This window comes from Apium graveolens, chromosome 3, assembly GCF_009905375.1.
Source record: "Apium graveolens cultivar Ventura chromosome 3, ASM990537v1, whole genome shotgun sequence".
NCBI classification, from domain to species: Eukaryota; Viridiplantae; Streptophyta; class Magnoliopsida; order Apiales; family Apiaceae; genus Apium; species Apium graveolens.
In genome coordinates this window covers 213,802,829-213,874,917 of record NC_133649.1, presented here as the reverse complement: position 1 = coordinate 213,874,917, position 72,089 = coordinate 213,802,829, and the positions used below count along the sequence as shown (strand labels likewise).

At 37.5% G+C, this 72,089-nt stretch overlaps 3 protein-coding genes and 1 non-coding gene across 4 annotated transcripts; 2 read left to right on the top strand and 2 right to left on the bottom strand.

Moving 5' to 3' along the window:
* Positions 1-23,070: 23,070 nt before the first annotated feature.
* On the top strand, positions 23,071-23,177 carry LOC141716060 (small nucleolar RNA R71). Its single transcript, XR_012572792.1, has one exon. It is a non-coding gene; the product is annotated as a small nucleolar RNA R71 (small nucleolar RNA).
* Positions 23,178-46,839: 23,662 nt separating this feature from the next.
* Positions 46,840-50,898, top strand: LOC141713082 (calcium and calcium/calmodulin-dependent serine/threonine-protein kinase-like). Its single transcript, XM_074516315.1, has 7 exons — positions 46,840-47,760; positions 47,853-47,907; positions 48,099-48,209; positions 48,316-48,548; positions 48,649-48,856; positions 48,979-49,038; positions 49,127-50,898. The coding sequence occupies exons 1-7, from the start codon at positions 47,066-47,068 to the stop codon at positions 49,301-49,303; spliced, it is 1,539 nt and encodes a 512-aa protein (XP_074372416.1). The 5' UTR covers positions 46,840-47,065; the 3' UTR covers positions 49,304-50,898.
* LOC141714800 (uncharacterized) lies at positions 50,692-51,503 on the bottom strand. The gene is made up of 3 exons (XM_074518298.1): positions 51,394-51,503; positions 51,239-51,290; positions 50,692-50,886 (listed from the first exon to the last, which is right to left on the bottom strand). The coding sequence occupies exons 1-3, from the start codon at positions 51,501-51,503 to the stop codon at positions 50,692-50,694; spliced, it is 357 nt and encodes a 118-aa protein (XP_074374399.1).
* An 820-nt stretch (positions 51,504-52,323) lies between these two features.
* Positions 52,324-55,093, bottom strand: LOC141713080 (CSC1-like protein At4g35870). The gene has a single exon (XM_074516314.1). The coding sequence runs from the start codon at positions 54,921-54,923 to the stop codon at positions 52,446-52,448; it is 2,478 nt and encodes an 825-aa protein (XP_074372415.1). The 5' UTR covers positions 54,924-55,093; the 3' UTR covers positions 52,324-52,445.
* Between the last annotated feature and the right edge of the window lie 16,996 nt (positions 55,094-72,089).

Genomic DNA, 72,089 nt, shown 5'->3' with positions numbered 1-72,089 from the left:
TGTAACTACTTTGTACGAACCTAATTATGTGTTGTGATGTAGTACTTTGCTAAAACCAATAACCCTAATTTTGTAAAAGGACAGAGATACTATTTTCTGGAAACGAACATCAAACTGATTTTTCGAGATTGTGAACCCTAATTGTTGCGTGTGTTATTATAATATACATAGTTATGAGTTGAGTTTGATTATCGTCGGGTAGAATTAGTATCGAGGATATGTCAAGCATACCTAGACGTCTAACGTAGGGTATTTCGGCTATGTAGGTTCTAGTTGAAGGACACCAGAAGTGAAGTCGAACTAAGAATACCCTAGTGATCAGTCGACAAGCGTAGCGAGGTTCCCAGTGAAGGACCTGAACGTTGAAGTCGGATCCATGATAGTCTGATAGTAAGGCGATAAATCCGAGTGTCCAAGTTAGTCCAAGATCGATCAGTAATAGCGGTAAAGCTCTGCAAGGCAAGTACCCCTGACCATTCTTTTATGGTTCAGTGTATATGAATAGCTAAATGTTTTATTCTCGTAATGGAACAGAAATGTTTTAAGTTACGTATCCCCTGTAGTTATAAAATCACTGTTTTCGAATTATTTTGGGGAAAAATAACTTCGAAAGGTACCTGTCTCAAATGGAATGATTTGCGAAACGGATTTTAAATGTGTGCTGGCTAAATAAATGATTTTGAAAATGAGATAGGTACAAGTGTTTTGAAAACTGGATAAAACGGTCAGATATGGGATACATTGGGGCCAGAGTAGGCCTATTGAGGTGGCGTAAGAGGCTAATTCGGTGGCGCGCATTATAAAACCGATTAGTCCAGCAGGTCAGAGACCTAGCTAGTCTCTGTGTTCCGGAACAGGTAAATGGGATGGCAGTTAGAGCCGTCTGGTGTTGATAGCCTGATCAGCTGTCTTCACATATCCGCTACGTATCTGATTTGGTTTTGTGTGATTCCCGTAAGGGCATGAGTAGTTAATATAGCGGATTTGGAAATGAAAATGGCATGCTAGAATTATTCTTTGGTATTTATACACAGCACACTACTACGTTTGTTTTGTTGAAAGCATGCTAGTTTTAATATCCAGTTTATATCTATTTTACACGTTTCTGGCAAGATATGAATTCTGTTCCTATAACTGCTTTACTTTAAACTATTTTACTTGTTATTCATATAGTGGTGCTGCTGAGCAAGCAATTGCTCACCCTTGCAGAGTATTTTATATGTATTGCAGATGCCTAGGAGATTCTTGCGCGGTAGTCAGGGCAGAGTTCCAGCTCCTTTCGTGTCAGGCTCCTCTGAGGTAGTTGTGTTCAGACCAGATGAGGTATGTTGAGTTGCTGCATTAAATTAGTGGTCAGGATTGTGTAAGGTAATTTGGGTTGTGTTAGTTGAGTAACCTAAGTCATACTTAAACCTGGAAAAGGTCTTGGTAAAGGGGTTGTTGTTATGTATTACTAATAAGTCGGTCTGGATTATGATTGTTTTTATTGTTGTTGGTGACGTCAACTCCTGACCTCGGGGTTAAGGCCGTCACAAGAAGTCTAAACAAAGAAGAAGACTTATGTAATAAGTAGTTGTATTTATTTCCATCACCATATTAGATTAACCTTGATCATTATCCTGAGCTTGATAAAGATCACATAGGATGGGGCCATAACCAAACACATTTACTTTATTGCACTTTACATTTACTTGTTTATTTAATTTTATATATGAGATATATGCCTATGTTTACCATGCGATGATAGATTTAGGTGAACTTAAATCAATATAAGGCGTGCTCTAGAAAATCTAGAATAGGAATCGTTTCTTGCCTTAGCAATAAATATTATGAATACGATCATGAGATTCTTGTGTTTATGAAACACGTAATTGAATATGAATTTTCAATATTGAGAGAAAGGATGATTCTGTCAATAACAGATTTCTATCTGTAAGAAAGGGTTATTAAGTGACGCCTCTTGACAATGCTCCACCCGATCTGGGAATCATCTGATTATCGATTATTGATTTGAAATATTTAATTTAAAAGGAAAAATCTCTTTATAATATGATTATGATTGTAACATAATATAATCCCTCTAAAATTAAATAATATCAAGTAGTAATTGGCCAATGACACAACGGGCTTGTGTCGGTCATAGCCTTCCAATATGGTAGAAAGTGGTTCTTATTTTTAAATCATTGTCGTTTCGTGCTACAGCCGAGGGCTTTGATTTCGAAATAAGAAATACTTGTCTATTACATAGAGATGTGTACATTGAATTAGAATCTAAAGGTCGGTACGTGCTACAGCCGTGGGCCGTTGGAGACTGATTCAATTGTACGAAATGTTGGGTTAAACTTGACTTAGAATATTGAGTTTGTCGTGCCACAGCGGTGACTCAATTATTCAAGAGGCTAAACTTATATTAGGGAATAACATAAGATATAATTGACAAGAGGTGTCTGCCTATTGAACATCACATGACATTTCGTGCCACATTCGAGGTTGTGTGATAGAATGTAGGATCCCTATTCCCACTAGTATTATGAATGCTTAATTTTCACTTAGGGGGTTGAAAAAAATTAGATAAACTAGTGGGAGACACTTATGAACAAAGACCCGATTCATATAGTGTTTTGAAATGAAATTGAATATTTGCTAAGTGTTGTTATGTGTTTATCATTTACAGATTTACTATATTCGTCATGTCTTCTGCACTATCACTCCGGAGCATACTAGATGCTCACAAGTTGACTGGTCCTAATTTAGCTGGTTGTTTTCACTGTAACAAGTTGGGGCGCTGGAAGAGGAACTGCAAGGTTTACCTTGCAGAATTGAAGAAGAAGGTAGTGAGACTACCGCTTCTGATTCAGGCATGTTCATGATCGAAGTTAATATGTCACTAGGTCAAATTTCTACTTGGGTATTAGATACCGCCTGTGGTTCTCATATTTGCAATTCAATGCAAGGACTAAAAGGAAGTAGGACTCTTGAAAAAGATGAGGTGATTCTACGTATGGGAAATGGAGCAAGGGTCGCGGCCATATCTGTAGGATCATTTAGTTTACATATGCCTACGGGCAAGACTATTATTTTGAATAATTGTTATTACGTTCCCTCTATTGTGAGGAATATTGTTTCTATTCCTATGTTGGATGTGGATGGTTTTTCATTTATTATTAAGAATAATGAATGTTCTATCCTGAGAGATAATGGTTTTTTTGGATGTGGCATTTTAAATAATGGTCTGTATGTATGTGACGTAGAGCATGATTTACTTCAAATTGAACAAACTAATAAAAGAAAACGAGATGATGAAAATCTGACCTATTTATGGCACTGTAGGCTAGGTCATATTAGTGAAAATAGACTGCAGACATTGCATAAGGAAGGGTTATTTGACCCCTTTGATTTTGAATCATATCCTACATGCGAGTCTTGTCTATTGGGTAAAATGACCAAATCTCCATTTAGTGGACATGGAGAGAGGGCTGCAGATTTGCTAGGATGGGTACACACAGATGTATGTGGACCAATGTCTACGCAAGCCATGGGTGGATTTTCATACTTCATTACTTTCATAGATGATAGATCTAGATTCGGATATGTGTATTTGATGAAACACAAGTCTGAAGCCTTTGAAAAGTTCAAAGAATATAAACATGAAGTGGAGAAACAAACCAAACACAGTATTATAACTCTTTGATCAGATCGAGGTGGTGAATACTTGAATGGAGAGTTTCTAGATTATCTCAAAGAAAATGGTATAGTCTCCCAGTGGACTCCTCCATATACTCCACAGTTAAATGGGGTATCTGAAAGGAGAAATCGAACTTTGTTAAACATGATTCGGTCCATGATGAGCTATGCAAATCTTCCAGTATTCCTATGGGGTTATGCATTGGAAACCTCAGTATATTTACTGAATAAGGTGCCTTCCAAATCTGTTCCTCAAACTCCATATGAGATATGGAAAGAAAGGAAACCGAGTCTTAAACACGTTAAGATTTGGGGATATCCAGCTTATGTCAAGAAAGTTGACCCAGATAAGCTGGAATCTCGATCTGTAAAATGTAATTTTGTGGGATATCCTAAAGAGACTTTAGGGTATTACTTTTACACCGATCATCGGGTGTTTGTCTCCAGACATGCTACCTTCTTAGAAAAGCAATTTATCCATGAAGGAAACAGTGGGAGCAAAATTGAACTTCATGAAGTTCAAGAAGCACAAACTACTATGGATCAAGTGGAAACACATGTTCAGACTGAACAACCTTCTGTGGAACAGCCCATTCGTAGTACAGGGAGAGTGTCTCGCCAACCTGAGAGGTATTATGGCCTTGTCATTGAGAATGACAATGAGTTGTCAATCATTGATGATGACGAACCTATGACCTATAATGAGGCTATGAGTAGTGTTGACTCAGAGAAATGACATAGTGCCATGAAATCCGAAATGGAATCTATGTATACCAACCAAGTATGGACTCTGGTTAAGGCGCCTGAAGGTGTTAAGCCTATTGGGTGCAAGTGGATATACAAAAGAAAGATTGGAGCAGATGTCCAGGTGGAGACCTATAAGGCCAGGCTCGTGGCAAAAGGATTCAAACAAAGGCAAGGGATTGACTTTGATGAAACTTTTTGGCTTGTAGCCCTGTTAAAATCAATTCGGATTTTGCTTGCGATTGCTGCTTACTACGACTATGAGATCTGGCAAATGGACGTGAAAATGGCCTTCCTCAATGGGGAACTTGAGGAGGAAGTGTATATGACACAGCCAGAGGGTTTTCTTTCCAAGGGAAATGAACACCTAGTGTGTAAACTGCTGCGAACCATATATGGTTTAAGGCAAGCTTCTCGTAGATGGAACATCCATTTTGATGAGACAATCAAAGAGTTTGGTTTTATCAAAAACATAGATGAACCATGTGTCTACAAGAAGGTTAGTGGGAGCGCGGTAACATTTCTTGTATTGTATGTGGATGACATACTTCTTATAGGAAATGATATACCGATGCTACAATCAGTCAAAGTATGGCTATCAAAGAACTTCACCATGAAGGACTTGGGAGAAGCATCCTACATTCTCGGTATGAAGATCTATAGAGATAGATCTAGAAGAATGATAGGTCTTACCCAGGGTACATACATCCAGAAAGTGCTTAAAAGATTTAGCATGTAAAACTACAAAAGAGGTCTCATACCGATGAGCCATGGAGTGTCCCTTTCCAAAAAAATGTCTCTGAAGACACCTGAGGAAAGAGAGCGTATGAGTAAGATTCCTTATGCTTCAGCAATAGGATCTATCATGTACGCGATGTTGTGTACAAGGCCTGATGTTGCTTATTCAATTAGTGTGACGAACAGATATCAGTCCAATCCAGGTGAAGACCATTGAAAAGCAGTGAAAAACATTCTTAAGTACTTGCGAAGGACTCAGGACATTTTTCTTATTTTTGGTGGTGAATCTGGGTTGAAAATAGAGGGTTATACTGACTCTAGTTTTTAATCCAAAAGTGATAGAAAATCCATGTCAGGGTACGTGTTTACTCTAAATGGTGGTGCGATAAGTTGGAAGAGTTCCAAACAGTCTACAACGGCTGGCTCCACAGCGGAAGCAGAATATATAGCTGCAAGTGAGGCTGAAAAAGAAGCCGTTTGGATGAGGAAATTTGTTTCTGAGTTGGGAGTTGTTCCTAGCGTTGAAGAGCCTATTGTGTTGTATTGTGATAACAATACAGCAATAGCACAAGCCAAGGAACCTAGGTCTCATAGAAATCTCAAACATGTCATGCGGTGCTTTCATCTGATTAGGGAGATTGTTGAAAGAGGAGATGTCAACGTCGAGAGAGTTGACACACATAACAACGTAGCAAACCCACTCACAAAGCCACTTTCTCAGAGTCACTTTGATCGTCATAAAGACAAGATGGGTATTAGATACCAGAGTGATTGGCTTTAGTACAAGTGGGAGATTGAAAGAGATATGTCCTAAGCCCAATCATGTATGAGGATTTAGGAATAACTTTTATGTAATCTGTTGTGATTTCATTGATATTAATAAAAGACTTTTTTTGTTTTTATTGTGGGCTCTATCTATTTAAATGTTTAAATAAGATATACCACATTTTAGAGTAAAGCTTTTTATGGATTGTGATGAGATCATAATAATGAGACCTAAAAGATGATAACTCTAAACTTAAATAGTTCCTGGTCGTAGGGTTACTAACTGGTAATTAATAATCCACAAAGATCGGTACATACTATGTTTGCTTCATTATGAAGGATGTCTGTTCTCAAAGACATTTGTGTGGTGACACTATAGCTAGTATGTAGGTACTTATTATAGAATAAGTTCACTGAACATGACTCACACAGCTGAACAACTGATGGAGTTCACTCACGTGTCAGCAGTTGTTCACATAGTGATAGTTGTACAAGTATCCTTAGACTTGAGGTCATTATAGTCATCTTGTGTACACTGAATTATGTTTTGGTTTAGTTCTTAATCTTAAGGGACAATTACTAGGGCTCTACTGCGTATAGGAATTTGTACACGAAGATAGTGTATGATCAATAAAGGATCTACCCCTTCCAGTGTAGGAAGAGAATGTTCAATGCTGATCCACTTATGTTAGTTCAGGAATCTCTGGCCAGAGTGAATGAAATTAGAAAGGAGTTTCTAATTTACATTAAATAGAACTAAGCATAGTGAATGGGAAAGCAAGTGATTAAATAAGATAGGCTTGACACAAGTTCCATGCCTTGTATTTAATCGTGACATTGCAGGGTAGAAGAAATTAATTATACGGTAACTACTCACTGAATAGGTTCTTAGTATTCTAAGCAGTGAATTCGTATTATCCGGATAGTCGCGATATGCTGAGAAGTATCCCTCACGATGTAGAATAAATATGATTAATTAATTAATCATATTTAATGAATTAGAGAATTTATATAAATAATGATAAAATAGTTTTATTATTATTTATTTCTACTACCGGCTTAATATTGAACCTACAGGGTCACACCATAAAAGAGGATGATTTAATGGTGGAGAAATTAATTAATAATGGCTGATAATTATTTATTTATGAAATAAATAATTAATTGGAAAATTTAATAATTGATTAAATGAGATTTAATTGATTATAAATTAATTAAGAAAAATTTCTTAATATTATTAATTAAGAATTTAATTTTTGAAATTAAATCAAGTGAGAGAATTATTTCTAAAGTGTTTAGAAAAAGGATTAATAATTAAAAGGTGTTTTAATTATTAGTGAGAATAATAAAGGGTTAATAATAATAATATTTTATGGGAAAATTTTCAGCTGAAAATTTTGCCTATAAATATACTATTATAAACCCTATTTTTGCCTAAACCAAAAAAATTTACAAAACCCTAATTCACTCCATCTCCTCCTCCTTCATTACATCGTTTTCTTGGTGGATACCGGTGGAGTGCTTAACACTTGAGGAGCAGCTGCTAAGGATCTCCGTTCATCATTCTTGGATCGCTATTAAAGACCTCCATATTTCTATTAACGTAAAGCTTCTTAAGGTAAACATACTGGACTACGAATTAAATATTATTTTTCGCATGGATCCTGCGGAGGGTTTTGGTTTTTTTTTAAGATTAAATTTACGTTTTCGCTGTGTTTATGTGCTAAAAACCCTTCAAACTGGAGTCTCAACAGAAACACTGTCTTCAGAACTTGAAGAAGATTCATTATGTTCTGATAGAACAACAGTGTGTGAGGCAACTGGAGATTCAGGAATAACCTCATCTACTGTAGGAATTTCAACATGCTTTGGAGAAACAGGTGGAGTTGGTATCTCAGCATTTAAGATTGGAGAGTGAACTGGAGATTGCTGAGCTTCTGTAGGAGCTACAAATAAAGAACAGTTGGAATGTGCAGCCTAGTGATATCAATTTCAGGACTTAATCCTGAATCTTCAACTGTAATATCTTCCTGAAAATGAGAGGCTGGAGGTGTAACCACTGTATCATGTATAGTGTCTTTGTCTATAGCTGGAGGTGGCAGAGATTCGATTATTATTGGCTCTTTTGAGATCAGAGATTCCTGATCCCCTTCCTCAACTTCTGCAGTATCTTCAGATGGAGATTTAGCATTATACCTCTTTGCCCTCATTTTCTTTAATCTCCTTGCCAATGAAGGAGTTGTTGTTGCAGCATCAGAGCTTATAGATTTCCTCTTCAAAGTATCAGAACTTTGAGCTGCAGTTTCTTTCTGAGAAGTAACATTCTCAGCTTCAATTATCACAGGTTTGGAAGCATGAACCTGTACTTCCTTTTCACTGTCAGATTCATCCCTGAGAATCATTTTCCTTCTCTTTGGAGGAGGTTGAGAAACAGACTTTGTCCTCTTTGGTCTGGAAGATGAAGATCTAGTGGTATGAGCTGATGATTCAGGTTGAGATGATTGAGTTGATGGTTTGAAAGATGTCATGATGGTAGATTTTGGTTGTGGTTGAGAAGTTTGAGGTGCTTGTGTAGTGGTGGTAGGTACTGAAGGGTGGGGTTCAGATGGTTGGACATCAGGGTATAGTACAGTGTATGTAACTGGATCATAGTTTATTAAGGCTTGTTTGAAAGATATGGGAATTTGGAGGGGTCTCAACACAGCCTTCTTATTATTAGTAGATAATAAGTCATTAAAAGCTCTTTTAGCAAGTCTAAATGGTGGAATTAATTCACTAGCTAATTGGGCTTATCAGTACAACAAGAACTATAAATAAGTTGACAGAATCTAGCAAAGTAAACTGTATTCCTATCTTCTGTCATCCTATCCCCAATAAAACCTAAAATGGCACTTGCATAATGAAAATTCATTTGATTAATTAGAGCATACCCGATTTGTTGACTGAGAATTGGGATTGCATCAAAATTAGAACATTTGTTTGCAAAAGCCTTTATGATGCAGTCAAAGAAGAAACTTCATTCCCTCCTTATGTAAGGCCTCTTCAATTGACCCAGTTTTGCCAATGTCTTTTCATACCCCAGACTGGCCATCATCTGTTGAAGAACTGGTTCCTCAACAGTCGAATAAATGCAATTCTCAGGCAATTGCAGTGCTTGGCGAACTGTAGCTAACGTCACGACATGCTCATCCTCCCCTGTTGTAAAGATGATACTTGGGGACCCATGAGCACCACCATCATCATATACGCCACTTCTCCAAAACTCCAGCACTTGAGTTCCATAGATTGCTTCAGGTTGGGTCAAAGCATACCCAATATCAGAATTAGCAAGAAAGTCCTGAATAAAGTGAAGTTCCGATGGAGCTTCATTCTTGCTAAGAATAGACGAGTAGTTGTTAGGAACAAACTTAGCTCCATTGAAAATCAAGTCTTTTGGTGCCATCTCTGTAAGAGATTAAATGAGAAAGAGAGTGTTTGCAAGGTGTTTGATAAAAGTCCTGAAAGAAAAAGCTTCAGAGAATATTAGAGAGAGAGAGAGAAAAATAAGAGAGATTAAGAATAGAAAAGTAAGTAAAAGATTAAAAATCTTGTAACTCCCATATATATACTCTCTCCACTCAACAATTATATTTTTGAAGCATGGCAGACAATTTACACCTGGCAACATGGGAACAGTCAGTAAAAAGTTAAAGCAGGAGTTAATGGGCATGAGAAATAAACAATAATTACCGTGCACATGCAGTTTTTCAGGTCCTTAATGATTATAAATATTTTTATCTCACCTAATTATATTCTGATTAACTATGACTGTTACAGTTTTTACCACAAATAAGTCAAGTAAAGAATAATGCCACGTAAGCATCAAAGATTCCATCAGGATTTAGTAGCAGAACTTTAACTTATATCAGATTGTAACAGTCATCAGAATATGGCTTACCAACTCAAAAAGTGAATATCTTTTTCTGGGATTATTCATACAAAAACTGACAGGTTTCTTCAGAGTTTAATCATCAGAACTTTCATAAGAACTTGTCCTCAGAATTTATGCAAATGACATGAAACTGTTTGTCAAAAACAACTTAATCACCACAGTAATTTTCATCATTCATATGGAGTGATAGTGTGTGCATTTAGCAGAATATCAGATAAAGATTAAAGTCTGATAAACTTCAGTATATCTTAGAAATAAGGCATAACTGAGAAAATTGCTTAAAATCTGTCATCAATCATGAAGTCTACTAAAGAACAAATTTATGCTAGAGTCCACCTCAACTTTTTGTGCTCATTTTATGCATCTTTTGAAATTCCTTTTTACAGTGGCTTCTCAGTGTAAGTGAGTCACAACTGCTTATCAAAATTTATGCTATTATCAGAGTATTTCTCTAGTAATCAGAGAATGAGTCACCAAGAAAATTTATTCGCTTTTCTAATACATATTACTTAATACCAACAATGCACTTGGGTCTTCCCTTCCACATTTTTTCTCAAGATCTCAAAGGAGTACCTGATTTTTATTATTCTTTTCTTTTCTTTTCTTCAAATAAGTGAGGCTTATCAGCATTTAGGTTCATCCTTAAGATTTACTGACATCAGAATCTGAGAAATCTAGTTTGTGACTTAGTAATAAGATACACAAAGTAAACTTGACTAAGCTCAAAATCAGAATTTGCTCGTGTTAATGAGTTTCCACATAAACAACTAATTCAAACATGGGATTTCTAGTGTGTTAAAGACTACTATGTCAGCATCTAGCACATATATCCTCATTGGATTGAATAGTCACAGAACATTCAAATCATTATCAAAGTATAAAGATCCACATCAGATAACAATCAGCATTTAATGTATTTCAATTAAAGCACATCTTATAATAAAATAATCTGTAAACACTGATCATAAAGTCTGATGCATGAGAACAAAAACTAAGCAGATTTAGAGAAAGAACCTGAAACCATTCCAAGTTCATTTACCAGTCTTGTAAAGGTAGCTTCACATAGTGGTTTTGTGAAGATATCTGCTAGTTGTTGATCTGTTGGAACAAAATGCAATTCCACTGTACCTTCCATCACATGTTCCCTTATGAAATGGTACCTAATGCTGATGTGCTTTGTCATTGAGTTGAACTGGATTACCTGTCATAGCAATTGCACTTTGATTATCACAGTAAATAGGTATTTTAGAAAATTCTAACCCATAATCCAGTAACTGATTCTTCATCCAAAGAATCTGTGCACAACAGCTTGCTGCATCAATATATTCTGCTTCTGCAGTTGATGTGGAAATTGATTTATATTTCTTGCTAAACCAAGAAACTAATCTGCCTCCAAGAAATTGGCAGCTTCCACTAGTGCTTTTCCTATCTATTTTGTATCCTGTAAAATTTGTATCTGAGTAACCTATTAGCTTAAAATCTGATTCTCTAGGATACCACAATCCTAGATCAGCTGTACCCTTAAGGTACTTGAAAATTCTTTTCACAGCTCTTAAGTGAGGTTCTCTTGGATCAGCCTGAAATCTTGCATAATGACAAGTAGCATACATGATATCAGGTCTACTTGCAGTTAAATAGAGTAAAGAACCAATCATACCTCTGTAGTTAGTAATATCTACTGATGAGCCAGTATCTTTATCTAACTTGGTTGCAGTGGCCATGGGAGTGGATGTTGTTGAACTGTCTTGCATTCCAAACTTCTTGAGTAAATTTCTGGTGTACTTGGATTGACAGATAAAAGTACCTTCTTCATTTTGCTTGACTTGAAGACCAAGAAAATAACTAAGTTCTCCCATCAAACTCATTTGATATCTTGACTGCATTAGCTTTGCAAACCTCTCACAGAGTTTGGCATTTGTAGAACCAAATATAATATCATCAACATATATTTGTACCAAAAGTAAGTCATTTCCATGGTTAAAGTAGAATAGTGTTTTATCAATTGTACCTCTATGAAATCCACTTTCCAGAAGGAATTGAGCTAAAGTCTCATACCATGCTCTTGGAGCTGCTTAAGGCCATAAAGTGCTTTGTCAAGCCTGTAGACATGATTTAGAATTTTGAATCTACAAATCGTGGAGGTTGTTCAACATACATCTCTTCTACCAATTCTCCATTGAGAAAAGCACTTTTTACACCCATTTGAAAGACTTTAAACTTTTTATGAGCAGCATAAGCCAAAAAGATTCTTATGGCTTCTAATCTAGCAACTGGTGTAAATGTTTCATCATAATCAATACCCTCCTGTTGAGAGTAACCCTTAGCAACCAGCCTTGCTTTATTTCTTGTAATTATGCCATCACTGTCAGTTTTGTTTCTGAACACCCACTATGTGCCAACAACTGATCTGTTCTTGGGTCTTGGTACTAGGGTCCAGACTTTATTTCTTTCAAATTCATTTAACTCTTCCGGCATTGCTTGCACCCAATCAGCATCTTGAAGAGCTTCTTCCACTTTCTTTGGTTTAGTATGAGATAGAAAAGAATGACAGAGACATTCATTTGATGTTGCAGTTCTAATTCTGACACCTGCTTCAGGATCTTCAATAATTAAGTCAGGTGTATGTGATTTGGTCCACTTCCTTGCAGATGAAAGTTGATTTCTAGAACTGGATCCTCCCCCATGATCCATGCTATCTTCATTAGCATTTTCTGATGATCCCCATGTAGTTATGCTCTCTGAGACTTCATAATTTGAGTTAGATCCTTCAGTATTTGAAGAATCAGAGTTTCCAGAATTATCAGAATTTGGCTCATCTGAACTTGAAGAGCCAGTTACAGGTTCTGATGCTTATTGAGAATCTTGAGTTGTGGTAGGATCGACAGCTTGCTACCCCTGGACAGGTACATTTTCCTTTGGAGTTGTTACCACGGTTTCAATGACATCAGAACTTACAGGATCAGAGTATAAGTCATAAGAATTTACAGAATCAGAATTTAAGTCTTCATTTTCAAATCTCAGCTGCTCGTGATCATTGAAATCTTCAAGTCTAGTAAGCTTCTTATCATCAAAAGATACATTGATAGATTCCATGACAACCCTTGTTCTTAAATTATAGACTCTGAAGGCTTTTGTGGAAAGTGGATATCCAACAAAAATTCCTTCATCATCTTTTAGATCAAATTTTGATAGCTGTTCAGGATGAGTCTTAAGAACAAAACACTTACATCCAAATACATGAAAGTATTTCAGATTTGGCTTCTTTTTTTCACCATCTCGTATGGTATTTTTCTATGCTTATTTATGAGTGTTGCATTATGTGTAAAATAAGCAGTCTGCACAGCTTCAGCTCAAAAGTAGGTTGGTAGCCTTGCTTCATCAAACATAGTTCGTGCAGCTTCAATGAGAGTCATGTTCTTTCTTTGTACAACTCCATTTTGTTGTGGAGTACCAGGTGCAGAAAATTCCTATTTGATTCCATGCTCTTTGCAGAACTCTTCCATTATTGAATTCTTGAACTCGGTGCCATTATCACTTCTTATAATTTTAACAGAATCTTTGACCAACTTATCCAGTTGTCTGACATGATCAGTTAGAGTAGATGCAGTTTCATTCTTCTTGTACAAGAAATACACCCAAGTGTATCTTGTGAACTCATCCACTATAACCATAGCATATTTCTTCTTTGCAATAGATATGACATTGACTGGACCAAATAGATCAACATGCAGTAGGTGATAAGGCTCAAGAATTGAGGTTTCAGTTTTGGTCTTGAATGAAGATTTTATTTGTTTTGCCTTTTGACATGAATCACAAAGGCCATCAAGAGCAAATACTAATTTTGGCAATCCTATCACAAGATCTTTCTTTATAAGCTCATTTATGTTGTTGAAATTTAAATGAGAGAGTCTTTTATGCCAATTCCATCTTTCTTCAATTGATGCTCTACTCAACAGACAGATTGCAGAACCATCAATACTTGTTAAAAGCCTGGCTTCATAAATGTTACCATGCCTGTAACCTTTTAGAACCACTTTTCCTGTAGAATTGCTTACAACTTCACAGTGTTCTTCAAAGAAATCCACATGATAACCTCTGTCACAGATTTGACTCACACTCAGCAGATTGTGTTTAAGTCCTGAGACAAGAACTACTGATTCAATGATGACATTCCCAAGATTGATATCGCCATATCCCAAAGTTTTTCCCATGTTGCCATCTCCATAAGAAACTCTTGGGCCAGCTTTCTCCACAAAGTCTGATAGCAGGGCTTTATTTCCAGTCATATGTCCTGAACATCCACTGTCCAGCACTAGGATATCTTTCATGTTGCCCTGCAATCACAAACACCACTAATCATTAGTTTTAAGGATCCAGACTTGCTTGGATCCTTTGGCCTTTTTAAGTTTGTTAGCATTTGCAGCGGATTTAATATCAGAGTTTATGCTAACATGCTGTTTATTAGAACTTATATCAGCCTTTGCATCAGACTTTACACTAGAAGGAATTAAAGTAACTTTCTTCAATGAAGGTTTTATTTGATAATGATCATAGTACAAACTATGATAATCCTTACAATTATAAATGGAATGCCATAAACTACCACAATGAAAACAAGGATTTTGTGGCTTAAACCTAACAGACTGACTCTTAATTCTTGACTTAGGAGGTAAAGAGTTTATATTCTTATTCTTCCTGCAAAAAGGAGCAAGATGGTTAGAGTTTCCACAATTATAATATTTCTTTCTAGGAGCATTAGGAACAGGCATATAATTATTGCTTTTATTCACACTTTCCTTACCATTCCTATTTTTCCTAGCTGCCTTTACCTTGTTGACATTACTGATTTCTTTCAGCTTATTCTTAAGCTGCTTCTTTGTCATTAAGCCTATGTTAACTTCAGCTGGTTTATCATGTTCTATTTTGTCAGAAGTTGACTTTTCCTTAACTTCTGCTACAGACTCTTTCATCTTATCAGAATCAAACTTTACAGTTTTAGCTATAAACTTAACAGGATTCACCTTTGGCTTAGTAGTCTGTTTAACAATACTTGGCTCAATTTGTTCAGTTCCTTTTTCACTTTTATCATCTCCATAACCTAAGCCCTATTTCCAGTTTCCACTACTTAACAAATTCTGAGTTGTTCTGCCAGAGTTAGTCCAAATCCTGATAATCTCTCTTTCTTTTTCTAACTCAGTTTTTAGAGATTCATTCAATTTTAGCACTTCATCTCTAACATAAAAAGCATCATCTCTTTCTTTTTGAGTTTGGTGGAACATAACTAACTCCTTTTCTAAATAGTCATTCATTTTCTTATAAGCAAGATTTTCAGAAGTTAATCTTTCACATGTTAAAGTTTGATCTCTGTAACTAATAAACATGGTTTCAAGATATAATCTCAACTCAATAATATCATCAGTATGAAAATCATAAGTTGTTTGAGGTACCTTCAATTCAGCAGGGCTGCCATCAGCATTTGCCATCAAGGCATAATTTACCTCATATTCAGAGTCTGAAGAATCTGTCCACATTTTCTTCTTTGTGACAAGTGCCTTGCCTTTATCACTCTTTCCTTTCTTGCAGTCAGGAGATATGTGGCCTCTTTTACCATAATTGTAGCATTTGACATTTGAGATGTCTCCTCTGTCAGACTTTGCACTTTTGCCTTCAGACTTTCTGAACCCTTTATTATCAGCACTTACACCTTTCCTGGAAAACTTCTTTCCCTTTCGGAATTTCTTGCAGGCTATCTTTGTGATACCCTTCACCATAAGAGCACACAATTTCATCATCTCTGCATCAACATCCATTTCTGGTAAGCTTTTATTTTCTGAATCATCATCATCATCAGAATGTGATGACTCTGAATCAGACTTTATGATGAGAGCCTTTCCTTTGCCCTTCTTTGAGATGGCAACTTTAGGAGATTCCTCCTCAGCCTTAAGAGCAACTATCCTTGACTTACTCCCATGTCTCTTGCTCCTTTGATCCATCTCAAGTTCATAGTCTTGAGCATACCATAAATTTCATCAAGAGTAGTTTCATCAAGAGCATAGTTGTCTCTTATGGTAGTAGACTTCAAATCCCAATTTTCAGGAAGAGCTAAAAGGAATTTCATATTTGAATCTTCAAGATCATATTCCTTATCCACCAATGACAGATCATTCAAGAGTTTGACAAACCTGTCATATAACTCAGTTAATGACTCATCAGCTTTTGAGTCAAAGTGCTCATACTCTTGAGTGAGTATAGTCCTCCTGTTGTTTTTGATTGCATCAGTCCCCTAACATCTTGTCTCCAAGGCATCCCATATCTCCTTTGTAGTTTTGCAATTAATTACCCTGTTTGACATGACATTATCAATTGCACTATGCAGCAAATGCCTTACCCTTGCATCCTTGGCAATAGATGAGATGTCTTCAGCTGTGTAATCACCTTTCTCCTTTGGTATGGACTTTGCCGATTGATCTGCGACTGCAACAGAAAGCTTGGTTGGCTTATATGGTCCTTCATTAATCCTATCAAGGTATTATGGATCTGTAGCTTCCAGAAACATAGCCATCTTAACTTTCCATATGGGATACTCAGAAGGTCTCAGTATGGGAACCCTAATAGTCTCATATTGACTGTGGATTTGAGTGTTTTTAGTTTCTTCAATTTTGGTGGGCTTGGTTAGAGTTTCTGCTTCTTCAGACATGATTGTTTAGATCTTTACTGTATGTGTGTTAACAGATATGCTCTGATACCAATTGTTAGGTCACACAATACTGTAGAAAGGGGTTAAATACAGTGTTATTATAATCAAATCGATCTTGAACACAAGTAACAGTAAATAGATATGTTCAATATAATAAATTCTGTTACAATGGAACTGTTCTCTCTCAGTGATGAACAAATATCACTAAGACCTGCTAGGTTACAATGAATAATATATCTCAATAATGATAACACATATAGTGTAAACCTATGTCTGTGTTTATATACTACACAGTTACAAGATAACTTCTAATTGATATGGAATATAATTCTTTCTCCTAAAATATATCAATCAGATATCTTATTCAAGTCTTCCAGTCTTCTAATTCTTTTCATGCATATCTTCTTTTATTTTAGTCACGATCTTCTACTGTTAATCAGCTTCCTTCCTTAACCGTAAGTCCTCCCGTACTTAAGTTCTGATATGACCTTAAGTCCTGATATGAAGTTCTGACTTCCAGTAAGTACTGATTCCAGTAAGTCCTGATATTTCTGGTTTATTAATATCTGAAAAGTAAACATGAAACATATTAGACATGACACCTCAAATATATCTAACAGATATATTACATGGCCAAGATCCACATACTCTTCATTCAAGACCCCCCCCCAAAGTAGAATAGCATGATCAACATTAACATCATGTTGATGCGAAGAAGGCATAATATTGGCACATATAAAGGCATTCCAAGCCCGAGCATACCTATTCATACATGCAGCTGGAAAAGTGAGCGGCTCATTCGTGCCCTTCTTGCACTTCCACTGTATTCTCGAAACACACAATTCAGCCATAATATAATCAAGATCCAATTCATCCCTAGATTTATTCACCCAGTCCTCTTGCGTTGACTTTCTCACGGGTTGATTAATGACCCGACGAATAGCCGCGGGATGATAATCCACCGTCAACCCACGAACCACAGAAAACCCATTCATGTCCGCTCTAGCATTCACATAGAACTCTCGCACAATGCTCATCGGGACAACAGCAGGTACCTCGCAGAAAGTCTGCCAACCCATCTCCGTAACCATCTCCAAATGCTTTCCATCGCTCGTTGTAGGTAAGAAACCCCTCTCCTTCACAATTGATTTGGACATCAATCTCTTAAAATCGGCCTGGGCCTCCGGAGAAGAAAATCTATTTGCCACTCCACTATCAATCGAATCCTCGGTAGATGAGGGACTAGAGCTGCTACTAACCATGATTCTCGATCTTTTGGGTGCCATTGTAAGAGTAATAGAGATTTTGTATGTATGTAGTGTATAGGAGAAGCTATGGTTTTGAAAGTGAAAGATATATGAGAGATTGGTATATAGGATGTATGTATATATAGGATATATATGGGTTTGGGTTAGAAGTGTGTAGGAATAAGAATTAGGGTAGGAATAGGGTAAAATTCGGGTAGGGTTTATTTTTGTTTTGTTTTTTTTTTCTATTTTTTCCTTCTTCTTTTTTTCTTCCAGACATGTCGCGCGGCCTCCCCCCTCCCTCGCGGGCGTGCCGTGATTCTGCCAGTTCTGTGCGGCTACCTCGCTTCTGGTGAAGGCGTGCCGTGCTTCTGGAAAAATGATTTTTTTTCTTTTTTTAATCATACTAAGATACAACAAGTCACGGGTTGCCTCCCACAAAGCGCTTGGTTTACGTCGCTAGCTTGAGGTGAAACGTAGAACTCAAATTGTCAAAAGAACGGTGCTCACCACCTCGCGGTTTCCGTATCTCCATAGTAATGCTTCAGTATTTTCCCATTCACCTTGAACGCTTGATCCAGATGCGTATCAAAAATCTCCACAGCTCCGTGTAGAAACACAGTTTTGACCGTGAATGGCCCTGACCACCTCGACTTAAGCTCTTCCGGAAAAAATTGGAGATGAGAGTTGTTCAATAGAACCTTCTGACCAGGCACAAAAGACTTGCGCGCTGATCTCCTATCATGCCATCTCTTGACTTTCTCCTTGGACACTTTGTTATTTTCATAAGCCTGTAGTCGGAACTCCTCGAGCTCATTTAGTTAATGCATTCTTTTCTCTCCAGTAGCTTCCATGTCAAGATTTAACTTCTTCAAAGCCCAGTATGCTTTATGCTCTAACTCCGTAGGCAAATGACACGCCTTCCAATACACTAACTGGAAAGGAGACATACCAAGAGGAGTCTTGAATGCTGTTCTATATGCCCAAACAGCTTCATCTAGCTTCAAAGACTAGTCTTTTCTTGATGGATTCACCATCTTCTCCAAGATACGTTTAATCTCCTGATTAGACACTTCAGTTTGCCCATTAGTTTGAGGATGGTAAGCTGTGGAAACACGATGATTCACGTGATACTTTTCCATCAATGCAGTGAACTTGTAATTACAGAAATGCGATCCCTCGTCACTGATTATGACTCTCGGAATGCCGAAATGCGTGAATATCTTCTTATGAAGGAAGTTAATCACCACCTTAGCATCATTGGTTGGTAATGCTTTAACCTCGACCCATTTAGACACATAATCAATCGCCAACAGAATATATTGATTATTCCAGGACGAGACAAATGGCCCCATGAAGTCAATTCCCCAAATATCGAAAATCACAGCTTCGAGCATCACATTAAGAGGCATCTCATCTCTCTTGGATATATTACCAACTCGTTGGCAGCGATCACATCTTGAAACGAACTGATGAGCATCCTTAAACAAAGTAGGCTAGAAAAATCCTGTTTGAAGGATACGAGCAGTTATCTTCTCTCCACCATAATGTCCACCATACACAGTAGAATGGTAGTCGCGCAAGATTCCCTCCGTCTCACTATACGGAATGCATCGACTGATAATCTGGTCAGCTCTCTGTCTAAACAAGAAAGGTTCATCCCATCGATACCACTTCGCCTCATGTAGAAACTTCTTCCTTTGAGCATAAGAGTGTTTTGGGGGAATGACATTACTCACCAGATAATTCACAATATCTGCAAACCATGTTTCTTCTTCTTGCACCCCAAAAAGTTGCTCATCCGGAAAAGATTCATTGATCAATGTCCTGTCCTCTGAAGCCTTGCCTTGATCTTCCACACATGATAGATAATCTGCTACTTGATTTTATGTACCCTTCTGATCCTTGATTTCCAGCTCGAATTCCTGAAGTAAGAGATTCCATCGAATCAACCGAGGTTTTGAATCTTTCTTCGAGACTAGATATCGAATAGCCGCATGATCAGTGTAAACTATCACCTTTGTCCCAAGCAAATAAGATCAAAATTTCTCAAAACCATAGACAATTGCCAGCAACTCCTTCTCTGTAGTAGTGTAATTTAGCTGAGCACCATTAAGGGTCTTACCAGCATAGTAAACCACATGGAAAATGTTCTGCTTCCTCTGGCCAAGAACTGCTCCAACTGCATAGTCACTAGCATCACACATCATCTCGAAGGGCGCCAAAAACTTATTCGCTGTAATTCAAACTCTTTTTCAAGCTTTCAAAAGCAGCTAGACATTCTTCATCGAATTTGAAGGGAACATCCTTTTTCCAGCAAATTGCACAAAGGCTTAGAGATTTTAGAGAAATCTTTGATGAAACGCCGATAAAACCCGCATGACCAAGAAAACTACAGACTCCCTTAACTGAGATTGGCGGAGGAAGATTTTCAATGACCCCCACCTTGGCCTTATCCACCTCAAGACCTTTCTAGATACCTTGTGCCCAAGAATGATACCCTGTTGCACTATAAAGTAACATTTTTCCCAATTGAGCACCAGATTGGTCTCAACACATCTTTTCAGCACCAACCCAAGATTGTGCAAGCATTCGTCATCAAAAGTTCCGAACATGAAAAAATTATCCATGAACACCTCCACATTAGTGCCAATCATATCTGAGAAAATGGCCATCATGCATCTATGAAAAGTAGCAGATGCACCACAAAGTCCGAAAGAGACTCGACGAAAAGCAAAAATACCAAATTGACTAGTAAACATGGTCTTCTCTAGATCTTTTGGAGTAATGCAAATCTGATTATATCCTGAATATCCATCCAGAAGACAGTAGTACTCATGACCAACCAATTTGTCAAGCATCTGATCAATGAATGGAAGCGGAAAGTGATCTTTCCTTGTGGCTTTACTCAGCTTTTGATAATCCATACATACTCTCCATCCTGTAACTGTCTGAGTAGGGATGAGCTCATTCTTCTCATTAGCTACCACGATAATGCCTCTTTTCTTAGGCACACACTGCACCGAGCTCACCCACAAACTGTTAGATATAGGATAAATAATTCCTGCATCTATCCATTTAAGAATTTCCTTCTTCACAACCTCCTTCATAATAGGATTTAGCCTCCTTTGTTGCTCAACAGTTGGCTTGCTTCCTTCCTCAAGCAGAATTTTATGCATGCAATAAGAAGGGTTGATTCCCTTGATATCTGCTATAGTCATTCCAATTGCTGGTTTAAACTCTCTCAGAGTTCTCAAGAGCATGTATTCATCACTTCCTGAAAGGTAAGTTACAATAATAACAGGCAAGGTAGATGCATCACCTAAAAATGCATACCCCAAGTGATTAGGCGATGGTTTGAGCTCAAGTGTAGGTGCTTCTTCAATAGATGGCTTGAGACGCTTTGGAAAATTTTTCAGCTCTTCAAAACCTAGAGACTCGACCAGCAAATCCAACTTCCTCCTCCATGGAAATGCATTCAAATACTGCATTTGCTCTTCCCCTTCTTCATCTTCACTATCAAAATCCCCCGTTAAGGCTCTTTCTAAGGCGTCAGTCCTTAGCAAGTGATCAAGCTCTGAAATCACTACGGAGTCGACCAACTCCAGTTTAAAGCACTCATCTTCATCCGTGGGGAATTTCATTGCATTGAAGACATTGAATGTGAGATCCTGATCTTGAACTCTCATGGTTAGTTCACCCTTTTGTACATCGATAAGAGTTCGGCCCGTGGCTAAGAATGGTCTTCCTAAGATAATAGGAATCTTCTTATCTTCCTCAAAGTCTAGAATGACGAAATCAGCCGGGAGGATGAGTTTATCCACCTTAACCAATAAATCTTCCACTACACCTCGCGGATAAGTTATGGAACGGTCATCCAGTTGTAAAGACATGTTCATAGGTTTTGGATCAGGTAGACCAAGTTTCTAGAAAACGGACAAGGGCATCAGATTGATGCTAGCTCCCAAGTCACATAAACACTTGTCGAACGACAGATTGCCAATGATGCATGGTATCGTGAAGTTTCCTGGATCTTTAAGATTAGGAGGTAGTTTCTGTTGCAGCACAGCACTGCACTCTTCAGTTACAACAACGGTTTCCAACTCCTCAAGTTTTAGCTTTCGAGATAGAATACCCTTCATGAACTTAATATAGCTCGGCATCTATTCTAGAGCTTCAGCAAAAGGTATGTTAATGTGCAACTTCTTGAAAACCTCCAAAAACTTGGAAAATTGCTTATCAAACTTCTGCTTTTGAAGTCTTTTAGGATATGGTGGAGGTGTTGTTTATCCCCTGTATTACCCTCAGGAGGATTGTTTTCAACAGATTTCTTCTTCGGTTCCACCTCGGCATCCTTCTGCACCACTTTTTCAGCTAAAATCTCATTTTCTGGAATTGGAAAAGGTGCGGATGCACCCACATTCTGAACAAAGTTTTCAGAATCTTCATCTTGCAGAATTTGGGGGCTCGCAACCTTTCCAGATCTCAAGGTGATTGCCTTCAACTGCTCCTTGACTTCCCTATTGCCTGGATTAGCTTCTGTATCACGAGGAAGAGTTCCTGGTTGACGGTTCAACAAGGCATTGGCAATTTGCCCTATTTGATTCTCCAGAGTCTTGATAGAAACTGCTTGGCTTTTGCACATAAGCCTCAACTCCTCCAATTCAGATTTTTCATTAGTAGATTGACCGGCCTTTGCATGCGATTGTTGTTGAAGTTGGAGTTGTTGTCTTGGTGCATACTGTTGTTGAAACCCAGGATGGTTGAATTGCTTTGCTCCAATCTACTGATAAGGTTGTTGCACACCACCCTGATTATTGCTCCAACTGAAGTTAGGATAATTGTCGTTGTTAGAATGATAAGTGGTAGGAACTGGTTGATGCGATCTCTGAAAGTTGCTCACAAATTGAGATGATTTACTAGATATAGCACATTGCTCTATCTCATGGACACCTGCACAAAGCTCACATACACTAGTTATCTTATTAACTCTATAGTTAGCCAAAGAATCCATTTTAATCGTTAACGCCTTTAGCTGAGCAGCTATAGCAGTAGCTGTATCCACCTCCAAAATTCCTGCTACCTTGCCTTGAGGTAGCCTCTGAGTTGGGTTCTGATATTCATTAGCAGCCATCAATTCAATTAGCTCATAAGCTTCATCATAGCTCTTAGCCCGTAAGGCTCCACCTGATGATGCATCAAGCATGGGTCTGGACTGCGCTCCCAAACCATTATAAAAGCAATTGATGATCATTCAATCAGGCATGCCATGATGAGGACACTTCCTAAGCATCTCCTTGTAGCACTCCCAAGCCTCACACAAAGATTCTCCTGATTGCTGCGCAAATTGAGTAAGAGCATTCCTGATTGCAGCCGTCTTTGCCATCGGGAAGAATTTAGTAAGAAACTTCTGAGCAATATCCTCCCAAGTAGTGATAGAACCAGCTGGTAGAGAATCCAACCAGCAATTATCTTTATCCCTCAGAGAAAATGGGAAAAGCCTCAACTTCACAGCATCTTCAAAAACATTGTTGAACTTGAACGTGTCGCAGATCTCGATGAAATATCTAATGTGCATGTTGGGATCATCTGAATCGTGCTAGACTTGATTTCAAAGGTATTAGCCGCAATGGTTGGTCTGACAATGCTAGACTGAATGTCATTAATCTTCGGTTAAGAATAATCCATCAAAGCTTTCGGATTCGCTGCTGGTTTTCCCATTACATCAAAAACTTCTTCTTCAACTTTTTCCTCTTCTTCAAAAACTTCTTTTTCCACTTCTTCAACTTCGCCTAGTGTTTCCTTACAAGATTAAGAATGAGTTCGTATACACGATCCCTAGAGTACCTAAAACACCAACAAAGTAACAGGTAAGTGAAATATTCGAGTCAGTGAACTTTAACGACCACTGATGTCAAGCACATAAACTAAATTTAACACCGATATCCTTGGAAACGGCCCCAAAAAACTTGTTCGCTGTAATTCAAACGCGAAAATACACGCAAGTGTACGCGATCACAAGTAGTATAAGATATAAGTCAAGTTCATTCCCACGGAGAATCGGTTTAGGTTAAGTTAAGATTATGCACCAATGCAACAATTTATAATTATTATTCAATGCTAAGACAAGTAACAATTTGAGTTTTGATTTAACTAATTATAAGAGATTATACTAACATGCATTAACTAAGAGAATTACGATTGAATTATTTATATGAGAATAAACATTGGATTTTAACTTCATTACATACTTTATTTAAAGTATGTTCGTTAACCCTAGCATGTGATGGTGACGACAACTAATCAGATAACACGAAATTAGTCTACACTAACTTTCGTTGTATGTATACCCTACTATCAAACATCTACAATTAAGATAGAAGTTGAATAGACACCAATTATGCTTAGTCCCTATATGTCTATAAAGATTGAAAACATAATGGTTTAAGAACAAGTTATCTCTCGTGATTACATAGGGTGAATAAGATGGTTAAAATTACCCACAAATTATGTATGTCAATTCATACATAAACCTATGCTAGCATGCCAAGTTCGAAACCTCTATATTCACTGTCGCTTCAATAGAGATTAACAAAAAATCATAGATATTAGCTACGCATCAAAGACGAGTAATCACAACCAAACTAGGAAATCATAAATCACCACACACAAAGGATTATAAAACAATTAACTATTGAAATTTATAAATAAATTCGTTAGAACCCTATGACAATGATTAGTTCATAATCGAACTCATCGTCACCATGGGTTCCAATGAAAACATGATAATAAACAATATAAGAGTATTAGGGTTCAAAAATAAATCGAAAACAAGCATCCAAAGTATCAACTATATTGAATAATACAAAAGTCTTCTTCTCCGTAGCCATCTTGTACTCTCTAGGTCTTCGTATTGCTCTTATTTGGCTCCTTGTTCTTAAAAGTGAATTATTTTTTACAACCACCGATGTCACGACATCCGTGGTATATATAGGCTTCTGGTAGACCTGGGCTCGTGAAAACTCAAAATCATACTCAAAACAAGATTCTGACCAAATGACCCCGCGCGGCCGCCCGGCTTCCCCGCGCGGGCGCGCGCTCTCTCTGATAAACTGGCGCGGCCTCCCCACATCTGGCGCGGGCGCGTGGCTCTTCTGAATTTTTCTTCATTTTCTTGTTTTTATTGTAGTTTGAGTTCTGCTCGTCAAAATTTGATGATTCAACATTCCACGCGAAGTTATCGAGATGATCTTCAACATGAACATGGCCTAGGATTCCAATTCTGATCTCTTTTCAGTATATTTCTTTGAAAAGCTCATTTATTCATCCAACTAATGCCTGTAATGCAAAAACACAAAAACACATCAAACCAGATACTTGAGTCCAAAACAATAATTTAAGCCTGAAATGAAGCGTTCCAAGTAGATATAAAATCCACTTATCAGATATGTGATGCGAGATGGTGAGTGCAGCTCGCTATTAAGGAAACAAACTTGCCATATGCGGCCAGAATTATAACAATTTTAGGCCAGTTGTGATGTGAGCTTGTTCTATCTGGGATTTTCATGAGTACATTTTACTTGTTTTAAATTGGAAACAACACGAGCTCATAGAATAAAAGAAAAAGGGTGAGAATAATAGGCATGCGATGCGAGATGGGGGGCTCAGCCCGCTCTCAGGTGAAAATATTCGTCATACGCGGCCAGAGTTAAATTAACTCTAGGCCAGTAGGGGCAAAGGTTATGAGTGATGCAAGCTCATTCAACTTGTTTAAAAAAAAGAAGCACAAATATATATACATATATATATAACAATCATATATGAGCACAACAAACTTGTAAAATAAAAGCATTATATAAAGTTGGAAGTTGGGCCCAAAGGCAAATTAATTTAAGTACAAATACGAGGCAAACGAGGTGCCCGCCTCCCATCCTAAGTTTATCCAATAAAAAGAAACTAAGATTTGTTGGCTTCTTATTCCTTCTGGGCTTTCTTGGCTGTGGCACGAGCTTCCTCTGCAGCCTTGGCATCCCTCTCCATCTCTAGCTTAAGATTTTCAGTTGTCCTGGCCATGCATGCGCGTAGAAGACCTCATTCGAAGGCAGGGACTTTGATGATGAAGACTTTCATGAAGTTTCTTGCACCTAAATTCCTGGCATCCGTGAGGGCCGCCTCTCTCGAGGCAGAGAGCGACCCCGCCAGATCTGTGACCTTCTTTTCTAGGGCCTCTCTCTTCTTCCTCGCATCATCTGTGGCCAAGTTGTGAGCCTCTTTCTGCTCCCTTAGCTCCTTGGCATGAGCAGAACACAAGTCAAACATCTTATGTTGATAACCTTCCACAAGCTTGACTTTCTTCTGCCTGTGCTTGTTTATTTGACTTTGTAGAGCCTTGACATTGGCATCCAGCTTCGCATTAGCTTGGTCGATGACTCGAATCTCATGGGTCCTGGAGAGTTGGCGGAAGTACAGTTCGGCTGCGGCCCGAGTCAGCGCATTATTATTGGCTTCGAGAGAGGTCGAAGACCAATTTTTGACACCCTGATCGCTCACATTAGCCTATGAGAGCCGATCAAACGTGGTCCCGACTGCAATGATAGATGAGGAGGATGGAAGAGGAACATCAGAGGGAACAGAGAGAAGGGCTCTCTTGGGGTCGGGCTCGCTTATCCTCCCATCTTTGGAGCTTTGGTGCCTCTTGAGCTTTGGAGAAGGGGGGCCACCTATGAGGTGCTCAGTTAAAGTTTTCCGGTGTGCAAAGGAGATTTCCTATGTGTGAGCCATGGTGGTCTCTTCCACCTGTTGGTCCGGGCCCGAAGTTGCGGCAGCTTGTTCTGCCTCCTCCATGAAAGCGATGGGAGAGATAATCATTACTGAAAATAACCAACAAAGGAGAATGTTAACGTAAATTAGATGCAAGCAGGTAAAAAGATGCATGTGAATAGGATGCAAATAATTTAAATCAAAGATGCGAGCATGCAAGAGATATGCAAACAAAGTGCAGCGTGAGGTGCGTGCAGAAATATAAAAGGTACGAGCCCACTGGCCCGTACTACTAACAATATGTGAGGCTATGGGGCCGAGTTGCGAGCCTAGTATCCTTACCTTTTTTGGATATATTTCTTTGGTTTTTTCTTTTGGGGAGTGAACCTTACTCTCTCTTTTAAAAATCCATACTCGGCCAGGTTCGAGGTGGTAATAAGTTTACGGATGTTCTTTTCCGCGACCGGGAGCTCAAGGAGGCTATCCGCATTTGTCTTCTCCTTCCCATGGAGGACAGTGCGAGGTGGGGTGGATGGTGATAAATATAAAAGGAAGATTGATTGTTAATATAAACTACTATGAAAGAGAGAAATGCGACTAGAGGAGACTTGTCTTATATGGGTCATAGTAGAAATGAGTTTGAACCCGGGGCACCTCGTGAATGTAGAAATATGGACTTTTCCACTTCCCCGAGTTGCTCGGTCCACTGTGAATCATGTTCTTTTTATTTTAGCAAGGCCAGACAGACAGGTTGAAGTACCCAAAGTCATTTGGTGAATGTTTCAGGTTGAGAAAGTAGCCCATCTGCCTCGCGATTAGAGGAGGGAAGTTGCATTTGTGGTACATGATGTACAAGGAAATGGCAGCCCTATATCCGTTGGGATTAATTTGAAGTGGTGCGAGTTGGTAAAACTCGCACTCATCCTTGATGAATGGATAAAGGAGAGAGGAAATTCCAAGCCTGAGCAGGAAGGTAGAAAGTACCATGCGGGGAACCCTACCACCATTCTCAGAATGATTGAATATGTAGCATCTCATGTATGAATGAGGAAGAATGATGTGACCCTCGAGCTAGAACTGGTTCACAATATCGGCCAGATACTTCTGGGTAAGCGAGGATGCCAGTTCGCGGTAGGACAAGACCTTCACCTTTTCTTGAGCTGAGCTAGAGCTTTCCTCCCCGTCTGGAATTATTTGATTCCTGAAAATAATCTTGCCCTCAAGTTCGGGATGGGCAGGGGAAGATATAGTTCAGGGGATCACCTGGGACGTAGTTGTAGTTGTAGACGTTGATTTGACTTGTCACATCTACCACCTCCTCGCCCTCGAGCCCAAGGATAGGATATTCTGAAGGAACCAGTTTCTTCCCTCTGTTGATATCATAGTAAGCGATGCCCAGGTCTCTATCAGTGGACTTAGAGTCAAGATAAATGAGATTGAGGGTGATGTCCATAGCAAGCTTAAGATGAGCTTCTCTCTCTTGAGCCATCTCCCTCAGGATCTCATCAGCTCACTTTTTGTCAATAGGAGTGGGCTCGCGTCTGAGAAGCTCCTCCACTCCGATCAATCTAGGAATCTTTGAAAGATCCATGGGTCTACTCCTCCAGTCATAAATGTTGGTTTCCCTGGTATAGTCCTCAGGGTTGGGGTCGAGGTGGATGTTCAGCAAGCTGAAGCCGCTGGCACATATCGAATTTTCGACTCGAGCTATGTTTATGGCCCCCTGTGGGGTGATAGCGGAGCTGGGAGAAAGGGTTAAATGAAATTTTGGTCACTCAACTGGCCGAAAACTTCCAATTGGGTCACCCAACTTAAAAATCTTTTAGTTACATCATTTTACGCTAAAAAAATTTCATCCAGGTCAATTACTGTTACATTCAATTCACTGTGGCATGTACAGTCAGCTGATGCGGTATTTTGGTCACTCAACTAGCTTGAAACTTGTAATTTGGTCATCAAACTAAAAAAACTTTTATTTATTCCACTAATCGTTATGTCCATTAAAAATTGAAAAGAAAACCGAATAAATAGGTCTCCTAAATAACATTAAGGGCCCTCGTATCACACCTCTTTACAACAAATACACAGATTATCATCAATGATTTTATTCACAGAAATTAGGGGTGCACATGGGTCGGGTTGACCACGTTAAATATATTTTAGCAACCTAACCCTACCATTTGTTCGCCGGTTTGGATCGGTTTGAATTGAGTTGAACGGGTTATTAAAGTCATTTAAAATAAATAATTTTAAAAAATGTATTTGTGATAAGAGAATATCGTGCAAGCATACGAGTCCAAAATAAAATCGCGTTATGAGTCATTATAGAACAATTTTGGGATTTTGAAATAAAATCCCAATAAAAATTTTGAGAACAATTTTCAAAATTTTGATTTTTTTTGAGATATTTTAAGATTTGTAACGACTTTAATATGGGAATTGAACAACATATTGATACATTTATTTATTGCATTTATATGTTCCCAAATTTTTAATAGAGAAAATAGTGGTTGTAGGAGAGCTCTTCGTTGGATTTTTTTCCCAGTTTTTAATAGACGTAATGGTCAGTGACTTGAATGAAAATTTCTTTACTTTGATGACCACATTGTAAATTTTGAGCCATTTGAGTGACCAAAACGCCGCTTCATCTGACTGCACATGCCACAATAGATTTATTTTAGCCAAGTCATCAAGTTTAGTCAGCATTCCTTTAATTTTTTAACGGAATGTAATGGCGAGTGATCTGAATGAAAAGTTTTAAGAGTAAAATGATGTGATTGAAAGTTTTTTGAGTTGGATGACCCAACTGAAGGTTTTTGGTTAGTTGAGTGATCCAGTCGCCATTTAACCCCCGGAAGAAATGGACTGGCTAAGACGACCAGAGATAGAAGTCAGCTCGCGCTGGAAATATTTGAAGCCTCGTTGCTCAGGTGGATAATGATTGAGAGGGGAAGGAGTAGCCGAGGAGCGAGCCAGGCTTGAAGAGGAGCGAGACGACTCGTACGAACGAGCAGAAGACGCACTCGACATCTGTAAAAGATGGTGAATGTCAGTGTGTGCCCTTATAAATTTTAAAAAAAGGTCAAAGTAAAAGCGAGCTAGTGTCCTCGCATTGCACACAAAAATGGGGTCGCACTTAAGTGTCTATGCGAGCCGATGGGCTCGCATTGCGATTTGTGAGTCTGTGTTAAAACGGGCTCGCATCGAACATTTGGTGTGTGCTCACAGAAGACATATGAGCAACAACAATGGAAATGGATGATTTTGGATCAAAGTGGTACCTGTGGATGATTCAAATGAAGATCCTAAAAAAATCTGTCGCCGGAGAATAACGCCGCCTGTAAACGGTTCTTTTGGTAATGATTGTCTTCGCCGTGGTAGATCCTTGAGAAAAATGGCAAGAGTTTGATTAATTTTCTTGGAAAAGTTACAAATGGCAAGTGGATCTCTCATATATAGGGGATAGGAGAGAAAAAGTGATGATGACACGTGTCATCATCCTGGTGGATGACATATATCCCAATGACATCTGTCTTACAGTTGTCAATCACTCAGGAGATGTGACTATTGCAAGAGTGTGGGGTGACCAGATAATCATATGGTCTCATCAACTCGCATCATATATATAGGTATAAAGAGAGAAGCGACCTCATGGGCTCGCACTCGCAGGAACAGGTAAGCAGGTATTGAAAAATTCCTTGCCCCAAAATCCGACCAGGAATTTTGGGGGTAGTTGTTATGCCCACTTTTGTGGCTTGGGCCCTAAACAGGTCCTTATAAGTATAATGTAAAGTTGGGCCTAAATTGCTGAAAAGTGCAAGCTGAACAGATGGGCTCGCACTTTGGTTCGTCTGTTAAAGTATGGGCCTTTAAGTGACACAAAGTCTCAACGAGCTGGGCTTGTGGGTTCACAGTGCATTAACATGGCACATTGGCCAAAATGAAGAAGATTGATTATAGAGTATGAGCTTCGATCGTGGGCTCACATTACCTTATAATCATGATGGTGGGCTGTGAGCCCACCACATGACTTCCAGCCTGCATCGCGTATGAACTGAAGAAGCCTATCAACATGCGAGCTGGGCTCGTGAGCTCGTGTCCAGTGGGATAGTGAAAGAGAGGGCTCATTTAGAGGTTAGACAAGGACTGATGTCAGCCAATGTGACCATGCGGGCTCGCATTAGGTGAATTTATGGAAAATGACTCATAAATGACTGAGTTTTTCGTAAATTTCGGGACCGACGCGAGACATTCCTACAATCACGGGAAGAAATGCAGAGTTGCCGCGAGATTGTAGGAAGCGTGTGGGGTCGGTCGAGATTTACGTGAATAATTGGTCGAAGGCCTGACTTGGATATGGGTTTGGGTTGCACGGGTAGAAAAACCATAATCCTAGCCTAGATAACTTGTTCACAAAAATTACGTGATGTTTGATCCCTATAAAGAGGATACGTAGGCACTTGTATGAGATATGAGTTGATATTTGATAAAAAATAAAGAAACCCCTATTGTTTCTTGAAAGAGTCATATAAACTCAATTACTACCATACATAATCTTTCTCCGCCCTCAAATATCATCTTTGATCTTTATTCTGGACATCTACCTGAAAATACTGATGTAAGAAATTATCCCTGCAACACAATGCAACACAAGCTATATTATTCAAATGTCCTATTTGAATTTATACTTTTATTAGATCAAAATGCTAAAACATTCTTTTTTATTGAACTCATTCTTCGAATGACTTCCCGTAGAAACTTGTTTAAAAATCATAGTACAACAATAATTCTGTGATAGAAATTAGATTAAAAAAATGAAAAATTGCTACATGAAGTGAAAGTTGCGAAGTCCGACCCTATTGCAGGGGTCAACAATGGCAAAAAAGTATGCGCATTCCAAGTTTGAATTACTATATAATTTACATTATATATTCATTTTTTATATGAGATTACTGAAATTGCTTATTGGTGGATTTTGATAGTTTATTTAATCATCTCAAGCATGTTGAGAAATTCGGTCGCAACACACATTTTTATTGGTATGCTGATTTATTAAATTAACTATCCTAAAACTCGTGCGCAGTTATTTTAAATATTTGTTATTTTATAATTTTCATTATAATATTATATTAATTATAGTTATTAAAAGAGTAAATAATGTGTTATTTTTACCCCGATATCCTTATATCGATCAACAAATTATTTCTTACTTTAATTTTTTATCTCGATATAATATAATTATTTTGACACAGTCAGTCATATTTATTATTTTATTTTAGCACGAACATCATATATTCCTACCCAAATACAGTCTCATATTAATAGATATGGGTAATTTAATAAATTTAGTTTAAATCCATATTAATCTATTATAATTATTATAAAGTTTATAAGTAAGGATACCAAAAAATAGATACCGTACTAAAATTTTCAATATTTCGTCTTTTATATAATAGTAATAGATAAGTTATACTATATTTATAAAAATAATTAAAAAAAATTAACAAATTTTTATATAAAATTAACATCAATCGAATAGATTTTGATATAATCATAAGTCGTGTATTCTAGACGATAAGTTTGTTACCATCTAATAAATACAAAATTAACCAAATTAAGTGAAAATGATAAAATGATTATATCATAATTTAAAATGTTATAATAATATATATTTTAAAAAAATCAAAAAAAAATTATATATATATATTTATCAATACAGTTAATTAAATGAAATTATAAGTTCTCGGGTAAATTTATGTTATCCAGTTTCACTTTAAATTTGTGATTCATGGACTTGTTTCCCTTTAAAAATTTTGAACTTAAAAGTTACTTTTAGTTCAAATTTTTTTAACACACCTAAATTATAATTTTTGAGCTTAAAACTTTTTTCTTATATAAAATATAATATATATATATATATAAGAATAATGTTAGAGATTCCAAAACTTATTTCAAATGTTGTGATTGACTATAAAACAATTAATAATAGGTAACTCCCTATATTCACATAAAAACTACCAATAAAATCAATCCAAATGGTGAAATCATCATTATCACATCATTTGAACCAAATTTTGATAACGAATTTGGGATATTTAGTATTACTTATATTTTAGTTGGCTTTTAACACAAAATTTAAATTTTAAATATATTCGTATTTGAAAAACGTCCAAAATACACTATTTTTCATTTTGAAGTATCGAAAATATTATTTTATGTGAAGTTCCGGTCTAAATACTCACCATTTATGTATGTTTAGCATGCATATTCAAATTTTATAAAATTATAATGAACACGCATGTTGAACATATGTATTCCTTTTTTAATTTAATATGAATACGTATCAAAATTAAAATAGAACATGTATGTTAAAATAATTAAACACCAAAATGCATATTCGGTGAGTATTTAAGGCGCACTACTTCGCACATATATACATTTTAGGTATGTGATCCCAAAAAATGGGTATTTTAAGTTTTGAGCCTTAGTATTTAAATAATACAAATTTTTATATGTGATCAAAATTTATCATATCAGGCTAACTTTGACTAAATAAAAGTTAAAATAGGTATTTATCATTTGACTAAAAGAAAATAAGTTTTATTTACAGGCCCACCAAGATTTGATAAATAAAAGTCTTTCTTTGTTTTCCTACACACAGGCTAACTTTTCAAAAACACATCTCGTTCTGCATCGGAGGAATCTTAAACAAGCGAATATGCATAAGCGTATATAATAGGTAGTTTACACATTGTTCAGCGCCATTAAACAGTTTGGATAGGAGTACCATGAAAATGTGAAAACAATCTGCGATTAATACAAATAATCAAACTAGTGTGTGCGTGAGTAAACGAAATCAAACGGAGGAAGAAAAGATATAAACAGAAGAGAGATCCTCGAGTCCAGTTGAAACTGTCTCCTTAAAGCTATTTCGCCTCTCACCGTATGTGCGAGTCGATAGCCTCCCAGGATAAAACGAGGTAGCTGCGGCGTTACGGATAACGAGCACCTTCAGCGAGCTTGAACGGGCACGAAACTATCACCGAGAGAGAGAGATTTGTGTTTAGAGGCGAACATGTTTTTGGTGTGTCTAACCCTAACGCTTTAGAGGTGTTTATATAGGTGTAGATTGACTTGTGCGCTACTCTTTTCCATAATTAAATATCATTAATTATGGAATCGGTGTAATACTTGCAAGCTACTCTATTCCATAAATAATCTGAAACAGAATCAGATTAAATATATCAAGACATACACCATATCAATTAATCTGAAACAAAATCAAATTAATTTATGCCATAATATTTGAGCCAAATTCTAATGGAAAATAATAATTTCCATTATTAAGAGAATATCATCATATCTCACACATCTTTTAGTCATAATGCTCAAAAATATGACTTACCAATATGGGACTTATACCCATATTTTCCAACAGTCCCCCACATGGGTGAGATTGGTGATCTTAGTAGCACACACCAGACAGACAGACAGACAGACAGACACGGAGTTTGACTTGGTGATAGTTTCTTCGATCAGATATAGCATACGATAGGTAGAGAATGCTCCTTGAACCTTCGCTCGAGTAAGCATACCGACTTTACTGGTAGACAGTAGATGTGCTTGTCCTTGAACTGTTCGACCGTTTATGTAAACGATGATATACTTATCACTATATCGTTTCTGACTCGTTCAGCTCTCATGAGTATGTCCATTTTGGCCATGGAACATCGTCCTGGTTCTGCAGAAGTTTCTAAAGAATTGTGCCTCGCAATTCTCCTTTGAAGCGGCCCCACTTCTCTCCCACATAGGTGATCTTTATCTTATAGAGTAACCCGCGTTTACTCAACTGAATTCCATGCGTTCACTCCTGAGCTCCATGTATTCATCAAAGATCATTAAAGGCTCAAAGCTTAACCTCGTACCTTACGGGTCTCACTGTTTCCTCATCATAGGAACAGGCCAGGGGTTACCCCCACAGTGATTTAGTCATCATGATTTAGTTGTCCCATTGAACCAAGTTCTTGGGATCTCCAGTCAGCAATGGTTGGGTGTCCACCATGATGCCGTTAAGCAATAGGCTTAAGTCCCATCCCTCTCGATGATTTCTCAACCACTTCTCTTGATAACCCTTTGGTTAGTGGATCCGCGATATTATCCTTTGACGGTATATAGTCAATAGTGATAATTCCGGTTGAGATCAATTGTCTAATGGAACTGTGTCGTCGTCGTATATGACGAGACTTTCCATTATACATCGTGCTCTGTGCTCTGCCAATAGCGGATTAACTATCACAGTGAATCCCTATTGCAGTTACAGGCTTTGGCCATCTTGGAATATCCTCCAGAAACTGACGTAGATATTCAGCCTCTTCGGCGCATTTATCTAGTGCCACAAACTCAGCTTCCATCGTGGAATGAGTTATCACCGTTTGTTTTGAGGATTTCCATGATATTGCCGCTCCAGCTAATGTAAACACATAGCCACTCGTAGACTTAAGTGCTTTCTCGCTAGATATCCAATTTGCGTCAGTATATCCTTCTAATACTGCTGGGTATCTGCCATAGTGCAGTCCATAGTCTCGAGTTCCCCTCAAGTACCTTAGTACCCTTATAATCGCTTTCCAGTGATCAGCTCCCGGATTACTCGTAAACCTACTCAACTTGCTAATTGAGTATGCAATGTCTGGTCTTGTACAACTCATGAGGTAGATCAGACTACCAATTATCCTCGAGTATTCCAATTGGGAAACAGCTACACCTTTGTTCTTTGATAGGTGCAAAGTCATATCCACAGGTGTCCTAGCTTTCTCAAAGTCATCCTTAAGAAACTTCTCAAGGATCTTGTCAACATAATGTGGTTGACTTAATGCGAGACCCTCTGATGTTCTAGAAATTTGAATTCCCAGAATTACATTTGCTAGTCCCATATCTTTCATGTCGAACCTTGATTTCAACATGTCCTTTGTAGATTTGATAACTTTATCATTGCTTCCAGCAATAAGTAGACCATCTACATATAGTGTCATCATGACATAGCCATTGTCATTCTCCTTGACATAGCTGTTCTCGTTATCCTTGTAATAGGCACAGCTATCACATTCATTGATTTTGAAACCATTGGCCAGCACGACCTCATCAAATTTTTCATGCCATTTCATAGGCGCTTGTTTCAAACCATACAATGATTTCACCAATCTACACACTTTCCTTTCTTGTCCTGGGACAACAAACCCTTCAGGTTGTTCCATATAGATTTCTTCATCTATGTCTCCATTTAGGAAAGCTGTTTTCACATCCATTTGATGTACAGTTAGATTACGCATTGCAGCAATAGCAAACATCATCCTTATGGACGTTATTCTCGTTACAGGAGAATATGTATCAAAGTAATCAAGGCCTTTTTGTTGCTTGTATCCTTTAATTACAAGTCTGGCCTTATACTTATCAATAGTGCCATCAGTTTTCAACTTCTTCTTGAAAACCTACTTGTTACCTAATGGTTTGCAACCAGTTGGCAAGTCCACTAATTCCCAAGTATGATTTTGCATAATTGAATCAACTTCATTTTTGATGGCCTCTTTTCACATAGGCCCATCAGGTGAGGTAACCGCCTCCTTATAAGTTTTTGGGTCACCTTCTTCGAGCAAATAGGTCATAAAATCAGACCCATAGGATTTCTCCGTTCGTTGTTTTTTGCTCCTTCTCACTACCCCCACATTTTCGTCTTCACTTTCGTCACTCTCATTATCGTCATCTACAGACTCATGAGATCGTTTAGACGTCGTAGGTTGTTGGTTTCCTGGATTACAGGGAAACATCGTCTCAAAAAATGAGGCATTCCTTGATTCCATAATGGTATTCTTTTGAATATCAGGAATCTTGGATTCATGAACAAGAAACCGATATGCAGTGCTGTGTGGAGGATATCCGATGAAGACACAATCCACAGTCTTAGGACCTATCTTCACCTTCTTCGGTGTAGGGATCAGTACCTTTGCAAGGCACCCCCACACTTTCAGGTGTTGGTAACTTGGTTTCTTTTTCTTCCACATTTCATAAGGACTTACATCCTTATTCTTGCGCATCGTAATATTTAAAATATTATTTGCGCTTAAGATGGCTTCTCCCCACATCGATTGTGGGAGCCCAGAGCTTAACAACATCGCATTCATCATCTCTTTCAGAGTGCGATTCTTCCTTTCAGCCACACCATTTGACTGAGGGGAGTATGGTGCAGTGACCTCATGGATTATACCATGTTGTGAACAGAATTCCCCAAACGGTTCAACATATTCACCTCCACGATCACTTCGTATCGTTTTGATTTTCTCAGTTTGTTGTGTCTCAACTTCTTCCTTATAGATTTTAAATTTATCTATAGCTTCGTCTTTGCTTTTCAACAAATATACATAGCAGTATTTTGTACAATCATCAATGAATGTAATAAAATACTTGTTTCCTCCTCTTGTTGGAGCGAATTTTAAATCACATATGTCGCTATGTATTAGGTCTAGCACTTTGGTGTTCCTTTCCACACGTTTAAATGATGATCTCGTTAATTTTGCCTCAACACAAGTCTCACACTTATGTTTTGGGTCGATAGTAAGTTTAGGTATGTATTCTTTTGCACTTAAACATCGTAAAGTGTCATAATTTACATGTCCTAATCTAGCATGCCATAAATTAGGAGACTCAAGCAAGTAAGCAGAAGAATTCTTCATTTCATTATCGTCCTTAACGGACATTACATTGAGCTTAAAAAGCCCATCAGTTAAATAACCCTTGCCTACAAACATACCACTCTTAGACAAAATAACTTTATCTGACTCTATTACAATGCGAAAACCATGCTTATTCAACAGAGAACCAGACACAAGGTTCTTGCGAATATCAGGCACATAAAGTACATTCTTCAAAGTCAGATTCTTCCCAGAGGTCATCTTCAGGATCACCGTGCCTTCACCCTCAATGGTAGAAGTTGCTGAATTCCCCATGTAGAGCTTCTCACCAGCATCGGAAGCTTTGAGGCTAGAGAAAACCGCCTTGTCTGAGCAAACATGCCTAGTAGCACCAGTATCAATCCACCATTCACGTGGATTAGAACCGACCAGGTTCACTTCAGAGACCGTAGCACAGAGGTCTATGTCACCCATCTCCTTGGAGATATTCTCTACCATGTTTGCTTCTTTCTTCTTGTTGGGCTTCTTGGGCTTCTTGCAGTCAGAAGACCTATGACCAACTTTATCACAGTTGTAGCACTTCCCTTGAAATTTCGACTTCGAAATCCCTCCCTTGGGTGCCAGCTTTGCCCCTTTACCAGAATTAGCCTTCTTGGGCTTGGAGCTTTGAGCATGCTCCACCATGTTTGCCTTCTCAGTGGCAACGTTAACTTTCTTCTCGGACCCTCTGTTGTCTTCTTCAATACGAAGTCTAACAATAAGATCCTCCATAGACATCTCCTTTCGCTTGTGCTTAAGGTAGTTCTTGAAATCTTTCCAGCCAGGTGGAAGCTTTTCAATAGCAGCAGCAACTTGGAAAGACTCACTTATGACCATTCCCTCAGCATGAATGTCATGAATGATCACCTGCAGGTCCTGCACCTGACTGACCACAGTCTTAGAGTCTGCCATCTTATAATCAAGAAAGCGGCCAATAATCCACTTCTTTGCCCCAGCGTCCTCGGTTTTATACTTATGGTCAAGTGACTCCCATAAGACCTTAGCTGTTGGCTTCGCGCTGTATACATTATACAACGAGTCAGACAAACAATTTAACACATAGTTCCGACAGATGTAGTCGGAGTGCTTCCAAGCATCAGCAGCATACACAGTCTGCATGTTACTCTCAGCAGTGAGCAACGGTGGTTCTTCCTTAAGGAAGCGATCCATATGCAACGTGGTCAGATAAAAGTGCATCTTTTGTTGCCAACGTTTGAAGTTCGTTCCGTTGAACTTCTCAGGTTTTTCAGCATGTGCAGCAGGCACAGTTGGTATAACAGGTGCAGCAGGCACCACGGGTGGAACAGATGGTACGTGCGTCTGTACTACAGGTGTATGCACACCAGTAGGCACCGCAGGTATGATCGGAGGAGTGAATCCTGCCGATATCTGTCCAAGAGGAACACTAAACTGTCCAATGACAGTGTGTCCCACAGGCACATGTCCCGAAGGCACATGTCCAACAGGCGTTTGACCCCCATCAGATCGTACGATCCGTGCGTTAGGGTTAATCGGCTGCTGGTGAACCCCATCAGATCCAGTGATCTGTGCGTTGGGATCAGCCGTCATGTTCATCGAATCGTTCACAGTTTGGTTCTCCATCGATCTGTTACTCAACAAAACAGACAGATACAGATGTATTAGTCATAGATGTATATAAAATAAATAGCTTTAAGATTGTGAAAACAATCTGCGATTAATACAAATAATCAAACAAGTGTGTGCGTGAGTAAACGAAATCAAACGGAGGAAGAAAAGATATAAACAGAAGAGAGATCCTCGAGTCCGGTTGAAACTGTCTCCTTAAAGCTATTTCGCCTCTCACCGTATGTGCGAGTCGATAGCCTCCCAGGATAAAACGAGGTAGCGGCGGCGTTACGGATAACGAGCACCTTCAGCGAGCTTGAACGGGCACGAAACTATCACCGAGAGAGAGAGATTTGTGTTTAGAGGTGAATATGTTTTTGGTGTGTCTAACCCTAACGCCTTAGAGGTGTTTATATAGGTGTAGATAGACTTGTGCACTACTCTTTTCCATAATTAAATATCATTAATTATGGAATCGGTGTAATACTTGCAAGCTACTCTATTCCATAAATAATCTGAAACAGAATCAGATTAAATATATCAAGACATACACCATATCAATTAATCTGAAACAAAATCAAATTAATTTATGCCATAATATTTGAGCCAAATTCTAATGGAAAATAATAATTTCCATTATTAAGAGAATATCATCATATCTCACACATCCTTTAGTCATAATGCTCAAAAATATGACTTACCAATATGGGACTTATACCCATATTTTCCAACACCATGAAAATGTGGTATTTTGTTCAATTTTTTTTATCGTTTTGTCACATTTTTTTATTGTGTTTTGGAAATGATGATTATCTGAATTAGCGTCGGTGGATAGATTTAACTCGATTACAATTTCTTGAAATTTTTATGATCGATAAATTAAGGTTTATTTATAATGCTTTTTATTTTTGCTATTTTTTGTATAGTTTTGTGAAAGAGGAAAAAGAATATCGTGGTTAAACGCCGGAAGAGTAGATGTTTTCAAATGCTATTGGCACAAGCTGTTGATAATTCAGTCTGCAGGTTTTAAAGCCGAATCTGACTCCAAAAGCGTTGGATTTAATGTTGCGTATATCTTTCCTTCCACTTGCACATTTCTGAAACACTAAAGTTGAATGGCAAAAATGCTATGATGTGAATTTAGAGGTTGCACTCATGTTGCCATACTTAGCTATCTGCTTATACTCGCATATGAATCCATGAAAGCTGCATGAATCGTGCTTTTTCAACAGCTTGTCTACGACTTTAGTCAGGATATTATTGAAATCATTGTCGGCTTCAAAACACCTTATATGATTTCATGCAATCCGTAGCATCATCTATTTACGGAAGAATGAGAAAAGCATCCCTATTTTCTTAATACCTGCTTTAGAATTAAGGCCTGCTTACGGAACCATCACATAGTTTTATCCCTGAAAATATGTTTTCTTGTTAAGGGGAAATTAATAAGACCAATGAGTAATCAACCAGGTGTAACTTACACATATAGGTACACAAATGAAGATAAGTAAGGTACATTGTGATGGCAAACTCACAGAAGATGGCTAAAAGAGCTACTGTTTATGGTGCACATTCCTATATGTTCTGTTTGATCCTTAAACTTACATATATACATGCCTAGTATCGATGTTGTTCCCTCGTTGGGGCCATTACAATATGGGATCGATGCTGAGAGACGGACTTCACCTGCAAATCATACGATCAAGGTTAATGTGGACGCAGCAATCTTCGAGGATACAGGACGGCTGATAGAAGCAAGGTCCAGGGTATCTCCAAGCACTTTCAGTTCTAAATTGTCAGAAGCTCTGAGCATTAAAGAGGCACTGAGCTGGTTAAAAAGTCATTCTTCTACATGACTATAGTTGAATCACATTGTTTGGTGGTAATACAGACTATTCATAGTGGAATTAAGTTGTAATCAGCCTTATATTTAGTATTAGAGGTTTGCATAATGATTCTGGCTTTGATGAGTGATGTATCAGTACAATTTGTTGAACTGTAAATCGAGCTGCACATTTTCTTGCCAAAACTCTCATATCTTGCTGATCGTGTGATCGCGAGGGGCTGTGTTGCTGATATAAGTCACTCTAATCCTGAGAAGAATGTGGTGATGCCAGCTGTCACTCTTGTAACAAACTAGTGTCTAGCTTTGTCAGTTTGTTAGGAAAATAAGATCAGTGTGTGGTGTATAAATACTCTGAACCTCTCTGTAATACTCTCAAGCTTAATACAATTACTTGTCTTCTTCATTTCATTTCAGTTTGTTAAGCTTCATTGCATAAACTGACATGGTATCAGAGCAAGGTTCTCTGTATATCTACATATAGATACATCTTCATAATACTTACAATCACTATTTCTATCTCAATCTGTCATCTCTCTCGATCTAATTTGCAAATCTCTCTCAATTGTTCAACAATCTCGATTATGCGATCATATGCCACTGTAATTGCATCAGATTCTACAGAACAATCATAATCTATGGCAGCTCCAACAGTTATTGACATCAATCACCCGTATTATATTACCAGTTCCGATCATCCAGGCTTATCATTAGTAAGTGATGTTCTTACGGATCAAAACTATCATCATTGGAGCAGATCTGTATCAATCGCTTTATCAGCGAAGCTAAAGGTAGGGTTCATTGATGGTACTCAGCCTAAACCAACTGCAACTTCGCTTCAATTAGCTCTATGGATGCGTAGTAATGATCTGGTAATCTCTTGGATCTTAAACTCTGTTTATTCTGAAATTCGTAAGAGTATAGTGTATATGCCTACTGCATCTCAAATTTGGAATGATCTACATCTACGTTATGCTCAAAACAATGTGCCTCGTCTGTTTAATCTTCGTAAAGAACTTGCTTCTCTAACTCAGGGCACAAAGTCAATTACTGCTTATTTTACACAATTTAGAGGTTTGATTGATGAACTTGATAATCTCGCACCTATTCCTCGTTGTACATGTGTTGTAGCCACTTGCACTTGTAGTAATAGTCAGAAATTGGATAAGTATGAAACGATGATGAAACTGAGTCAATTTCTTATGGGACTCGGTGAGCATTTTACTAGTATTCGAGGTCAAATCCTGTTAATTAATCCTCTTCCTGATTTGAGTCAAGCATATGCAATGTTACTTCAAGAGGAAAATCAGCGTGACTCTGCCTTACATAACACCTTGAATCATGACACCATGGCTATGAATGTGCAAATTGGACAATATTCTGGTAATAAGAACAAGTCTCAAGGATTTAAAAGGAGTGAGAAGAAACATGTTGATACATCTGTGATCTGTGACTATTGTGCTCTTACTGGTCACTCACGAGACAAGTGCTTTGCTCTTTATGGCTATCCTGAGTGGCACCGATTGTATGGACAACCTAAACATAAAATCAGGTCCTCTGCTATCAAGAAATCATCTGCTAATGCAGTCAAAACCACAGCTCAGGAGAATAAGTTTGATATTGGCTCTTCTCAGTCTGGTAATTCTGCAGATACCTTATCAGATGTATAGTTTCAGCAGTTTCTACAGATGATGCAATCCAAAATATCCAATGCTAGTAGCACCAACTTTGCACCCTGGTTAACTAATATCAACAATCAATGTGCAGGTACTTCTTCATCTTATTCTATCAATTCTATCATTTTTGCCAGTCATACTCAATTTAACTCATCCAAGAATATATGGATCATTGATTCTAGAGCTACTCACCATATAACAACTTATCTTGATCTAGTCTCTAATTCTAAAGTAGTTAAGTCTGACCTTCATCTGCCAAATGGAGCTGTATCTGCTATCATTCATATTGGAAATGTCAATTTGACTCCTGATATCACACTTAAAGTTGTGTTGGTGGTTCCAACATTTCAGTGTAATCTGTTGTCTATACCTCAACTAACCCATTCTCTTCCTTGTGTTATTTCTTTTCTTTCCACTAAATGCATACTGCAGGCCCCTTCCTTAATGATGGAGAAAGAGATTGGTGAGTTACAAGAGGGATTGTACAAGCTAACTACTCTCAAACTTCAGTCTCAAGCATGTCTTTCTACCAGCCTAACAACTAGTGATGTCAATTATGCTATTACTACTTTGTCAAACTCCAGTACTTGGCATTGGAGGTTAGGGCATCCTTCTAGTACTGTTTTACATCACATTCCTGCTTGTAAAAATGAGTCTGTTCACAATTGTGACATATGTCATTTGTCTAAGCAAGTTAGACTAAGCTTCTCTTCTAGTACATCAATTATTGAAGAAATATTTAATTTAGTACATTGTGATGTTTGGGGACCATATAAATACTGTACTAATGAAAAATGTTCTTATTTCCTGACCATTGTGGATGACTGTTCTAGATGCACTTGGACTTTTCTATTTTCAAACAAAAATCAAGTCTCTAATCTCATTAAATCTTTCTCCTGTATGTTCAGAATCAGTTTAATAAGTATGTTAAGATTGTCATATCAGACAATGGGACAGAATTCTTAAATATAGAACTTACATCTCACTTTCAGTCATTGGGAATTGTTCATCAAATTTCTTGCTCTCATACACCCCAACAAAATGGGATTGTAGAGAGAAAGCATCAACACTTGCTTAATGTTGCAAGATCTCTTAGATTTCAAGCAAATCTCCCTGTGTCATTATGGGGAGATTGTATTCTCACTGTCACTCATTTAATCAATATGCTTCCATCATCAGTTCTTAAATTCAAATCTTCATATGAAATTCTACTCAAAACTTCACCTGATTATTCTACATTAAGAAATGTTGGCTGTCTGAGCTATATATCTGATCTGTACTCTCCTCATGACAAGTTTGCAGCCAAAACTCTAAAGTGTATATTTCTTGGATATCCTTTCACTAAAAAAGATATAGAGTTATGGATATTAACACAAAGAAATGTTATATATCCAGAGATATCAAATTTGTCGAAGATTGTTTTCCATTTTAGACTGTTACTACACCTATTGTTTAGTCTTCCCCTAACAGCACCTATATCTTTCCAGATACTCCTTTATCAGATGATGTTGCTCATTTATTCACAGTACTGAACCTTCTACTGAGACTATTACTCATTTGGTCCCTGAAATTGAACAGGTTGATCAGATGTCCATACAAGTACAACCCCCCCCCCCCCCCTTCTAATAGTTAAATCTAAACCTGTCAGGAATAGAACAGCTTCTGTTAAATACAAAGATTATACTGGTGTTCCAAAACCCATTGTTCATACAGTGCAATCTAAGTGTACATATCCACTTAGTCAGTATATGACTTATAATACCTTTACACCTCAACATACCTAGTTTTTGTGTGCCACCACAATCATTCCTACTCCTTACACATATTCTCAGGCTGCAAAAGATTCACACTGTCTATCTGCCAAGAAGACTGAACTCAATGCACTTGAAGACTGAACTCAATGCACTTGAAAGTAATAATACCTGGGAACTTGTCCCTAAGCCTACTAATCAACATATAGTGGATTGCAAGTGGTTATTCAAGATAAAGTATCACCCCAATGGCTCTGTTGAAAGATACAAAGTCATACTTGTAGCAAAGGGATTTACTCACACCTATGGACTTGACTACTTTGAAACGTTTGCTCCTGTAGCAAAAATGACTACAGTGAGATTGATGATTGCAATTACAGCTTGTTAGAATTGGCATATCTTTCAACTTGATATCACAAATGCATTCTTGCATGGTGATTTGAGTGAAACAGTATATATGAAATTGCCTCCGGGATATTTTCAGTTGTCTTCTATTCCTGCACTAAATGGCCTTACTGATTCTGATAATTGGGTATGCAAACTTAAGAAATCTTTATATGGGCTTAAGCAAGCACCATGATGTTGGTTCACTAAATTTGCCACTGCTCTTAAGGCTGATAGATTTATTCAGTCTCATTTTGAAAATAGCTTGTTCACTACGCAAAGTGGTTCTCAATTTTTGGCCATTCTGGTTTATGTTGATGATATTTTGATTACTGGCACTGACAAGGCTCTTATTCAGAAAGGTATTGATTACTTGAGTTCTAACTTTAAAGTCAAGGATCTGGGTCCTCTGAAGTTCTTCCTTGGTGTTGAGGTTTGCATGTCTTCCTCTGGTATCTACCTGCATCAACACAAGTACACTATTGACATACTCACTGATACTGGCTTGCTTGGTTGTAAACCTTCTAAAATTTCAATTGAACAAAATCACACCTTGTAGTCTAATACTAGTGATTTCCTATCTAACACAGATGGATCAGCTTATAGACGAATTGTTGGTCGTTTAATGTATTTAACCATCACTTGACCAGATATATCTTACTCTATTCAAGTTCTTTCTCAATTCTTGGCCAAACCTCGTTTGGATCATCTTTTTGCTGCCTATAAAGTCCTCAGATATCTCAAAGGCTCACCTGGTCAAGGGTTGTTCTACTCTACCAATGCTCAACCTATTCTTACTGCTTACAGTGATTTTGATTGGGGAGGATGTCCAACCACAAGACATTCTCTTACTGGTTTTTGTGTGCAATTTGGTACTTCTCTAATTTTCTGGAAATGCAAAAAACAACACACAGTTTCCAAGTCATCTGCTGAAGCTGAGTATCGAGTAACGGCTGATACTTGTTGTGAATTGGTTGGGCTTCTTAGTCTATTTCGCACATTTGGTTATCAAAACTTCACCCCAGTCACTCTTTACTGTGACAACAACTCTGCTCTATACATTACTTCTAACTTTGTCTTTCATGAACGGACAAAACACATCGAGCATGATTGTCATATTGTCCGTGAAAATTTACAATTAGGTATTATCAAGCCCATTGCAATCTCTACTACTAATCAACCAGCTGATATCTTCACTAAGGTTCTACCTTCCGCTCAGTTACAATACTTGACTGCCAAGTTGGGTGTTGTTAATCTGTTTCAACCCTCCAACTTAGGGGGATGTTGCTGATATAAGTCACTCTAATCCTGAGAAGAATGTGGTGATGCCAGCGAATTACAACAAAGCAAATCCAGCTGTCACTCTTGTAACAAACTAGTGTCTAGCTTTGTCAGTTTGTTAGGAAAATAAGATCAGTGTGTGGTGTATAAATACTCTGAACCTCTCTGTAATACTCTCAAGCTTAATACAATTACTTGTCTTCTTCATTTCATTTCAGTTTGTTAAGCTTCATTGCATAAACTGACAGGCTGTTCCTCCTGATCTTTCATATATTAAACAGAGTGATTGATCTTATTAATGAAGGACATTATTCCTTCAAAAATAAAATCAACAAAATTAGACGCAGACTGCAATCAGCAAACGTATTGGATCATTTAATCAAGAGGAAGTATGTGGCAAGAAAAAGTTGACAACAATTGAAGCTGAGTCTGCAACTGCAGTTATTTCAAAGTTACATAAAAAAGAAACGTACGGTGTAGAATGGTGGCTTGGAGGCTTAACAAACATAGCATCTACTTAGTTGTTTTATTAATAATGCAATTTATGTTGTATATTTGTCTGGAAACCGAATTTGAAATATTTTTACGAGTTAATCTGACCAACTCCAAATAATAATTTTGATATAAAAAAAACAATTGAACATGATGTTATCAAGGTGAACTTGCCCACATGAATTTGGGCTCTAACTCGGATGGCAGCCCCTATTATTTCTGCCAATTGCGCGCAGAGGTTGTAAAACCTGTGATGATACATTAGAGCAAGTCAAATAAGTTATCCAGAAAGAATTTAAATCCGGGAATGAAATTGACAAAATTATCCATAGGCAAATGATGATGCTCAATAGACGGAGGGGGATATGAATTTTAACCAAGTGTAAAGGGGAAAGAATTTCCGGGAAAATGGACTAGTTGACGTTCATTAAAAATATTCTACGATCAATCTGCTAATTGGTGATTAGTTGAGTTGTTGACCTGGTCATTGTCATTTCTTAAACAGCTCTTATCTCTAACGACTTATTCTATTGTAGCCTTCTGCTTCAGCATTCATCATTTATATTTATTAATTGTATGGTACCTATAATATAATAACTAGATGTTCATTAGGCTTATGTCATACATAAAGTCTTATACTCCTAATCATTGAACCAATTTGTTGGCTTCACTTTCTTTAGCTACTTTGCTTGCCTGCAACTCTCAACTCAAGGGCTTTAATTCTCTCCATTCTTTCGCATTAAAATTTTAATCTTCTTGGAACCATGGTACAAGAGACGAAAAAACTTACTGATGAATATGAAGTGACAAATATACTAGGAAGAGGTGGATTCTCAGTTGTAAGGAAAGGAAAGAAGAAATCCACGACTGATACTGACCACGGCCATGTAGCAATCAAGACACTGAGAAGGATCACATCATCAGGGCAGATGCAACGAAATAATCGAGCTTTTCCTTCTTTCAAACAAGTTTGTGTCTCGGATGCTTTGCTGACAAATGAGATCCTGGTAATGAGGAAAATTGTGGAAGATGTCTCGCCTCATCCTAATGTCATCCATTTATACGATGTTTGTGAAGATCCTAGTGGAGTTCATCTCATACTTGAGCTTTGCTCCGGTGGTGAGTTATTTGACAGGATTGTAGCTCAGTCAAAGTACACTGAGGTTGAAGCAGCAGCAGTGGTTCGCCAAATTGCAGGTGGATTAGCTGCACTTCATCAAGCCGATATAATCCATAGAGATTTGAAGCCTGAGAATTGTCTTTTTTTGAACGATTCTAAAGGCTCTCCACTGAAAATCATGGACTTTGGATTGAGTTCCGTGGAGGAGTTTACTGACCCTGTTGTTGGCTTGTTTGGTTCCATTGATTATGTTTCACCGGAGGCTCTTTCACGTGGAAAAGTATCTTCTAAAAGCGATATGTGGTCGCTTGGTGTGATTTTGTATATCCTACTCTCAGGGTAAGTATCCTCTTTGCTACTGTCCTAAAAATACATAGTGATTTTCATTTCAGTTTCACATATTATTTCTTTCATATATTTTTGTTTCACAGATATCCTCCTTTTATCGCACAATCAAATCGACAGAAGCAGCAAATGATAATGGCAGTATGTATCCTACCCGAACTATTCATTTACTGTTTTATCTTAATAAAACATAAACGTTCAATATTTCAATCTTGACCCTCTTCAAATGGAAGCACATTTTAAGACATCTGATAATATTTAAGTTTAGGGCAGCTAATATTTTGATCTGCCTAGTGCAAATTTCTGTATATGAATTCCATATCTGCATGCAGGGGGAGTTCAGCTTTTATGAAAAGACATGGAAGAACATTTCATCTTCAGCAAAGGATTTGATATCTAGTTTATTAGCAGTTGATCCACAACGACGACCCGCAGCAGATGAGGTATGATCTACCAAGCTTATTGAGCTTCATAGTATCTGTTATTCTACAAATAAATTTGAACAGACAAAGTTTTCACCATTTCTAATTTTTCAAATCTATAAAACAGGTTCTTCAGCATTCGTGGGTCATTGGAGATTCAGCCAATGAAGGAGATATTGATCCGGAGATTGTTACACGGCTGCATAGGTTCAATGCACGACGCAAGCTGCGTGCAGCTGCAATAGCCAGTATGTGGAGTAGCACCATTTTTCTGAGAACAAAGAGGCTAAAAACTTTAGTAGGTACCTATGACCTTAAGCCTGATGAGCTCGAGAATCTCAATTTACACTTCAGGAAAATGTAAGTACCAAACTATTTAATATAGCTGTGATTCTGTTAAATATATTTATTGACACATACCAATCATACAACTACATATGACCACTCTGTGGACTTGCAGATGTGCAGATGGCGAGAATGCCACGCTGTCTGAGTTTGAGGAGGTCTTGAAAGCTATGAAAATGTCATCACTAATTCCTCTGGCACCACGCATATTTGATCTATTTGACAACAATCGTGATGGTACTGTAGACATGAGAGAGATAGTTTGCGGATTTTCTAGCTTAAGGAACTCCCAGGGAGATGATGCACTTCGTCTTTGCTTTCAGGTGCGCAACAATCCCTTCCGATCCTGAAAAATGAGCAACACTGACTCAACTTATATCACAAGCACAATTGAAACTTACAACTTAAATTCTGATTCAAAACACTCTCATTTTGCAAATTGCAGATGTATGATACAGATGGATCTGGTTGCATTAGTAAAGATGAAGTAGCTTCAATGCTGAGAGTAAATCCTCTTGCCTTTAGGTCTTATGAGCACACAATATAAATCCAAAATACATATTTTGTATAAGATATGCTTGTTAATTTTGCAGGCTTTGCCAGATGAATGTCTACCAGTAGATATCACAGAACCCGGAAAACTTGACGAAATATTTGATGTCATGGATGCCAACAGCGATGGAAAGGTTACTTTTGAGGAGTTCAAAGCAGCCATGAAAAGAGATAGTTCGTTGCAGGACGTAGTTCTCTCTTCCCTTCGTCCAGCTTAATTATGTGTTATTGTGTTGTAGTTCTCTAATTATCATATTCTAAACACATATAAGCAGAGGGGTCATTTGATCATTAATAGTAGTGTTTTGTTATGAAGAGCTTTTCTTTGTTATATATAAAGGTCGTTGTTCAATCAGAATAGTCATCAAGTGGTGGTGATAAAATGAATACAAATATGATGATGGGAGGAGGGAGCCTGACTTGTTAACATAATAGTATAATTCAAGCAGGCGTATAGAGTATTAGGGTGGATGTCATTTTCATGAGTGGTTAAGCATTATTCCATGCACAAAGTCACTGCAGTGCCGGCCGGCCTTAAACATTTCTGATTGGAGAGAATGTGGTTTTAGGTATTATTGCATTGGATATTCCTATTCCTTTTCCTTTTTCTAATTCAAACTCCAATGCACCCCCCCCCCCTCTCCCTCTGGAAAGTGGCTACTAATCTCTCAGAACCTGAGGCAAACTCTATCCTATTATTTTTTCTCTCAACCAAACTCTAAATTTGTTTTTTTTGTTAAGTACAGAGCTTAAGAAAAGCTACACTCATCTGTCTAGTTTAGCAGGGACTGGAAATACCATGCACTGTTAATTTGCATCCCCTAGCTTCCCCCCTGGTTCCGCCAGTGGCATTTATATACGAGTTCAATCACTCATCTTTTGTATCCTACCAGTCCCTGCAGTCACACCACAAACGAAAATTTGATTCATGCTTGCAATACAAAAGACATCCAACACATGCGGCTGCTTCAATATCTCGTTATTTTTATTGCCATCCATCATCTCTCTGCATACAACAATTTTGCCTGTGAAACATACGGATAATAAATAGCAGATCCTTAAGTTACCATTTCTTATCTAGTTATATAATATTTTATGTAGCATTCAACATAACTATAGAAGAGAAGTAAACCTGAAAATACAGAAGAGGGCAGTGAAAATGATACTAAAGGGAGCTACCTGGGCTGCTGCAGGACTGCTGGTGAATGCCAATGGACTTTGTAGATGCATTAAAAGCAAAATTTAATTTTAAATGTCATCATAACACAAAATCACAAGTAGATAACTGTATAATGATAATATTTATTTACCATTTGATAGCAAGTAAGTTATAAGAAAATGGATCTTTTATGCAAAGACAAAATATTTATTATTTTAGGGTGAACTGAAGGTGCAAAATTGACATTATTTACACATACATTTTCACTCCTAAAAATCATCATGCTATTTACAGTTAAAGACAGAGAGACATGTAAGTATAAAGAGGTTTAAAGATTATACTAATCTTGCTACAAAAATTTCCTCATTATGTAGAATTCTATCTCATTCTTCATGTTGTTTATCCTGAACAGCATCCTTGATCTCAGGGACCTAAATAAAGAGTGGATTATGCTGGAGAGGCAGAGGCAAAACCGAATTTATCAGAAAGATTCCTTCTTGGAGCTGATAACGGCGAGAAGGGTTCCGTTTGATGTATAAATTGCATGTCATGAACTAATGGATTATCTGTTCTGCTAGGAGGCGAACCTGTGTAGCATGTTGGTGAGCATCCTGAGCATATAAGTTCGCGCCCCTCTGCTGTCTGCAATACACATACATCCATTTCATACATACACAAACAAGAGATCTATACATCAAAACGGATGTCATATTTGTTTTTTCTTATCATCTGTACTCCTATGCTTTCCCGGGGAAAGGCCTGAAGAGGGAGGTATGGGATGAAGTTTCATTCTTAAAGGTTCGGGGTAATGTGAATGTTAAATGAGACAAATTTTGGATTTCTTTTATTTTTGTTGTTAAATTGTTTAGAACCAGTTGTGCTAACTGCTGCTGATCATACAGCATGAATCCTGTATACTCAAGAAACAAGTTTCATGCTGTCAATCTTTCCATACAAACAGACTTTTTGTAATTCTGGATAGTAAACTTTTTACCTTTTCAGCAATCACACCGAGAATTCCAGATCTGGCATCAGGACTCAGCTGGCTGAAATTAATAGAAAGAGTACAAATAATTCAATCAGAATCACTTACTAAGAGCATGAAGTTTATGCACAAGAAGTATTGTTATACTGATAAAATAAATGAACCTGTGTTTGCTGCATCTGAGCGGCTTGAGGAGTTCAGGAACGGCTGATCCAATGCGACGAGGCTTAGGGCAGACAGGATAATTATGACCTCCAAACCGCAGCTTGGACATCTCCGAACTCGTATTGGCTAGATGTTGCATCTAACTCCTCCTTTCTATATATTCCCCTCTCCAGATGAAAAGTATATTAAGGCCACAAGTGATGAACTTGTGACTGATGTGTTCACTCTTCCTGTCCAGTTATATCTTGAAACTTCAACCAAAATAGCATATGTTGATCTAAACATTAGCAACATATATTAAAGACAGAGATGAAAGTAACAAATTCTGATTAGTGGAATCACATTGAGACAAACTTGGTGGTGCTAGAGTGAAGGACACAGAGTAGGTTATATGCTTGGCAGGGAGTAGTTATAGGGGTTGGTCTTGACTAGTTGAATTAGTTCCAGTTCCTAATTTTTCTCTGTTTCTGATGGTGCCAGTAATTCATTTGGTCCAAGTACATTTCCCAACTCCTCCACTCTACATTATATTTAATTATCTTAGACACATAATTACTAAATTGGAGACTGGAGACTGGAGACTGGAGACAGCCACAATGTTCTCTGTAATCTATCACTAAATTGGATAAATATATATTGATTTACTGACTTGCCAGTGAAATCTCAATCTCTTCCATGCATATGTTTTTCTTCCAGACAAATAGTTGGACATACCAGCTCTTCATCCACTAACTGGTTTTTCGATCTTACCTAGAGTCGGAAAAAAAGATATTATTTCAAAGAGCACGCATGCTCCCGAGCATTATAATCCAACAATAGCTTGCTAAACCAAAAATTAGACTCGGCTCCAATAAAAATTTAAATAACCTATGGAGGGAAACAGAACTCTTGGTTCAGTATGGTAGCACCTGATCTAATAGTTCCATAACTTCTGCAGAACAATACATATGTTACTATTTTACATACATAGATGTAGAATAATTTACAGACAAAAAGTATGCATGACCTAACAACAAAAGGATTTTGTATAACTAATACAAGATTATTTTAATCACAAATTATATGTATCCCACTCAAATTTGGGTTGTGAAAAGACCTCATAATCTATTGGTCCTTCTACAATATTGTCAACAGTTTGCATGCCTTGCAATAGAGCAGGCTGGAAACCATCATTATCAGATGGCAAAATTTTATACATAACTAGTAATCCTAGAGTGAAAATAGCTTGCAGCTTCGTGGAATCTCCTTTGACTGAAAAGAACAAGAGCATAGAAAGGAGGAACAAGTCGACACAAAACCGCATGATACTCAATACAGTATCCATCAACCTTCCATCATTGCCAGCAGGAAAACCTTGTACTCTGTACACGAATAAAAAGTTGTACTTATCTACTACGTACCTATACCCAAAGTAAATAGCACCAACAGGAACCACAAGTGGAGCAAATGAAGAATATATCAAGGTCAAAGCAAATATTGTCAAATTGAATGCATAATATTGTGCAAAATCAAACGTCTGCTTTGGGACTGGTGAGGTTCTGCTAATTGGGTATTCAGAAAGATCCTGACCAGGTAAATCCATTTCACCAACACCGCCATTGACCGATCCCCCATTCCCAACCGTTGTGTTAAATGTTCCGTCATGCATAAGTGGCCTCTGAAGGCTTTCGGTCTCCTGACTCTCCAGAGCATAGTCTTCACTGTTTTCGGGTACAAGCTGAAGCATGTCATTTTTCTGAAACCTCTGAATCTTCCTCTTAATCCAGGGAATTGGTGCTAGTAGATCAAAAGAAATTCCCAAGAATGTGCTTATAATTAAAAATGCAACAGACGAGAGACAAGATCTTGACAGGAAAGAAGCACTCATGTACTCCTCGATCCTTTTGCAATCTTCACCATCCAAATAACACCTCCCCATACTTAATATCGCACTTTCTAGAGATGATTCAACCAGAGCCCTAAGAAGAATGAGATTAACCAAAAAGAAGCAAACCATCTTCAAAAGTGCAGCTCTCTGTTCCCCGGAAACAGTAAGATGTCTCTCAAACTTGGAGAGATAATAGAGAGCAGAAGGGATCACAATGTACATGCTCACAAATATAAGCACATTGGGCAGGAATTGGAAGAATAAGGTTGCAAGCCAGCTTGAGCTCTGAATCCAAGCAAACCACAGCTGAGCATTATCCATTGCTTCTGCATTAATAATGCGCCCTGCACTCTTGATGGCAGTTATGACAGCTAGAGGAGAACTGAAGAACAAGAGCAATAACAACAAACAAGTGTTGACAAACACTCTTCGCAATTTCAGTGAAAGTTTTGTGGAACCGAGATGATTCCAATAAAGGTCAGTTGCCAACGGTGCTCGATCAACTTTCCAGTGGTTCTTCTGTAACTGCAACTCCATTACAGAGAAAAACTTCCCAACCCTCCTCTTCTTCTCATTACGAAAGTCTTGAACAGCCTTGTTTGTAGTATACACATCTTTAAACACCACAAATGCAACTCCGGCACCCTTAGCTCTCCCTTGTTTATAAGCTGCCATATCCATCTCCAAATCAGCCCTACGCTCTTGCAACTTCCTAAGTCTCTCCTCATTAGACAAACCCAACTCATCAACAAACCCGACCCACAAATCTTTCACTCTCCTCCACAAACCAAGCAACCCATCCTCACTCTCATTATAATCTTCACCCAAATCCTGCAACTCCATCCTCCTAACCAACTTAGAAATATCCTCCCTAACCTTAACCAACTCCGTAACCAAATCATCCAAAGCACACAAATCCATAGGCACAATAACCCTATAAACCTTCCCCGGATACTTATGCTGAAAATACTCCACAAACGGAGTCTTATCAAACCCTAAATTCTTCGGCACCCCTTGTACCATCACAGTAAAAATAGCCGTCGAATTATTAACACTAGGATCACTCGGATTCCCATACCCGTCTCTAAACCTCGTAACCTTAAGCTTCCTCTCGATCAAATTAATCGCAAAATGCACAATAACAACAACAATAACAACAAACACAAAATGCACCCACAACAACCCGGAACCCTTACTAATATGCGTAATAGTAGTTTTGGAGAACTGATCAGACATAGGAGCATTCCCAGCATAAATATTAAGCGGAAGCAAAACGGAAACATCGAGAAAAGCAAGAGAAACAAGAAGAGCACAAGAACCACCTTCAATTAGCAAAAACTGAGCAGCATCAGCACCGCAATGTAGGGAAATCTGGCGACCAGTAGCATGCCAAACAGCGAGAAGCTTAGAAGCAATAGCGGTAGGACCGGGTAATTTACGATGATCGCTACGAAGCTTGAGGAGAATAAAGATGAGAAGACAAGTGATTGTACCAATAGCAGAGATGTTGAGAAGGTACTGGATGTTACCGTACCATGCGTAATTGAAATCATCGTTATTGCTGTTAGGGTTTGATGATGAGGGTGAGATTGGATTATTGAAAATTGGGGATGATTGAGGTGGGAATTGCATGATTAGTAATCTAGAGTTTATAAATTTCATTAGGGTTTAGTTTGGAATTGGGGGAGCATTTGATTGGAATTAGGGTTTTGGAATGGGGGGGGGGGGGAATTGAGGAGGAATGGTGTCGATCAAACAGCTGAGTTGATGCTGGCTGGCTGGCTGGCCTATGTTGTTGATAGATACACCCTGTGAATCCTCTACCCCCTTTTTGTTTGTCGTCTTCCTCATTTTCATACACTCTTCCTCTTCCTTTTATTCAATAATTATTTTTAAAAATTGAGGTTTTTGAAAAATGACATTTTTTTTTTACAATTTCCCAATTTTTTTTATAAAAATACAATTTGCAATCAAATACTAACTAAACAAAATTCAAACGTAAAAAAGGTTATATATATATATAATTGTCAATAGATAATCACCAAAAATATCAATATTTCGGGATATTTGGCCCAGCCTACCAACTAGACTCGTCAAATCGTGTGCATATTTGTTATTTTTAAAAAATGGGTGATGCGCAAATCCATCATGCGTATTAGGGATGACACGCATTTTTCATATGCGTATCAGCAGTCTCAGTAGTTGATACATAATATGGAGATTCGTATCAGGGTTGGTATCAGGGCTGATACCGCAAATAAAACTGTTAGGGATATAAATAGAGTAAAGTGCACTTTGTGTACGTGCACTTTGTGTATCAGACCACTTTAGGTATCATACTTTAAAAACTCTCATTTCGTGTACATGAACTCTGCCCGTTTTTGTGTTTAGTGTATTTCCGTCAAATAGAGCACATAACAGTTACTTTTGGTGGGGGGCAGTTTTGTCAATAGTCCATTCCCCACTGTATTTACCCCAACCCCAATTGCTTGATATCTAAACCCTAATTGCATCCACCCTCTACAGAAATGGCAGAAAACATGGAAAATTATGATGACATTCTTGATCTGGCATGTGATTGCACTTCGGGACCACTGACTTCTAGGTTTTTCACTAAGCCATTCAAAGCACTTCCTTGACAACTGTTCGACAGAAATGTAAATATCAGGGTATAGTTAGTGAAATGTAATTCCACTTTATATAAAAAAATATAAAATTTGACAAACTTTTTTCATCTCTTGCATATGTTTGTTAAATGTATAGTCAGTGGTGGCCCTAGCAGCCAACCACAAATACATCCTCACACCAATGCCTTTATGCTCCTTCCACATGTACCTATATAGATGCATGACACAGAACTTGTGTTCAGCATTAAGGAATACTGTAACGACTGAGAATTTTGTGACGTAATTAAGTCAATAAAGTATGATTTGTGTGAAGCGATTATAAAATATGTGATTAAGTGATGATTAATTTTCTTTATGGTATATAAGTATCTAGGAGCGTAGATAGACGCGTTCCAATTTAAAGAGTCAGCTTAGGAGTTAAGATGTGTTGTCGGGCCGTCAGATAGAACGGAACCCGTCCTTAAAGGGATTAAAGTATTTAAAATGTGAAATATGTGTTATTGTGTGAAATGAATGTTTAAATAAAGTATTGTGTTCTAAATGACGTGTCGGTCGATAATGATATTGTGAAGCGTAATTGAAACGCTGAGCGTCGGACCGTCAGGCAGAACGTGACCCGGTACGCGAAAAGAGGAATAATGATAAAAAGGGAAATTTTTATGATCAGACATAAGTTGTGATGTGTGAGTATACGTGATTGCTTGTCTGTATACGAGAATACGTGATCTGTTAATATTTTTATGGATATAAGGGAATTATTTTATTTAGGTTTATTTAACCTTTGCATATTTTTATAAAATTATCTGAGTAGGGTAAAGGCATGAGATTTGTTTTGTTATCTTTGGAATAGTCCTAGAGACTTTCTAAAAATGATAGACGGATTTATTTCATGATCGTTGTATTTTAAAATGGTTTTTATGTATGAAAATGCTATCTTTAGCATAAACTTGTAAAAATCATATAAAATCAACCGTACGCTCAAAAGTTTATTATGAGTAATGGTTGTAAAGCTAATTTCGAGATCTACATTTTTAAATTATTATTCGTTTCATTTCCATATTTTCTGAGGGAGCTATCTTGTGTTAAATACAATCATTGATTAAAAAAGGAGAAAGGAGAAAAGGAAATTAAAAAGTTTGGCACATGACCATTTTACCCCTGCCAAACCCTTATAAAAAGACCATCCCCACCCCTTTCCTTTCTTTTCACCCGGCCACTTTCTCCTTTCTCCCATTCTCTCATTCCTCTCTCTCTTTTTCTCTCTCACTCTCGAAGTCTCTCTCTCTCTCTCTTTTTCCTCTCGGTACATCTCTCTTCTTCACTTGATTTTTATGGATTCTTCCATAGAATTTTATCCTTGTTCTATATATAAGCTTTGATTCACTTGCATGTGTGGTTTGGTACTTGCATGCGGATGTGTGTGTGTTTATAGGTTCGGTTTTGCCGAGTTCTTGTTTTATGGAATCAAGATGATGTGAATGTGTGATGATTATATCTTGCATGTGTTTGTTGCTGTGATTTTTAGTAGAAATTGAGGGTTTTGTGGTTGGACACCCTCGAATGAGGGCACCACCGTGAAGCCACCGCCACCGGTGATGAACTCCGGTGAACCGGTGGTGAGTGATGATGTAATTACTGAGCTCTAATACACCTAAAACCTATTTTCGGTAGTTGCATATGTTATTTTTTGAAAAACCCGAATGAGTCTTTGATTTTTAGAAAATAAATGTGATTGTTCTTTGATGAAAATGAGTTGTTCATGTATATTCTTAGTAGTAATTAAGAGATTTGACTAGTTGATAATTTAAAGAATCAAAATAGAAGTTGCATGTATTGTTTTGCTTGAAAACCGAATGGTTTTTGTTTATTAAGTTGGTTTTATGATGAAAATAAGTTGTTGATAGATTGATTGTAGAGATTCTTGAATAAATGGGTTGAGATGTGGTTAAGAACTCCAAATGAAGCATGCATGTCTTGGTTGTTGGAAATTTCGGGTGTTCTTGATTGATCTTAAAGGATTAAAGTCGATTTGTGTGTTTAAACTAGCTATAGGTGTGATTTCGAGATGGTTCTAGTAAATGCATGTTAAAATTTATCTAAGCATGTGTGTCTCTTTTGAAAAATCTAAATGGATCTTATGGTAAAGGAATATTAAGTGGATTTTGCGAATTTATGTGCTTATTGAATTAGTTACTAGCAAGAATCGACATGGAAATTTGGATGCATGTTAAAGTATAGCTTTGCATGTAAATGTCAAGTTAAAAATAAGTTAAAAAGGGATGAATGTTGGAATAATCTCAATTTTTTTTATACAATTCTGATGCTTGCATGTCAATGCTTGATCCTTGAATTGTGTTTTGTGAATATAGCCGAATGAAATATAGGAGTAAAAGGGATTGATTTGATGCTAAGTGAATGCATGTGTAATTTTTAGAGATTATGTGATTTATGTGTATGTTTGGGTTCGAATTTTGTTAATAAAGAAAAGGATGTTAGTTTAAATGATGGATGATGCTAGAACTAAAGTTGCATGATGTAATTCTTGAGAAATTTGATTGTATATATATGGTTATGGTTCGAATTTTTGATGTTACAAGAGAGGAAAATGATTCTTTTTAAAGGTTTTTGATTGTGCTATATGTTTATGTGAACTAAGGTGGAAATTGATTGATTTTAAAAGCTATAAGTGATAGTTATGGTCGTAAAGATTTAGTTGTGTATGAATCGTGTACTCGTATGAGTTATAATCATTTGATTCGAAGAATAGTCAAGGTTAAGCGAGTATAAGTTGATTATTGAGTATATAAAGGTATAAAGATTACGAAAAAGGAATGTGTTATGTGTTATGTGCATGTGTGTATAAACTATACTCGTATAGTTTGAGTCAAGAGTATAATCGAGCTATCGTATTGAGTGAACGTTCTGGGAACGAGAGTTGAGAAACTGATTAAGGTTTTGGTTTTGATTGTAGATTCGGAGCGTGAGGGCATTCAGGCTAGGAAAGGGAAAGGTATACTAGGTGGCAGTAGTTCAACCTTCAGGAAAGCGAATTCAGGCAAGTAACTCTAATTACTTGTGTAAATTGTTATAGAGAGGATATTGTTCATGCCATGTAGAGTATTGAACTATTAAAGTAATGAACCCTTGGTATTGATTTGAGATACCCTGTCTTTGATCTTGTGAAATTGTTATTGATAAGCTTATTGATCCAACCCCTTTGGTAACTCTTTTTCCTGTTCTACTTATTTGTTATACCATGAACTGTTATAAACCCTATAAGTACCTTTACTAACCCCTTGTAATGATTCTTCATTCCTTGTTTACCCTATTCCCTATTGATCCTTGAAACGGTTTTGGTTTCCCTAACTTGAGTACCATGTTATCATTGATCAAGATCCCTAGAATTGAACCTTGCTTATTCCTGATTCATTCCATTAACTTTGAATTCTCGAAATTGAATTTAAGAAAGAGTTTCGACTTGAAAGAGTCTGAATGATTTCATATTCTTAGTAATGATAAAATGAATTTAGAACACCTACCTTTTTCCAACTCAAGGTTTTCCAAATGAATTCCTGATAGATTGGATTGGGACGTAAGAGGCTAGTGGGACTAGTCTAGTCATAGTAAGAGGCTAGCGGGGCTAGTCCAGTTTAAGGCTGAAATTATGCAATTGGTACCTTAAAGACCAGATGGAGGTCGATACGGGCTGATCACCCGTATTATTATGAAATGAAAGATAAAGTGGTCCAATCAAGGGTTCCATAATGATTTTAAAAGGAATTGAAATTTCCTATTCAGTAATTGATTCTTTGAAAATGAAAATGGTTTATATTGCTTTGAAAAGAGTTGATTGTGATATTGTGAAGCTTATAGCTCGTGAACCCTGATTTTTAATTCTGTTGATCATATAATTGATTCTTTATAATGAAAAGATTGTCGCTTTCCATTCGAAATATCATTTGTGTTCCTGTTAATGATTTGTGATGAATGTCGGCTTTCACTCTGCCTTGAGCCTTGTTCCTTGAAAGCCCAAAAATCTTCTTTGTAGCCCCTTTGCATAACCTAAAAATAGAAATCTGCCACCATGCCATGAGATCAGTAAAGTATATTGCGGATTTTATATCGTAGAAATGCTGTTTAGTTACTTGCTGAGTTTTATACTCATATGTTTTGTTTTAATCTAACCATGGCAGTTAAGCAAGAAGATGGCCAGGCTTAGGCGCACTGCTCGTAAGAGCGTACCAGGTGGTCCCTATCGTATTGAGGGCTTCCGGTTACCAGCGCAGGTAGTAATGTTTTTTAGTGAGCAAGCGCTTAGCCAGAGAGTTGTAAAGATACAATGGGTTATCTGTCGGTTCCAAGCCGGGATCGACTATGTTTATTTGGATTTATTTTGGGGTTTAAGTTATATTTTATGGTTGGTAGTTGTAATCTTGTCTCATACTTTATCCTGTTTGATCATGTTAGTAGCTAATCGGGGTTTATGTTTATTTAATTAGTAGATTAAAGGTGTGTGTGGGTCTTCGTTTCCTAACCCCGAGATTGAGGGCGTCACAAATACAGCTTCCAAAGCATTTATCAGGCCCTGCCAAAGCACCAACCAATCATTAACTACTATTATATATACAAGTATTATTATTCAAATCTTTTACCTTTTTTCTATGACTTATAAAAGTGAATGCACCATCATTCTTTATCCTCATGTCAGACTTGAGGCTCTCTAGAAATCAGTTCCAACTGTCATTATTCTCAGCTTTCACAACTGTCCAGGCAAGGGGATACATTCCATCATTTACATATGTTGCCACAGTTGCAAGCAACTGGCCACCATATGGGCCCTTCAAATGACATCCTTCTAGTCCAAGCAATGGCCTACAACCATTTCTGAATCCCATTTTTAGTGGACCAATGCATATGTACATTCTCTTAAATCTCTTCCTACCACCTGCTAGTTCTTGATCTTCTGTCATAATTTGAATTGTTGACTGAGGCATCACCTTCAAAATCTGCTCCCCATACTCCCATACTCTCCCATACTGATCCACATGTTTACCATTTATGTTTTCCAAAGCTTTCTTCTTTGCCCTTACAATTGCATATACACTCACATGACAATGACAGTCATTAACAACTTTTTTTAAAAAAGCAGCTAGTGGCCATGTTGGATTTATCCTGATTTCATCTTCATAATGCTTAGCAATCCACCTTTAATTATTTTTTTCCTGATAAAAAGTAGTTGTGCAGGTATGTTAGGGTTGTATACCTTGATCTAATAGGTATTGGTTGAGTTCATCTTTGAAGCATAAATCTTCCATTCACATGGCTTCTCACAAATAAACCTCACCCTGATACCATAGTTCCTGCATATCTTAATAGGTCTTCTGTGCATAATTACTTGCTTTCTCACTGCAGCTCTGAAGATTTTAGCATTTGGAAATAACATACCAAGCTGGAACTCTGGGTCCTTCATGTCAGTTATGGGATTGAAGACTGGAAATGTGACTTTCTCTTCATCAGTTGAATTGCATGCCATCCTCTCTTCATCACTGGATGCATAGTTAGTAGAGGCATCACTGATATTTCCTCCTTCATCTACACTACAACTTTTGTCATCTTCCAATTTTCATTCTCAGGAACTGTGTCCTTTTCCGCAGGCTGCTCAACAATGTTTGCTCTATCATTTGGTTTCTTTTTCCCTTTCCATTGGGCCTTCTCTTTCTTTTTCTTATCCCTCAAAATCTTGTGATTACAAACCTCATCATCAGTTGAATCCATGTTTGAAGCATCAGACTAAAAACTACAATGACTCAGAACATCTCTATCCTCCACAGGGTTGTAGTCCTCATCAGATTCATCATCACTGAACCCCCCTTACATTTTCACTAATATCTCCTTCATGATCTTCCATCATATCAGCAATGTTTGCTCCCACCTGCTCTGTGGTATGATCAACATACTCCATATTTTCAACCTGTGAGGGGGAAAACTCCCGAGTGGGCACCCCGTCAACATCAACTACAGCAATAAGATCAGTTGTGATGGCATACACATATATAACCTTTGATGGTGGAAGAAACTCACACATTTCTACAATATCGCAATCTCTGTCCAAGGTATATAAACCTCTTGTCATATCAGTCTTTGGCCACTTATAGAATAAGGTGTACACTCCTATTTCCCTACACTCTTTTAACATGCTTATCAACTCCAGTATACTCATTATATCTGATTCACGCAAATCAAAATAGTCATAGGACCCCCCAACATATTGAATGCCTAAATATGTCTCACTAAACTTGCCCCCATAATGCATTTTAATAGTGAACATGTCTTCATAAGTTTCAACAACCAAATTTACCTTGTAAAACAACTTTACCCATGCTTTACTAAACAACAAATTGACACTACAGAACACTCCATTATAGCAATTACACATTAAAAAACAACACATGTACCCATCCTTTATCCATGCTATACTGAACAACACATTGTCAGAAAAACATAAAAATACTCCTTTTTAGCAATTACACATTTCTACACATTTCGAATGTTATAACAAATCGATGACAACATGCACAGGGATCGACAACAACATATTGATTTTAACAAATGCACTTAACACTCGTACATGGATAAAACCCTATTTAACAAATCCTAGGAACAGATCATGAGCAGAACAAATCCTAGGCCTCAACTCAGGGTAAAAACTTAATTAAAAACAAACCCTAAGTACACAAAATCGAGTGTAAGTTCTTACCATCATAATCAGGACCTTCGTCTGGCTTGTAGATGTCTTTGTCACTAGCTTTTCTCCGAAACCACCCCATTCTTGGTCGAATGAGTAGAGGCAAGAGCAAAATTGGCGGGAGGGAAGAAAAAGACGAAGTGATGAAATGAAAAGGGTAAAATAATTTGGGGGTTTTAACTGTATATGTTTATTGGAAAAACTGCCCCTAGCAAAAGTAACGGTGTTTGTTCTATTTGACGGAAATACACTAACCACAAAAATGGGCAGAGTTCATGTACACGAAATGAGAGTTTTTAAAGTATGATACCTAAAGTGGTCTGTCACACAAAGTGCACGTACATAAGTGCACTTTACTCGATATAAATAAGCCAAACTATTTGCGAGTTGTTCGAGCTCGGCTCGTAAAATATTCGAATTCGCTCGATTATAATCGAGCGAGCTCGAGCTATTCGAATACCTTACCGATTCGAGTTCGAGCACAAATTACTCGGCTCCCAAGGTTCGTGAGCCTTATCAAGCCTTGACTATTTTTATTTTTTTTGATATAAATACCTTTTTATATTAATATTTAATTTTTAAGTTATATTTTATATATTTATTCAAATCGAACTCGAGCTGAACTGATCATATTTCGAGTTTTTGTCAATATATGTTGAAATCAAATCGAGATTTCGAGCCGAACTTAAGTCTATCGAACATTTTACGAGTCGAGTTTCGAGTTTGAATTAAGGCTCGGTCGAATTCGAATTCGAGCCCGAACAATATTAATCGAGTCTGAGCCGAGCATAACAGCGTTTAACTCGGCTCGGCTCGATTACACCCCTGAAAACTGCGTATCACTGTGACACTGAAGACGAAACTGCGTGTTCAGTGGTTATTTTGGGCCAAAATTTTGGAAACTGACAGGGCTAAAAAAATTGAAAAAGTGGTATTTTGGTGACAAGCTCGTTGTAAATCATAGTTTTGCTATTATTTTCAAAATATAGTAAAATTTTAAGTAAACATAGAATTTTTTTTTTGGTAATTCTCTAAAATGGAAACTTGTTAATTAATACTCCCTCCGTCCCGTTGATTTATATACATACACTATTTACACGCATTTCGAGGCTTCTATAAAGTATAGTTTCATAATTATTTTTTGAATACAAATTTAAACATAAAACTTTTATTCAGAAAAAAAAATTGAAAAAATATTATGGAGTTAGACCATCTCTAACCACATAGAACCCTTAGCTATTTTTTTTAATACATACTATAAATACAAAATATGAAAATTATGTAAAAAAAATCCATCTCCAATGGTGTATTCCTATTATTTATAAATATAGCCAACCTCTTGATGTTGTCTATATTTGTTGAACCATTACCGACCTGTAACAAATCTGTAAAAAAATTAATCACTTATTATCATATTGAAGTAATATTTAATTTATAACATACTATTTTTAAAATATAGCTAACTAATATAGCTAATATCATCGAAGTTCAATGTCTTACAGGTTCAACAAATTTTACATATTGTCGTACATGTCCAGTTTAGCCAACTAATTATAACTAACAACATCGGAGATGCTCTTATGCTTTAAAAGAGTATTGAAAAGTGTGTCAAAAAGTAATGTATAGAATTTAATGGGACAGAGGGAGAGGGAGTATGTTTTATTTCAATTTCTGGACCTTAATATTTTAATGATTTTATCGAGATTCTTTATTTATTAAATTTATAACTATAATTTTTTTATTATATTGAGAAAAGAAAATAATTTATTTACCGAGATCATTTTTATACATCTGTCTAATATTGCCCCGCATTCAGGTGAGCCTGTTGTTTTCATCTTTATCTCGGATCAGGCCTGCAAATATAAGTACACAAGCCATATTGTAGGCTCCCGGACATATTTGACACAGTTGAACAGAAACTTCATTTTTTTGGCATAGACGTTCAAAAAGTTCCAAAAGTGGCACAGAACGCCACTTCCTCCGGGGTTCATCCCCAGAGGCCCAGAAGAAGTGGCGTTCTGGGGTAATTCATTTTTTTTATTTTTTTTTATTTCCTCTCGGATTGAATTGCACATGGTTGAATTGTTTGTAAGTGTTTATAAGTGGAAAATATGTAATGCAGGCCTAGTTTTAAGTCTTCATATTAAATTGGGAAAAAATTATTTTGATGTAATTTTTTTTGTTGGGTAGTCATGCAAGCCTATTTATAGTACGTAATTTTTGTTTTTTTTAAAAAAAATTGTATGTATGACTTTTTGTGCCCTCAAAAAGGGTACCTTGGTAGTCGGCAATGAAAATATTCAATGAAGACCTATTTTTTGGCCCTAACATAAAATTGGAAAAAAAGCATTTTGGTGTAATTTTTTTTATTGGGGAGTCATGCAAGCCTATTTATAGTACGTAATTTTTATTTTTTAAAAAAGGTGTTTATATGACCTTTTGTGGCTTCAAAAAAGGGTACCTTACGAGTCGGTAAAGAAATGTTTTTATGAAAGGGTAGCTTATTTTTTTTGTTGTAATAGAAAACAATAACATCTTTTAGTAAAAGTAACAAGATGAAATCGATTTGTCAACTTTTAGAAGTCCGAATCTTCAGACAAATATGAAAAGTTAAAAGAAGTACTGTGTGTACGTAAAGGAAATGCAGATTTCCTAAATTCACGGGAGTAGGCACATGCAAATTTTGAAATGAAGGACAGAGGTGAATAATTTCATTTTAAAATTTATAGGGTCAATAATATCAATTATTTCTTGATAGTCGACAACGAAAATATTCAATGAAGACCTAATTTTGAGTCTTAATATTAAATTGGGAAAAAAGCATTTTGGTGTAAATTTTTTTTATTGGGGTACCTTGCGAGTCGGCAAAGAAATATTTTTATGAAAGGGTAGTTTGATTTATTTTTGCTGTAATAGAAAACCTATTTATAGTACGTAAATTGTGCTTTAATTTTAAATTTTGTTTTGTAATGTTTTAGTTTCATGGAATAGTGTATGATGGGGGAATATTTGTTGTTGACGAGGCCTTATATTTGATATGAACTAATTTGCTGATAATGAATACTTGACTTGAAACACAAATTATATTACATAACATCAGTTATATAATAGAGAACTGTTGAAAAACTGCGTAGTTCGATACAGAATAATAAGACGATATATAAATAAAAATGAGTACGATGCAATAATACAAATATTAAGAGCCAATAATATATGAACCAGATCAGTCATCTGCATCATCAGAGTCATCATCATCGGAGTCATAATCATCTTCATTGATGTTCCAGGTATGGGACTCGATGAACGCCTTCATTCTCTGCAATTCTCTCGTTGACTCCTCAAGTTCACGCTGCAATTCGCGGATTTCTGCAGAGTGGACTACATTCTCTGTGGTAATTTCTTCCCTAAGAATTTCAATGAGAAATGCTGCACGGGGTTCCAGCGGCTCTTCGATCCAACATTCGTAAATGCAAGCACCGTCGGGACATTTGATAAATCGCCTTCCCGCGTCACTACCCTTCCAGTAGTGCGCTACAGCGGCTAATTTTTCACAAAAATAATAATCCAAATTTGGGAGTGAAGACATAATTACTTTTGACGAGTGTGACTTTATGAGGTTGTAACTCTCTATTTATAAGTGATTTGGTAAAGAAGACATGAGGTACTTTGAAGGACAGTTCACGTGTTAAACATAGTATAGAATTATAGTTCATATTCAAAACTTGATTGTGACTTATCATTGTTGCTCTCACCTGCATTAGTTTGAAAATTATGGAATCATTATCTGCTGTAAACTCTGTACATGGAATGACTTTACATACAAAGCCTTATCTCTTCCTCTTTATGTCATGTATAGGATTTGACGTGTCATGTACTGTTTGAAAGTGTCAATCCACTTTAACTTTTTCACTGTTTTCCTCAAATTATTGAAAATGCTTGCATGTGGTTTCAACTGTTTACTAATACGAAACAGTAATTCCAAAATAAACTGAAATGAGCACCCAAATATTAATGATAATACTATTACAACAAAGAAAGATACGACTAATATAGAGCTAGAAAGCATAAATCCAAATAGGAAAATAAGGCCACTCAAATCATAACACAATAATTCTTGTCAAGTTTGTTCATCAGACATGTAATCATCGGAGTTGTAATCCTCATTCTGTAATAGTCTGTGTTGTTCTGCTTCCGTAAGCTCTCTACCGGAAGCACGAACTGAATCTTGTGCTAGTTCGAACATATAATAACGACTCCTACGCAACAACATTTTGTTATTTTCCCGTCGAATAAGGGTCACGGCTTTAACCACTTTTCTCCTAAATTCAGACCAAGGAAGATTTTTATTAGGCCGAGGATTTATGGATAGAGTAGTCGGGTGATAACGAAAAGTTAATAAGACTTATAGTTGTGGAACATAAAAGTAATGAAGATGTAAAGGCTGTTAGTGTTGTTGATGTACGTGTCATTACTCCCACCCATGTGAAATATGACAATAATTTATAGACCCTTTCCTGTGAGTACATAGTAGAAAGTACATGCAAGCAAATTAAATAATTGTGCATGAGGAATACTGAAAAGGGCCATGTGGATGTCAAATCATATTAATGAAATATAGAGGAAAGTATAACTATTTGATATGAGTTATCATTTTTTGCAGATGAAATCAATTAAAGTAATTGCATTGACGGTGGTCATGTTGTGATTGTGTTTCCATTTCACTTATTATGTTTTCGTTCATGTATTAGTTTATTTATTTTGTTTCATCCGTTTAACGTTATTTGCAGAATGTGACAGTTTTAATTTCTTAAAGTATGTACGTCTTGAATATTACTTAATAAACACCATGAAATGTAATACCGTGAATTGAAGTGACTAGATTGTGGGGTAAGAAAAATAACAAGTTTGAAAATGACGAGAACTAATAAAAATAAGTCTGAACTGAATATGTAATGAAAACATGGGAAATTAAAAATAACAAGTCAGCAAATATGGGAAACAGTACTGATCAGCCACAGAACCTCCCGCCAGTGTGGTATAGCCTCCCCTTTCCTTTCACTGCTCTACGGGGCTGTTGTCTGAGCTGTATAGGAGGATCAGCTTCCTCATCATCGTTATCCTGCGCCTCACTATCACCCTTGACATCTGTATCCTGCATGATAGGGGGTGTATGCATCTCACGCCCCTGCTCATAACTCTGTGCGGAGGAATCACGTACTAAACAGGGGTCGAAGCCCCTAGGCGGGGTCTGGAAAGAGAATCCTGAACCACCTGTCTCGGGTGGGAAACTGTATGTAGGCTGTGAAAAATCCTGAACCAGATGACCGTAATGAGTCTGAGTAGAATGGCCCCAACTAGATCCAGTATCCCAAGCACTAGGAATAGCATAAAAGGCCTGAGTAGTGTGGCCCATAGTAGATGCAACGACATAAGGGTTGTGGCGCTGAGTGGGGTGGCCAAAAGTAGATGTACCTGCATCATGACTCTGAGTGCTCTGCCCCCAAGAAGACCCACCAGCATCATGCACCTGTGAACTGTGACCCCAAATAGTCGTATGAGGATCTCCTTCTCCCTGAATGAAGTGGTCCCAGGTATGGTCAGTATGTCCATGGCCCTGAAAGCTATGCTCCCAACCTGAGCCAGAGGAGGTGTAGAATGAAGAACCCTATCCACCTGATGGACGAGACCAAGGCTCCCAACCATCCCGAGGAGCTGGTGCAGCATAAACAGATACAGTACCTGGCCTACGGGCATGAGCACCGCTAGTACGTGGGGTAGCAGGAGGTGGATGAGGGGGCCTCTGTAGAAGATATGGGAAACCCATGGCATGTAATGTGCCATGTATACCCTGAAGCGCCTCATCCACATTATCATCATCCTCAGCCACGCCAGACTCCTGAATCTGGTGGTAGGTAGCGGACAACCCCTCAACCTGTATTGACAACATGTAAATGTGTATACAGAAATGAAAACTGTGACAAATGAAGAGATATTAATCTAAAAAGAGAAATCTTACAGCCACTGGTAGGTGTCCCTATGACCCCTGGAATCCTTGCTGGTCCTTCAAAATCCTGGGGTTGATCATGAAACGCCTAGTGACTCTGTCGTACCACTCAGGATAGTCAACAGCGCACATAGGACTGAGAGTGCGCCTGTAAGATGGTGGACCAAGCACGGCAGTGTGAAGTGACTCCCAAAGCTCACGCACCCTAGTGAACTTAAGAGGCCAACCTCTCTGACCCCTATGGAAAGAATCATGGTTAGTAAGTGGAGAGTCAGTAGGGACCTGTTGTAAGTATCCAAACTGTCTTGTGACCCTATCAGTGTAGTACCACTCTACCCATGTCAAGTAAATAAGGGGGCAAGGTGCACTCATGAGTGATAGCTCAAGCTCAGGGATGTCTCGTGCCTCAACCGCGGAATCACCATAGGGCCTCCACCTGAAGGAATCCTCAGACATGGTATCTAGATCATAACGAATTCCGCGTAACGAAAGTGTCTACACAGTCGTACCATCTAATGGGACCATCCACCTGAAGCAAGAAATGTATTATGTTAGAGACTTTGTCGGAATATTTTTGAACATGAACAAACAGTCATAAATGTGTAAGCATAGTCGTACCTGAGAGCACGGGGATGCTGCATCAAATAAGGGTCTCGCTGTCTGGGAGCTAAGGCAGTACAATGCTCATATATCCAAACCTGAACTGCATTCGATAAATGAATATTTGTTAAACGCATGGATCATGCACCATTCAATATCCATGGATAATACACCTAAAAGTATGCATGAAGTATGCAGTGTGTCTGAAGTATGCAGTGTGTCTAAAGTATGCATGTAGTATGCAGTGTGTCTAAAGTATGCAGTGTGTCTAAAGTATGCAGTGTGTCTAATATCCCCTAAAGTACGCATGAATAATGCACCCTATAATGTGAAGTATGTTGGGTGGATATGTACCTGTAATAATGTCATCGACCCACATAGCTCTGTCTTATATCCAATGCTAGCTGAGCAAAGGCGGCGGTAAAGATAAACAAGACATGCACTGCCCCAGCTATAAGTACTAATCTGACCCACGTGCCGCACAAATGGGAAGAGGTTTAGAGGCATGCGGTAACCACTGTAGTTTGGCACAGTAGAACCAATCAGCAGAAGCAAGTGTGCACGTGTGTGGTACAGTAGCTCACGCTCATGATCATGACCAGCAGCTGAGTGTAGACGGGAACAGTCACCAAACTAACGAACCAACCAACTAATCTTAATTTCACCCTTCTTTATAACATCTGTATCTTGCTGTGGATCCGGGGCAACGCCAAGAAGCTCATGTACTAACAATGCATCTACATCCCCTGGAATAGGTAACACGGGACGTGTAATAACCCCAAAATTTTTCAACTTTTTGTAACCCTTGTGAATAGTGTTTTAGCTGAATGAGAAAACTTTTCACGTCACACTATGTAGGGGTTCTGTTATGGATATTCTGGGATTTTATTAGTACTCTATGAAGTATATAAGTGTATGTAAATATCGTCAGAATCCAATTCCGAACACTTTGGTTTTTCCCGGAAATCCACAAGATACGGAGAGAATTGAGTATAAGGTAACAGGATAAAAAGGATTTAAATTTAAGGATTATATAGAGGATCATAAAAAGGAATATAATGTATTGAGAAAGGTTAAGGGAACCTAAGTAATAAGATCCCGGGTATGATCCTTCAAACGATAAACGAGAACGAAAGTTAAGCGAACCGTATAACAGATCAGCGGTCATTAGGCAAACGATTAGGAAGTTAATCAAAGGGATTAATGGGAATGATGTCATCCAACCAATAGAAAGAAGACAAGGAAGGAAGGATGACATCATGAGGATGAGGTAAGCATGACATGGGAAGAAGGGAGGTGTGGTTGATTAAGGACCACACAAATTCAAGGGCAAGGTAGTAATTTGCTAAATCAAATACAAATCAAGTCAACCAAGCTAGCAAAATCATTTCATCAAGAATCAAAAAAAAAAATCAGCCAAGGCATTTGTTCATCACCTAGCTCTCGGCTTTTCATTTTTTTTCAAAGCAAAAATTCTCAAAATCAAGATCCAAGCATCCTTAATTGGTAAGAAAATTCCCTAACCATCTTTATGCTTAGTTATGGCTATATCATGAGTTTAAGCCATTAATTCTTTCTCTAGCTTCTCCATTTAATCAATGAAGAAGACAATGAATAGTGTTTTCAAGTTTTTTTAACTTGAACTTTTCTTGTTTTCTTGAAGATCCAAGCTTTCCTAAGGCTTCTCAAAGCTTCTTAAGGCTTCCTAGCTCCACCCACCACTTCAAAGAAGGTATACCATTTCCAAACCCTAGGTTCATATATATTATAAGGTGATTTTGATGAGTAGGATGTTATTGTAGTTGTTGTTATGATTAGAGTTTGAGATTTGGAATGGTAGTGAAATGAAATGGTAATTTTGTGGTTTTGATTTAAAGGAACTTAAGAATGATTAAAGTAAAGTTTAAGCATAAGTATGAATGGTTAAATTGAATTGGTTGGGGTTGTTATGATGTGATAAGGATGGAGGATGGTTGTATGTTGGATTTGAGGTTGATTTGGGTTGTTTGTGAATGGGTTGAAATTTGGAAATCACGTAAACATAGCCGTCGTAACGTCCGATTTTCTTTGGACTGTTTTTGTGCATAGCATTAGGACCCGAGAACCCCCTGCTAAATTGTGACCACTGCCATGTTTAGATAGCTCATGTTACGAGCTTCGTTTTGATATGTAGTTCGTTCGATTCCGATGCACGGTTTAGGAGAAACGACCGTTTCAAGTAACGGCGTTTCGCGAACGAAACTTTTTCCCTCGCCTTACTTTGAAACATAGGTTAAAGACCAAAAAAGGGTTAATTAATGGGTGAAACATTTATGGTAAGTGTGTTAGGCAGTTGGTAAGTCATTCGCGAAGGAATCGCTTTAAAACTCGTAAAGGTTAAATTATTAAAAATGGCGGAGCCGAGGGTACCCGAGTGACTTAAGCGAATCGGTGAGCGCCAAACAAGCGTTAGAGTCTAAGTTAGTTAAAGTATAGGTTTACAAGTGATTTTGGTTTAATTCCAACTTACTTGTTGTTTATAGGTGATCAGACTTGTCCCGAGCCTTTCTCACCCCCAAGTCGCTCAGGCAAGTATTCTATCCGTTATACTGTTGTTGTGATGAATATATGTATTTGCATTATCTTGCGATAGATGCATGTTGGATAATTAGCAAATGATGCGATATATTGTAGCATGTGATATAGTATATATGCATGCCTGTTTCATATTCTTGAAATATATATCTGTTGGTTCAGTTGATAATACCTATGCTAGAGGATAGCGGTATCTTGCATACACCCTTAGTATAGGGACCCAAAGGTGAAAATATTTTCTAAAACCGGGAGTCGAGGATCCCGAGTAGAGTTTATAT

Bases quoted from the DNA above. Each gene is read 5' to 3' on its own strand.
- LOC141713082 (XM_074516315.1), top strand. From the start codon at position 47,066: ATGGTACAAGAGACGAAAAAACTTACTGATGAATATGAAGTGACAAAT. The intron at 48,549-48,648 runs GTAAGTACCAAA...GTGGACTTGCAG, and splicing joins AATTTACACTTCAGGAAAAT to ATGTGCAGATGGCGAGAATG. The intron at 49,039-49,126 runs GTAAATCCTCTT...TTAATTTTGCAG, and splicing joins AAGTAGCTTCAATGCTGAGA to GCTTTGCCAGATGAATGTCT.
- LOC141714800 (XM_074518298.1), bottom strand. From the start codon at position 51,503: ATGTCCAAGCTGCGGTTTGGAGGTCATAATTATCCTGTCTGCCCTAAG. The intron at 51,291-51,393 runs GTTCATTTATTT...TATTAATTTCAG, and splicing joins CTCAGATGCAGCAAACACAG to CCAGCTGAGTCCTGATGCCA. The intron at 50,887-51,238 runs GTAAAAAGTTTA...TGTGTATTGCAG, and splicing joins TCGGTGTGATTGCTGAAAAG to ACAGCAGAGGGGCGCGAACT.
- LOC141713080 (XM_074516314.1), bottom strand. From the start codon at position 54,923: ATGAAATTTATAAACTCTAGATTACTAATCATGCAATTCCCACCTCAA.